The following is a 72,089-nucleotide window of genomic DNA, read 5'->3' on the forward strand; positions in this document are numbered from 1 at the left end:
TGTATTTGGCAGGTGAGTGACTTTTATGTGAACTTTTATGAAATAAATGGGCATTTGCTTTGCACATGTTGTGATTTTATTTAAATGATATCCCGCATAGTATCCCTACCGCATGCAACACGCAAAGCAAGAATAAAAGTGGAATGGGGACTGGAGGGGAGGGAGTACGGTAGGGTAGGGTGCTAGTTTACGGAAAACGCCCGCAGAATGCGCTGTAGTGGCCCCAGCCGCGTCGTCCGCTACGCTACGCTGTCTACACTTTTTAACATTGTGTGTCACGACTGTAGTCACAACTGGGTAGTTGGTAGTCGCGATCAACGTCGGTACGATCGTGGTGTAAACGGGGCAGGTTGCACTGGTGCGGTTGAGAGATGTATATAGAGATCATCATCACCTAGTGTTTGTGCATGCCCTATCCGTTGACATTTATTTATCTCACAGGCTGTGCTATTTTGTAAACTTTTTAATTGAATTCAATTTACTAACTGTTGCCGGAGAATAAAATATTTCAATGGCAGATATAGTGGAGGAGTACACACGGAAAGCAGACGCCGCCGTATGTATTTTCTTGCTAAAAAAACTGGTGGATTACTGATTCAAATATTGAAAATGTTAAAACATTTAAATTAATTTTCAGGAACTTGAGATTATAAATCTAATGATTGAGGTGGAGAACCTGAAGAACAAAGTTCATAATAGTTCCTCGGGGGATGGAGATGTCCTGAAAGCCCTGAAGTCGAAGAACGACCGGCTTAAATACAGATTAGAAATTTTGAAAAGGGTAAGTGTTTTTACTTAATCTCCTGTTTGGACTTTTATTAGAGATTATACCTTTTTACCGTTTTAATTATCTCCTTATGTAATCAACGTACAGGCGGTAGATTCTGAGGAAAACTGCAGCAGTAAACGTAAGCAAGTGGATGTATCGGATTGTCCTCTTGAAAAGGATTCTAGAAATATGCAGAGTATCCAAGAAATCCTCACTGAAGTGTTTGGAGTTGCTGTTAGTCAGTCTTACCCTGATGTTAACGATGTACCTGTCTTAGTGCTACCGTCCACGAAATTTGGTGACTACCAGTTCAATTCGGCTATGCTAATTTCTCAGGTGAGCTATGGTTTTGAGGTGCCAGGTATCTCTAACGGCATTTTCACTCAGTACATTAACCCCTGCGAGTTTGTTTTTATGTCCGAACGCGTGAATGAACGCCGAAGTGTAGCCATCCAACTTGTGCTAACATGAACATGAAATAGAACCTATTCTAATGTGGTTCATTCATGCAGTCATAAGTTTCCCATTCCGGCACGCTAAAATCGCTCGTTCTTCTAATGCGTGTAGTGTGTAACGAGGCCTCAAGTCACGTAGGTTAGTATGAGACATCAATGAATCAAAAGCTTCTTTTCGTGTGACAGTGGCTCTCCTACCATAAGTTGTTTTTTTTAAATAATAGATTATGTAGATTGTGAATAACTTAAAATGACTGGCTGTGATACATAATGGAAGTTTTTGCTTTATCCTACTGTATCCGAGTTTTAATAAACATGTACTTGTATGGCATGATTATAGTCTATTCGCCGGGAAAACACTAAATCATTGGATACACATGCTTGGATTGGATTTTAGGCGTTGGCTGCGAAGGGTGTCAAAGTTCCCCCGAGGCTAGTTGCCAGCAGTGTGGTCGAGAAGTTGCCGCAGGTGCCATTGATCGAGAAGGCAGAAGTGGCCGGTGCTGGCTTTGTGAACGTGAGGATAAGCAGGCAGTATGGGCGCAGCATCCTTGAGGACGTTCTCCTCCGAGGTGTTCAGCCGCCGCGTGTGCACCAGCGACTTAGGGTGGTCGTTGATTTCTCGTCTCCAAACATCGCCAAAGAGATGCATGTTGGTCACTTAAGGTGAGCGACAACAAAAGGTGGGAAAATATCTACATTTTTTCATTGTTTCATTTCAAGTTTGGATCATATTTCTTTATATCATTGCACAGTTAAAAAAACCCTCTTTTACTTTTGAGGGGGTTAAGGGAAAAAAGTTGCAGGAAAGTGTAGGCTCAACTTATAGAAAATAATCCCATAAATTATAGCTAAATGTTCTATTTTACAAGCAAATGTTTTAGGTGAGAAGTAAGTATAAAACATTCAATTATGACAACAAAAAATTCTTTATTAGTGCCAAACTTGTTTGGTTGGCATTGGAAATTGTTAATGCTACCTCCCTAGGGGCCTAACCGAAAACGTCTCATTAATAATAATAATAATAATAATTTATTCGCTGAAGGCAATACAATTGCATAGCTTCGTCAATGTCAATGAGGTCCTGGATCAAGCCATCTTCAACTGGCTTTCTCAGACACGGGAGGTAGGATGATCCCTATTTCAGGGCTCATCTTGCAGGAGCAAGCAAGAATTGAGGCCCTGACATTGGGAATACATTGCTTCACTGCAGCCAATGGTTAGCTTCACAAATTTAAAAGACCTAAAATAAGTGGACTAAATGTTTATTGTTTAAAATATCTTTAAAGATAGTAGGCACACATTTGAAGACTTTTATTCACATTTAAAAATATTTGTGGAATACATGCACTATACAAGGAATGGGTGTATATTGATTTTTGGTGCTTATTTTCAGCTGATATCTGCCCATTACCCTAATATTTACCACAAAGTTAAAACGTGACGTCATTAAAATGTTGTGGGGGAGGAGGCCTACTCATCGGCAGTAGTCTATCTGGAGGGCGGTGGAAATGGCGATGCTATTACTATGTGCTAGAGATGGGTCAGTTCTGGTTTTCAGTTCTCCGTACTGCCGGTTCTTTGCTACGGAACCAGTATCGAGAACCGATTGCATACAGTCGGTTCTTCGGAATTCTAGCCCAACGGCACGACAGGAGGGAATTTGAAAAGCACATACCAATTTTTTTTAATGAGAATAAAAGTCTTTAAATGTGTGCCTACTATCTTTAAAGATATTTTGAACAATAAACATTTATATAAATAAGGTTTTCTACGGCTATTTATGGGAATATAAATGGTTTAGAGGAAATTTCGATACCCATGAACACCTATGCTACCTTGAACGCATCCCTATCATCCCAATGTTAAAATGCTCTCTTATAACGCAAATTGGTATAGTGCAAAGACCCCATGGAATGCATCCCTTGCGCTATACAAGGAATGGGTGTATATTGATTTTTTGGTGCTTATTTTCAGCTGATATCTACCCATTACCCTAATATTTACCAGAGCCTTCTTTAATTCCTTCTCTGTCTCAGTTACGATAGCTCTGCCATTACCAATCATATCAAGCTAATTTTTTTCTCCATGGATATTCAGTCTGATACCTTTTCTTTGATTTTATTGAATGCTTCGTAATATGAATGTTGAAGATTATGGGTGACAAGCCACAACCGTATCTCAATTCTTTCCTTATTATTTCTTGTTCACAGTTAGGTCTTGATCTTATCACCACTGCATGGTTTTTGTATGAACAATGGATTGATGTTTCTCCTGTCATTTTAAGGAACTCGAATTTGTTTCAATTGAATTCCTACGCATTGAATTGTAATGCACATCGTCAAACCCCTTCTCTCAGTGAATGTAAATAAGATTTTTTCTATTAATATAATCCAACTACGTACACTTTTTATTGATGTAACATTTACTTGCCCTTAAATTATTTTTTGTGTGTGTCATAAGCACTTGGACTGTGGCTGTTTACATACCGATTCACCAAATATATGTGCAATATTTTTCTCCCACCAATAGCTTAAATGTAGAATGTAATGTACCGGAAGTATCTCATAGTTTTGATTTTCGATAGTTTATCTGTGTACTTGACTTATTTTTTTCATGTTGATAGCTTTGGTCCTCAGTTGAATTGTGATTGTGCACCCCTCTATGACTCATAGTTTCCAGTTTCATAATTCCCTTATCACTGTTATTTATTCGCCGTAATAATAATACCGTACATATTTCCTGGTGTAAGCCACACACCCTTGTGTGCCCCCCCCCCCCATTTTGGGCTGGCTCGTGAGGAAAAAAAATCATTTTGGCAGACGTTGTATTTCTGGCATGTAATACATGTAAAGCTTGAAGACGAACTTAAAGCTTTACATGTATTGTATGTGTGTAGTATGGTTATAATCAATAATTACGATTAATCAAAGTGTGATAGGCATTGTTTATATTAATCTTTATTCTTCATCAATAATATTACAAACTGATCAACAATCGTTGCTCTCAACAATCAAATCCAATATCCTCCTGGAATACATAGATGCAAATGGCGCAAAGCAGTTATTTGTGTTTTTGACAGTTTCACCAATTTTAAAAATCTGAAAAAATTAGAATTATACTTGAATGTTGAGGTAATAACATACATTTTTTTGGCGTGTCTATTGTTTCCTAACATTTTTAATTTAATTTTTAAATTTTCAAACTTATGCAAAAGTTTAGCTTTCGGTCAAAAATTTTTGAAAAAAATCAGGATGGTGGAACTTAATTGTATTTACATTTTAAAATTAAGATCAAGATTTTACAAAAATAAAAACTGGAGATATGGTTAAAAAACTAAAAATCGTGTTTCAATTTTTTTTGGGTTAATTTCCATTGTTAGGGCCTGAAACTTTGGGGAAAAACATAATTTTTGATGCACTATTTTAAGTATATATTTTTTATCTTTCAAAACCTCTGGGGGCACTTTTCACCATATTAACCGGCTAGACCCTTTGGAGGATCCTGCAAGCCCCCCCTTTTCTCACCGTCATTTCTGGAAAAAGGTGCATGGCTTCTGCGAGTAAATACAGTATTTTCATGAACGGTTAGTCTGAAGTGTTCTCCCATTACAGTTAGAACAAAGCAAAATATAGTGGAAAATGTTTTGCTATTACAGTCTAAGCAAAGTATCACCCAAAAACTTATTATGCAACACATTTTTGCCTATTAAATTACAAACAACTTATTTCTTAAGTACATTTGTTATACAGTAGAACCTCATTTATGAAACTTTTAGCGGAGAACTGAAAAAAGTTTCATATGTGAGGTTTTACGGTAAGGAAGCGTGAAACTCTTTTCAATTGGATCTGCTATGTTTCCAGGATTCAATTACTCATTTGGAGGCAAAAAATTGAAGCCTAATAATCTTATTTACTCAGAAGATACATCATAAATGATATATTACCTAAATAGGAACATAAACTTGCATTTCTGTACAATATTTCCCTTGAATTGAATGTCTTCGACTAATTCTAAGCATTTCTGGATTCAAGCCTCAGGGCTATTTCACTGGGAAAATTTTGCAATGGAGATTCTAAATGACAACAGCCGACCCAATTTTTGAAAGCAGTTGGCTCATTAACAGCAGTTCTCAGGCAATACATTTTATCGCCCGGGGACAAACCAAGGGTGGAGATTGATGAAATGAGATATGTACCCGAGGAGAGTCATCCAAATTGAACCCATTATTAGGTTTCACGAACGCATCGCACAGGTTCAAGGTGCACCCTGTAGGTTCAAGTCCTGGCAGTGGCAGACACTTTTCAGAGATGACCCGCTATACTGTGGTGTGAGGGGCTCTTCCAGTGCAACATTGTCTGGCAGTTGGGATATTTAGCCATGGTCCCATTGGTGCCTATCTAGAGATTTTTCTAGGCCCTTAAGCTAATTTTGTTCATTCATTACTTGCAGTTATAAGGGCAGTTGCACAGTTTATTAAATTGCTCACTTAAAAAAAGTGATCTCAACATCGGAAAAGTCTTAATCTCGGAATATGTCTTGTCTGCTACAGTGTGTTCTGGATTATCTATGATAGGGTACATATTTGGAGGAGGTAACTGACATCTGAGGTCATTTGTGCATGAGGTAAGGGTCAGGAGAGAATGGTTGATCAATAGAAGCCCAGCGTTGGGATTATCCAGCTCATAATGAAAAGCGTCATGGCTAAACATCCCATCTGCTGGACATAGTGTTGCACTGGAATTGCCCTCTACACACGACACTCAAACAGGGTTAGGGACATCTCTGAAAAGTTTCTGTCACTGCCAAGACTTGAACCTGGGCCCACAGGGTGTGAAGCTAACATCCTAGCCCCCACACCAGTCGTTCAATATTGCCAATTAATGTGTATAAATATGTCTATATGTAACGTGAGCATCTGTGGTGTTTCTTGTGAGTACATAAGATTAGTAGGCTTCATTCTCTTGCCTCCAAATGAATAATTGCAACTTGGAAACAAAGCAGACCTGATTGAAAAGGGTTTCATACTCCCTAATGTAAAACCTCACCTATGAAACTTCCTCACTCATGAAGCTTTTCATGGCAGTCCACTGAAAGTTTCATAAGTGAGGTTCTACTGTAGTTGAATAGGGGTGGCCTGGTATCTCCTGGAAACAGTGTCACATACTTACCGAATTGAAACAGAAGTAGATGCTCTGGAATCTCATGAATCATATACAAATCCAAAGTGTTCACTCGGCAGTGATGATGGGGAACCTCTGCCCCTCTCGCGCCTTTGCCCCATCCAAGAGCTCAGACCCACAACAAAAGCAGCACTTGTGCTGGCTGTTGCTTCCCAAGAGACACCGTCTCATCCAGTCATCTGCAGTGGCTTCCTCTCTCTCTCTCTCTCCCTCACTCTTCATGCTTCATGCATGTCTCTCTTATGGATCCATGGTTTCCTTATTTCATTATTACATTGGGTGTGTGAAGATTCTTGCTACTCCTTTTATCTTTAAGGTTCTTTCTATAAATGATAATTCCAACATCAGGTGAGAAAAATGTTTGTGTATTTGGTAGTAAAGAACAAAATTCGGCCTTTTTATCCTTGATTAACAGTGTGCGTCCTCTTTGTCAGGTCTACTATTATAGGGGAGAGCATATCGCGGCTCCTCGAGTTCCTGGGCCATGATGTGGTTCGCATCAACCACGTGGGCGATTGGGGAACGCAGTTTGGCATGCTCATTGCGCACCTACAGGACAAGTTCCCCGACTACCTCCATGTCTCTCCTCCAATTGCAGACTTGCAAGCCCTCTACAAGGTATGCTCCACTTACATCCTCATCCCATTCATCATTATACTAAGCATTTGTTCTCTCTTCTCCGAGAATATTTGTACACACACTTGTAGTGCCCCGTGAGTGGAATGAATCTCAAATCAAGGGATTGAAAATATCCGGTGCAACATAGAATTAATAGCAGCTATCTTGTGGGAGTAGGGATGGTTTGACACTGCGGGGAAAAGTACATCCTTAAAGGTACTTATCTGGTGAATTAAGAAGTCATGTTTACCAAGGAAAATCGGTAGGTCTAGGAAATGGATTGAGTCACCTGCCTTTAACTGAATTAAGTTTCAATCAGGAATTTGTGTAATTTAATCAATATGTTTGAATTTCAGCTATAATGAATACCTTGTCCTAAAATTATAGTTAAGAGAAAATAGCTATTAGCCAAAAAAAGTCTGCAAAAGAGCATCCATCCCTAACTAGTTTCCCAAAGCAGAGCCCAAACATTGGTGCAAATTTCCCTTCCTTGGTTCCTTCTCTTATAGCGTAGGTAATTCCTTCCAAAGGACAAGTACCGTGCATGTTTTTATTCCCCAACTTCCCTACGTAAAATGATTTGTTAACTCCAAAGACAAAGTGCTTACTCAAGGTAAAAGTGGTGTCTATGCTCGGAAATGTTATGAGTGCATTGGGGTGCAAATTTAAAACTCCTGTCGACAAACATAAAGGGAGTGCAAGATTGAGAGACTCTAAGTCACTTTCTTCCTAACACATCATTGAATCTGGCCATACCTGTAATTTTAACATAAAATTTTTACAATATGCACTTCACAAAAGTGTTAAACTCAGTGTGGCATGGGAATTGGGCATGAGTTTTGAGTCCCTGGAATTATGCAAGAATTCGTCATGAATTTTTGCTCCAACGGAGAATTTCACAATCTTTTATTGCGGATCCATTTCTCATTTAATTTTTCTAGTTCAACACCCATTTTCTGGCCTGAAATGTATTTGTCGTAATTTCAAGTGCAGTTGGGTAGAATTTGTACAGCCACATCGAGACGTGGAATGTCAGACAAGAGAACAGAACCAAAATGCCTGGCACTCTTGACTCTAGTAAGATTCAAAAACACGAAGAATAGAATGCCAGGTGACGTCAGTGAGGTGTACTTATGAGGTGATTGGCTGGACTCTATGTAAACTGGATGTTTTAGAAATTCTTGAAATCACTAAATGCTCTCTTGCTCCCAGTGCCACAATTTTAAAACACAGGACTCAATTTAAATGTTCCCAATTGTTGTCAACTGCTTTAAAATGTAAAATCTGACTTCCTCCTTGCCAATCCTCATCCCTATTAACCAACGTCATTCCCTCCTCCACTCTTCCCTAACTTATACACACATAATTCAAAATTTGTAAGAAAGCATTCGTATTTGCACAACGTGGATAATTAAGTGCAGCAGACTCCCGATCATCCCGTACGTGCGGTTTGTACGTGCTGTTGTGGGTTATCCGTGCATGAGGTCATACTCCTTCGATGTTTTCCGTGGTCTTTGTAAAAAAATGAAATTGGACGCAAAAGCAGTCTTAGGATATTTGCATTTTAATGCATGGCTACACCAGGCCTATTATTATCATTGGAATTCCCATCGTAAATGGAATTATTTTATTTATTTGCTGACAAGGAATGTTTCAAGTTGACTTTGCATTGCAGACGACGATCAATGGCGGGAAAAAAAACTTGAGAGTAATTTTTGAAAATTCTTGCATGGTACAGGAATCATAAATGAGGGAAAATGTTATCTGTGATCATTGTATGTATAAGTCATATCTCAAACGTAAAATTGATGCCCTGAACTCTCATACGTTTGAATACGGCCCACAGGAACCAGATTTTTTGTCACCCTCAGGCATGTGTACGCCGTGACTATTCAAGGTCAATATGGAGAGGAAGGGAATATGCAGTAGAAAAGAAGGCAGCGAGGGAAGTGGAAGTAGAGACAAAGCATGAGTCATAGCCAGGCACTTGCTTGCGTAGACAGTTTGCCTTATGCCCTGGTTTCTATATAACTGCTACTGGTAAAAGCCATAACTGCTACTGGCCGATGGGGTGATTGCACTCCAGTTGGCATCACGCGAGTACCATATCCTTGTTCTCCAAGCATCGTGGTGTGCAATCGCACTTGGTGATGACGGATCTACATCCGGGGCAACCTGTGCGAGAAGCGAGTACATATGCGGCGTGGTGCCTGACAGTGTAGTTTCTGATGTCGTGCTGTGCTCTTGTAGCATTCGTGCTAACCACATTTTTGAATCTGTGATCTTGCAGCCATGGACGCGGCGTGGTTTTCGGAAGCCAAGTACAGTGAAACCTCTATGTAGTGAACCTCTTTACATCGTAAACCTCCATACTTCGTACCAACCCTCTGGTCCCGTCAGATTTACATGTAAATTTATAGGCAAACCTCTATATAGTGAACCTCTTTATCTCGTAAAACCTCCATATATCGTACCAACAAGACAGCCCCAAGATGGCCTAACTACCTCCGCAAATCGTACCGAGACAACTATAGAGACCATTAATGCAGCCGCGATTACCTACAAGGAAAGACATTTTCAGCGATAAATGTTTCACGCTTATTTTTTCTTATACACCTTTAATAATTTTGACGTTAACCATTAGTTAGGGCATCCAACTATCCAAATCATATTAAGTGACGGTAAATGAAGACAGAACACATCGTTTTCTCTCGAATCATGGTCAAAATCGCGCGATAGCACTCATTTTCTTTTACTGGTGGCTTTATTTTCTTGAAAGTGCCTACATACTATGTTCAGTTAATAAAAGAGGCGACCAGCGCAGCCTATAATCACTTGCTGACGGAAATATTTCAACTAACTTCACTCCCATCCATGGAGACAGAATTACTCGACCGCATTGCTACTTCCGCTTCTAAAATGAAAATATTTCATGAATTTCCCGTGACTTGAAATAAATCAAGTACAGTTTCGCAATTATTTCATTCCCATATTTCCCGGTGTAGCACTTTCTTACTACCGCCTTGGTAATTTTTTCGATGCTTTCGTAAACGATCGTAGTTTACAATTTATTGCGCTTAGCGACAGTCATATGTCTTGTCTGCGTATTTATGCCGCGAAATCTGACTCTTCCATCGGGAGACCGGGACGTCAATTTCTAGCAATACTGAACGAACATCAATCCATGCACGACAGTGTTAGGTGAAGGAGACAGCTAAGTAGCTGATACGCGGTAGGGCAATGAAATTTTTTGCCGTCGCCGCCGCATTCTGAAGTAGTTCGCCCAGCATTCTCACCAGGAAATCACGTCCTTTCGCAGACCTAGCATTTCTGTGTGCCCTCGACAGAGTTTTTCTTCGGAACGCTACGTGCATTGTATTTTGGAGAAAGGGAATTCAACAAAATTTTCCAAAGTTACGCTCAATGTTTTGTCTATTTTTTGCAGTAGTCACGTGTTTATTAATTTTTTTAAATCCTTAACAAGTCACATGTTATAAGAATGATAAATCAATTCTAAAAGATATAAAAAGGATTATTTTCAATTATTTGCCATAAAATATGAAAAAATATGAAAATTACTTAATTAATCATAGGCTGATGATTGATTCGAGAAATAGAAGAAGGCGACTGCTTGACATTACCGTATAATTAGCAATTTTCCTAGCCATCAATGAGGACAGTCAGAAGGCAGTGACCTTTGGAATACCATCTTTCACCCTCCTATCTATTTTAAACAACCGAGGAAAAACAGAAGAAACTGTATATCTAGGCTGCACAAATAAAAAAAAACTCAGGCAGTTAAATACGAGGATGAAGAAATTATGCTTAGAAATACAAAACTATTGTTCTTTCCTCCGAACACTATTAGTAAATTACAATCCTTAGACCAGGGAATTATTTCGTAGGTCAAAAGGCATAAACGAAAACAGCTAGTGATTTATTTATAGTGAAAATGACAATAAAAATTGCTTGTGGAATTGAAAACATTATTTCGAAAGAGTTTGAAAAAAAATTTAAGCAAACCCATTAACTAATTTATTTTCTAAAAAGGACTCTTGAACAATTTACTTTTACCTTTGTGTAATATTTAATTGTAAATATATGTTCACTTTTGCATACCTATATGTTTAAATATATTAATATAATGGCTTAAAAGACAGTAGCACCTTTCATTTCCCAAGGATATGAAAAAATGGTGCCTACCACTAAAACCTCTCTATAGTGAACCTCAATACATCAAATTGCCCAAATTTTGGTCCCCTCCATTACGATGTAAAGAGGTTTTACTGTACTACTTATTACATGGAGCGGTGGGAATACGAGTGCGTTCATGTTATTGCAACAAAGAAGATCACAGTCACGAAAAGAAAGCTCTAAATGTAAAGTACAATTAAATTTCATTGGTAACATACTCCCTGCCATTATCACACCTGAAACGACTTAACTTTGTACAAAAATGAGATGTTGCCATTTTCTCATAAATCTTCAGATAATGAAAGGCTTCTGACTTTGTTTTCAAGAAATACACAGCAGTAAAATGGGTATAATTATCCACGAGTGTCATTATATACTTCATCCCATCATATGACATTGGAGATACTGGTCCAACCAGATCACTATGCACAAGTTCCAATGGACGTTTTGCTCTGAGTCTTCCGTGCATGTGTGGTAGTTTTGTTTGTTTTCCAGTCACGCAATGCTCGCATATACTCTTGAACTTATCTTCTTTAATTCCATCCACCAGTGTGGTTAATTTCTTTAAACCATCTTTGGAAATGTGTCCTAGTCTTTGGTGCCATAAATGTTCTGCTTCCATTGAAAGGCAAGCTGTGTGTGCTCTCCGAAAAATAATTTTGTACAATTTTCCACAGCGCCTGGCAACTGCTACTGTTCGACCACCTTTCAAAATTTTTCCTATTCCATCTGCAAACAGCACACCATAACCATGAGAATCCAATTTTTGAACTGATAGGAGATTCATCTCAAGATCAGGTACCCTTAACACGTTTGCAATGTGTAACTTAACCCATTTTCCGTTATTAAAAATAACACCATCTATATCCCCTTTTTCTTTGGCAGTCATCAGCTGTCCAGTTTTAGCAACTTTAATGTTGATGGGTATCTTCAATGGAGTAACATTGCTGAGAGGAGTTAGTTCCCCAACTAAATGCTCAGTAGCTGCAGAGTCTAAAGTAAAACTTATTTCACCTTCAGACTGTGAGCTTGTTCCCATAGCAGTTGATTCCTCCTCCATTGTCATCTTCTTGTCTTCTATCTCCGCATGTGCTGCAAAGCTGATTCCATAGTCGTCTGCTGAAGATTCTTCATCGTCGTTGGCTGCATGAGCGTGCCCACTTTTATTTTTACCCTTCCAGCATTCAGCCCTTAAATGACCTTGTTTACCACAGTTGTGACAGCGAATATGAAATTAATTTTCATTCTTTACCTCGGCTAAGTCATTCTTCCGTGTATTCCGATAGTTGTTCTTTACTCGTTTGGACTGTGTAGCGAATGCCATCGTAGATGGAACCTCAGAATTCATATCCTGCTCTCCGTCAGCCAAAAACGATCGCTTGGATTCCTCATCAAGTAATCTGTTCTTCACAAAAGCTAAGGTTAGTCTATCAGTAGACATTGTCTCTACGGCTGTGACGACCACGTTATATTCTTGCGGCAAGGTAGGCAATAAATGACAAATTATATCCGGCTCACTCACATTGGAGCCCGTTGACTTCAGTTGACGAATCAGTCGATCGAAATGAAGAAAATGATTTTCTAGATTTTCTTTCTTCGGTTTATGTTGACAAGCCGGAGATAAAAGCTGTCTTCTAATTTGTAACTGAGTTGCTAAACCTTTCCTTTCAAAAGTGTCTTTCAGCTCCTTCCATACGCTGTATGCTGATATTTTTCCTTTTGCGTACTCCAAATGACTGTTCGCAAGCTTCCGAATTATTAGTCCTTGGCATCTTTTGTCTTGATTCCGCAATTTAGCGTTCGCTTCTTCTCGAGCTGTACGTTCCGACGCTGCTTCATTTAGGATCAGTCCTGGATAAACTGGTTCTTCCTCGGTGAGTGTCAAGAGATCTAATTCATCCAATAACGTTTCCATACGAAATTTCCAGTCCTCGTATTCTTTCCCGTCGAACAAAGGAACTTTGAATCTGTCGTCTTGATATTCCGCCGCCATCCTTCAGCGTAAATTTTTCCAACAGAATTTCAATGTTAACTATTGTGGAACTTCGTTGTTAAATGTATCTCGCAAAAATGATGATTATGATTCTAATTGAAGCTTAATGACTGGGTGCCCATAACCTGATATTTTAGAGGTACAAAGGTTCAGAGAAATAAGAAAGCCGTGCATTCCAGTCAGACAACAATACCCAGACTGCCTGATACACACGTATCGAACCTTTTTATTAGAGATGGGTCGAATAGCAGATTTCTCGAATTCGAATATTAAATCATTGCTTGAATATTGGAATACCTCGAATACTAAATGATGAATGCTGGAATGTTTGACTCGGTTGCCTATGCAGCAGGCAACACAAGATTTTGGGGAGTAATTTTGATTTCCTTTAAATGATTTGAACAGGAATTTAGCTGATTAAAGAATATTTTTATTTTATGGAAACAATTGGGCATATAATTAATTCAACTAACATCGCTTTACCCCCACTCCTGCTGCCAAGTGCTAGCTGACAATCTGAGGCATTTTGCAACATACAAGCTCTTTTCCACCGGATTTTCTTCAATTATTTTCAGTCCATCTTAGGGAGTTCTCACGAGATAAGAAGATGAATTGGAATTGCTATCAGGGAGAAACCAAATATTCTGAGAAAATATCCCTTTGTCTGGGACTGTTACAATAAAGATTTATAGCACCACTCATAAATTGTAACTTGATATATGTTTTCGGAAAAAAATACCGCATCAACTTCCGAGAAGCTCTGCTGCTCATATCGAGTTTCGCCAGAATGCTAAGTCTCCGTCGTATTTTGGCATATATTTCTTTGCGTAAAATGCTTAAATAAACTCAGAAATACGTCGTGTTTGGTCTTATTCTTTTTGAAATTACGAGCGCATTACTAATATTTCAATTCAATAAAGGTGTAACATCAATTGACGAAAGTCATTCTTAGACACCTTTTGTTCTAATAGATGACTCATGCAGCGGTTGACCTCCACAGAAATGGGGAACTTCGAAGCTGGTAGGAAAAAAAAGGTCAGTGGGGGAGAAAAGGGAGGGCCCGAAACACGTTTCTATTGTTCTCGTTTAACTTGGTATTTTTTCGAAGCTAAAGTCTTCGTAATATGATCCCTGCGCGAGCTGTGACCTTTTTTTATTTCGAAGAAGAGGAAAGCCTCAGAGCTAGTGCTGAATGGAGAGGGATACCGGATCTTGGGAAATGCGCTTATGTAAGTATCCCACGGTATTCTCTCACAGCAGTTGACCTCCAGAAATGGGGAACTTCGAAGCAGGTAGCCAGAAAAAGGTCAGTGGGTGAGAAAAGGGGGGAGGGCGTGAAACACGTTTTTATTGTTCTCGTAACTCGATATTTTTTTCGAAGCAGGGGTCTTCGTAATGCGATCCCTGCGCGAGCTGGGACCTTTTGTTTGATTTCGGAGAAGAGGAAAGCGTCAGAGTGGGTGAGGCGAGTGCTGAATGGAGGGGGATAGCGGATAGTGGGAAATGCCCTAAGGTTGCTATCCCACGGCACTGAGGTTCTCCTGGTGGGGGGAATCGGGGATTTTCGGATTTTTTCACCCGACCATTTTCGGTTCCCCTCGTCAAACTCTTTTCACCGCTAAAATCCACGAATTTGATGCAATTCGTCAACTTGCGTAAAACGGCGCTGCGAGCACTAAATGACTACAGTTCTCTACATTTTTCCGAGTCAACTACCAACGACGTGCGTGCGACAGTGTATGACGCGAAATTCAAAGTATTCGAGGTATTCGAGGCGGTTTTTTTCGCATAACTATTCGAAACCTCGAATATCGAGTACTTTCTAGTATTCGAGGTATTCGAGTATTTGCGGATACTATTCCCACATCTCTACTTTTTATTTATATTGCAAACGTCCAAACAAACAGATAGAATTGCATACATTCCAACAGAATCTAGGTCCCTGTGACGTCACGTGGAGTGGAATCGCATGGGCGCCAATCTGGCCTTTTTCAAATGAGGATAAAATTTGACCCTTGCCATTCGTCTAAACCCTTATTTCAAAAACCAAATAATTTGTGTATTATGAATACACTAATGGTGGGTAACGAATCGCAATCAATGCCTTTCGTTTTCTTTGATGAAGGATACTACCCTTTTGGGAGTATGCCGTTCTTAATTTTTCTAAAATATATTACGTAGTAATAAATGACTATTCAAGTTGTTCTCAAGGCAAACACACAACAAATTAAATCCGGTATTTATTGGAAGTATCACCCATTTTGTTCTTTAAATGTTAAGAATTTTATAGATGTTATAAATAATTACAGTGAAACAGCGGTAAATTTTTTGTGCCCCTAGCAGGCATTATGCATATAATGTATTTTGTTATTTGGAACGAATGGAACCAAATTTGACGCGTTTATGTCTGAAGTGCAACATTCCAGTGTGAATATCTTTTGGCAGCCCCTTAAAGTATTTGGGGACAGAATATCTAAGCATGGTGTTTTACCACAAGCAGAAATACAAAGGGGCTAGATTAAAACAACGAAATGCAAGTGCAGTTACATCTACGTTTGTCTGTAGCATATTTTTGACTAATTTTGTTGACTATTTTTTTAAAGCAACCAGAAAACTTCAGTTTGAAGGTTTCGAAGTTTGTAGTACGAAAATCTGTCAATTCATGCTGACAAATACAACTGATAATATAGGAAGGAGCACAGATGATGACAGAAGTGATGTAGTAAAATTCCCCCTGGCAAGAAAAATTTATTACAGGAGAAATTGCTATACAGTAAAACTTTGATTTGAACATGCTCTTTGATTTTACATCAAGTCTCGTTTTTACGCAGAGATACTCAAGTCCGGCCGGAAAGCATAGGGAATTGCAATGGTGAAACTTTTGAATTTACATCTTTTCTTGATTTTACGCAGTTTTTCGATTTTGCGCAGCATTACCCAAGCCCCAAAGAGGCCGCTAATCTTGATTTTACGCAGTTGTCTTTCGACTTGTTTTGAAAATCCCGACTGGAGCAATATGAAGTTAGGTTATTTATTCGTTTCAATGAGTTGCAAAAAGCAAATGCATGGCGGTACATTTCTTGCGGAATTCGTCCAACTCTAACCACGTTTATGCAGTGGATGGCATTAATGTAAAGGCAACAGACGAAGTGAAGTACCTGGGAGTTACGATAACCTCGAACCTCACGTGGGGAACACATATAAAGAATACTTGCGGCACAGCCCTGAAGAAATTAGGATTCGTCAAGCGTATTGTGGGAAGATTTTCGAATGAGAAAGTAAAGGAAAGGTGCTATTTCGCTCTCGTCCGACCGCACCTTGAATATGCAGCGAGCATATGGGATCCGGTGCAGAAAGACTTATTCCGCGAACTGAATAAAATTCAAAGGAAGGCTGCGCGTTTCGTCAAAAACTGCTACGGGCGTACAGACAGTGTTACCCAGATGTTAAGCGAATTAGGCTGGGAGCCGTTGGAGACTCGGAGGCTGCGCGCTAGGCTTAGATTGCTTGAACAATTGAGAATGGATATCTTTAAGAGCGACACAGAGAACATAATATTAGAGCCACACTATATTTCCAGGTCCGATAGAAGCGATAAATTAAGAGAGATGTTTTGCCGAACGGATAGATATGCGAATTCGTTTTTCCCCCGAACCATAGAGTACTTTAACGTTGCAAAACGCTAGTCCCAACTTCGTTTGAGCACTTAATTTTTTTTTTAAAGCTGTAAACGGCTGGTGTCCTAACACCCCCTGCCACACGCCTTTTAGGCGGCTTGCGGGGTATTATGTAGATGTAGAAAAATGAATACAGGAATGGTTGAAATGACGTCGCGCTGTTGAGCGTGAAATTAAAAACATCGCGAATCTAATTATTGCTTCCCCCTGCGCCCTCTCAGTAATATTTCAGGCTCCTTTACGAACGGGAATATCGCTCTTAGTTCAAATTTGCCGTAGAAGGATATCTTAACCTAAAACATACCGCAATCGCCGTGTATGCGTAACTACTTTTGATTGAGACAGATGATCGCCGGAGATATTAACATTATCACCTTTCGTTTATTATTCGACTTATTGATCGACGCTGTTTATAATATATTTACTGTAATTGCAGTAAATGGTCGTTAATCTGTAATTATGAACTACGGAATATCTATCCCTAACGGAAGGTTTTCTAGAATTTTGCCAACGCTTTTCCATCGACCCAGCGAAATATAACGGCGAAATGAACCGTTAAAAATTCTCTCGTGCCAACATTTTGGCTTCCAAGGTGATCCAAAAAAGATAGTCGTACTTCTAGTATGGACGCAAGTCGATAGTGATTCAACACGATGGTAAAAGCAGCATGCGTTGTTTCCTTCCGCGGGCTAACCCCACATCTGCGGGACGACTGGAGGGAGGGAAAGTTGCTTGCGCGGCGCACTTATCAGAACTGACTGAACTTGTATCTCAATGTCAGTGGGTTTAAATGAAACATGATTGGAACTTGAATAGCTATTAGCTTAACTCCACTAGGTGGCAAGCGTTTCTTTTTAAAGGAATGGGAGTTAATGCCCTCAGAGAATAACTCGCGTCGTCAATCGTCATGTAAACATTGAAGTCAAATTCAAGACGTGAGTGATAAGGCAGTCCCTTTAAACTCAGGAATGGCTTAGCACCATTAAATCGAAATACAAAAAGTGTCCGGTGTTGTTATCAGATATGGAAAAGCAAAACATTACGTGAAGATGAGTCACACGGCTTGTGAGTCGAAGGTCCCGGCGCTGAATTCGCGGAAGAATGCCGACAGAGAAGCTATTCCAGGTAGATTCAATCAACTAATGCTAAAATTTCATGGAAAAAATGCTTTTCTAATGCGTAAAAATTATAATAAGGGAAAATTGTTCCGGATTATTAATAATTTTTTTATTCATCACTGGCGGCAGTTGCGCGGTTGTTTAAGTAGCTCACTAAAAACAATGATCTAAACACCGGAGAAGTCTAAATTTCTGAATATCCTGGGTCCTGTGTGCTCCGTATTATCTATGGTATGCTATGTTATTGTAATTGTAGGTATGCTATGCTATTGTAATGTTAGGCTCCAAAGGGACCAGGACGTAATGTCCCATCTGCTGGACAGAGTGGTGCACTGGAAGTGGCCTCCACATTACATTCAAGTAGGGATAGGGCCATCTCTGATAAGTTTCTGCTACTGCCAGGACTTGAACCCAGGCCCACGGGGTGTAAAGCCTAGCCTTTGTGATGTATTAGCGAAATTTTGCTCCCTGTTAATGGGGTTACTTTGGATGACTATCCTCAGATATCTCATTTCTTCAATCTCCAATCTTTATTTGTCTGCAGGTAGTTAAATGGATTTCCTGAAAACTGCTTTTAATGAGAATATTTTCGAAAGTTAGCTTCTCTGCGAGCATTTAGTTTCACCATTCCGAAATTTCTCCTGGGTAACAGAAGTAATCTTAGTGCCAGAAATGCTAGCAATTCCACCATGTTGTTTAACCATGGGAAACATTTTCAGGAATGCAAGGTTGTTTCTCTTTGGGTAACACGACATCTGTGGTGTTGCTTGTGAGTTAATAAGATTATTAGGCTTCATTTTCTTGCCTCCAAAGAGTAATTGAATCCGGGAAACATATATCTGATGCGATTGAAAAGATTTCATGCTCTTCTACCATAAAACCTCACATATGAGACTTTTTCTGGTTCCAGTTCTGGCTTAAATCACAACTATACAAAAGCATTCTAAAAATAATGAGCAAGTTCTATCCTGAAAACTATACTCCTCCTCAATACCAACTCTTGATTTTACACAGTGCCCATATTTCGGTCCCTCCAACTGCGTAAAATCAAAGTTTTACTGTAAGTGGTCATAATTTGAGCCAAAGAGGAAAATTTGTACACCTTTCCATTACATCGTCACTCAGAAACCTGGTGTGAAGGATTACATTGCATCACTAGGTAAGGATATTGAGCCTCTTGATTATAAGTCTCAGATTTTTGATTAGTGAAATTATTTTGCCCAGGACAAACACTAAGAAGTAAAACACTTCAAGCAATAAGACAGAAGTATAAAAGGGATGGCTGGACGGAGCTACAAAATGTTGATTTGATGGAATTATAAGCCTTCCATGATCTTCTGGCTTATTCTGCGATTTTCAGATCTAATGATGAAGACATTTGCAGAATATTTGCCACAGATGGCACTGTGAGGGAAATTTTCTGATAGTAATGTCAGGACTGTAGTTTAATTCTTACAAGTCTCCATTTTGATATCCCTGCTGATTGAATGACGGATGCAAAACACAGTATCTCCAATTTCTGACTTATTTTACTTCCTGGTAAAAAACTCCCAATGCTGCTATTGGTGTGAAATGGTGACTTGCATTGATGAAATGTTAATTGCCTTTCAGGTGCCGATTCCTTTTCAAAATGTATATTCGTAGCATGATCTCCAGGCATGGTTTGAAAATGATGTGTTTGACTGATGCCGAAAACAATTATCTGTTTAACGCATATTTGTACGCAGGAAAGACACAAATGGGATCGGTTTGTGAGACAAGAACAAAACGCTATCAAAAACCATCCAAGCCAGTTCTTCGTCTCTTTGAGCCAATCGTGAGATCCAATGGGAACATCACAGCTTTTAAATTTGTAGAAAATTGGTTCACATCCATTAAACTTGTAGAAAATTTAAAAGAAAAAGGATTGATGTACGGTGGTACAGTAAAACCTCTTTACATCGTAATGGAGGGGACCAAAATTTGGGCAATTTGATGTATAGAGGTTCATAATAGAGAGGTTTTAGTGGTAGGCACCATATTTTCATATCCGTGGGAAATGAAAGGTGCTACTATCTTTTAAGCCATTATATTAATAATTTATTTAAATATATGTGCATGCATAAGTGAACATATATATTTACAGTTTAATGATTACACAAAGGTAAAAGTAACTTTTTCAAGAGGCCTTTTTAGAAAATAAATTAGTTAATGGGTTTGCTTAAAATTTTTTTCAAACTTTCTAAATAATGTTTTCAATTCCATGAGCACTTTTTAATGTCATTTTCATATAAATAAATCACTAGCTGTTTTCGTTAAGCCGTTTGACCTAAGAAATAATTCCCTGGTCTAATGGTTGTAATTTACTAATAGTTTTCGGAGGAAAGTACAATAGTTTTATATTTCTAAACATACCTAATTTCTTCATCCTCGTATTTCACTGCCTGAGATTTTAATTTGTGCAGCCTAGATATAGATTTTCTTCTGTTTTTCCTCGGTTATTTAAAATAGAAGTTGGGGTGAATGATGTAACAGGCATCCCCCGAGTTACGTAAGAGATGCGTTCCGGCAGACTCTGCGTAAGTAGAAATTTACGGAAGTCGAACCTTTGCGTTAGTGCTTCAGAGATTGCGATCAGCGCAGTGAAATTCTCAGCGGAGAAATATGCGGTAAATTGTCGGTGAAGTTTCATTCAATTCACTGCGATATTCATGAACTCTACCGCATATTCTTACGTTATTAGATACGAAATCGATAATTATTAATATAGTCTGAGAGTTGTATCTCGAGCATTGCCAATCAAAATGCGTAATATTATTCCCAGAGTTGACCGATCGTGTGGATTCGGGAAAGTACGGTATCTCAACGCTACATTAATAAACTGAATACTTAAATTGATTCATTATGTTATACTGCGATCTAAGGGCCCAAAGAATGCATCGTCTACCTACCTATAATCATTATATCGTCTGCCTTTTATGTATTACGTTGATCTATGAATCTGGTGGTTTCACTGTCACAGTTAATACACGTAGGAGGTGTGTCTAGGATTACGAGCAAATAACATACAAAAAAATACCAGTAAATTACTATATTCTTAGATACATTCACACCCACATACACTCAATCTTTCATGCACGGAAACATACTTTCATTCTCTCATATCTCAATAAAATAAAGTGAAAATATCATCTTTTGAATATTTACTTCGCTGGAAACATCGAGGAGTATTTCCAAAGCACAGAGCTAATTAAAAGTGAGCTATTATTCAGCCAACTCCGCCATTAACGTGCAACAAAGTTAGTGGGGAAAAGCTTTCTATGACGCAATATTCATTTACAGTTGCGCACAATATGAGAGAACGAGGAAATGCAGCTTTATAAAATTTTCCGCCAGAAACATGTAAACAATAACGCAATTAATATCGTGTGTCAACTTTTTCTTAACTTTTTCGCAGCGTTCATTGCCAACACTCAAAATTTCAATGCCGTTACGTGGGTACTAAACAATTTTTTTTTCGCAATAAAGATTTCTGCTTGAACTTCATTTTCTTTTAATTCCACAGATGGAAATGTCCAAACTTGGGATACAATTTTTAAATAGTCGAAATTCGGAGTTAGGGTGTGCATGCTGTATAACAAGTTGTATCGTACAGGAATGAGCGCAACCACATCCATCGCTAGAACTGCTAATTTTCACGTTGATTGCTGACTTGGGATTTATAAGCGATTTTTCTACAGAAATTAATGAAAATTCCTTCGAGAAATGACAAAAATGGGTCACTTTGTTATTTTTAGCACGTAAAAAACTCAATAACTATTCAATATTTTTTCTACCATAGGTTGTACGAGCGAATATCTACTTCTTCGCGCTCGCATTCAAAAATTAACGTAATCATTTGAAATACGGTTATCGCTAACGTAAGTACGGATTTACGTAAGTCGAGGCATACGTAACACGGGGGATGCCTGTATTCCAAAGGTCACTGCTACATCTTTCTTCTGTCTGCCCTCATTGATGGCTAGGAAAATTGCTAATTATGTGTCAAGCAGTCGCCTTCTTTTATTTCTCGAATCCATCATCAGCCTATGATTAATTAAGTAATTTTAATATTTTTCATATTTTATGGCAAATAATTGAAAATACTTCTTGTAATATATTTTAGAAAATTGATTTATCATTCTTATAACACACGACTTGTTAAAGATTATAAAAATATAAATAAACACGTGACTACTGCAAAAAATTGAGCGTAATTTTGAAAATTTTGTTGAATTACCTCTCTCCAAAATGCAATGCACGTAGCGTTGCGAAGAAAATCTCTGTCGGGGGCACACAAAAATGCTAGGTCTGCGAAAGGACGTGATTTCCCGGTGAGAATGCTGGGCGAATTACTTCAGAATGCGGCGGCGTCGGTAAAAAATTTCATTGCCCTACCGCGTATCAGCTACTTAGCTGTCTCCTTCACCTAACATTGTCGCGCATGGATTGATGTATGCTAAGTATTGCTAGAAATTGACGTCCTGGACTCCCGATGGAAGAGTCAGATTTCGCGGCATAAATACGGAGACAAGACATATGACTGTCGCTAAGCGCAATAAATTGTAAACTTCGATCGTTCACGAAAGCATCGAAAAAATTACCAAGGCAGCAGTAAGAAAGTGCTACATCGGGAAACATGGGAATAAAATAATTGCAAAACTGTATTTGATTTATTTCAAGCTGCGGAAAATTCATGAAATATTTTCATTTTAGAAGCGGAAGTAGCAATGCGGTCGAGTAATTCTGTCTCCATGGATGGGAGTGAAGTTAGTTGAAATATTTCCGCCAGCAAGTGATTATAGGCTGCGCTGGTTGCCTCTTTTATTAACTGAACATAGTATGTAGGCACTTTCTAGAAAATAAAGCCATAAGTAAAAGAAAGCGAGTGCTATCGTGCGATTTTGACCATGAGTCAAAAGAAAATGATGTATTGTGTATTCATTTACTGTCACTTAATATGATTAGGATAGTTGGATGCCTTTTTCTTATTTACTGTTAGGTATGCTCTCATATGGAACAAAATGGCCCTAACTAATGGTTAACGTGAAAATTATTGAAGGTGTATAAGAAAAAAATAAGCGTGAAACATTTATCGCTGAAAATGTCATTCCATGTAGGCAATCGCGGCTGCATTAATGGTCTCTATAGTTGTCTCGGTACGATTTGCGGAGGTAGTTAGGCCATCTCGGGGCTGTCTTGTTGGTACGATATATGGAGGTTTTACGAGATAAAGAGGTTCACTGTATAGAGGTTTGCCTATAAATTTACATGTAAATCTAACAGGACCAGAGGGTTGGTTCGAAGTATGGAGGTTTACGACGTAAAGAGGTTCACTACATATAGGTTTTACTGTATAATCATAAAAAAATGAATGGAAATACCTAATGATATTGTGCTATGTAAAGGGTTCACTATAGGGCTATTCACTTTACAGATTCCTCAGCCAACATGACCCAAATAATATAATTTCCCATGTCCCCAAAATAAATAAGACTGAACTTGCTTAGTTTCATTAATGCAATACTGGTACTGGGAGTCAGGGAAACCAGAGGTAGTTGCATTTACAAATGTGACTAAGGGTGACATGGATACTTTAGACTAATGTGCTGTAGCTACCCATCTGGCCAAAGGATAAGGAGATTGCCAATGGCAGTAATTTTCAGCATATTAGATATTTCCTTTGTCAAGTCTAATGTGCTTCAGCAGTCTGCGAAAGATAAGAAAGATATTACACGATTTATTTTCTTTTAATCGATAGCTGCAGATCATGTTTGATCTCATGCATTAGTAGAATGTCAATTCTTAGGCTGACGAGACAGGTAATTATTGCCTAAATTCTTCATCTACCATTGGAAGAGGCTGAAGAAGTTGAAAGGTTTGAAAAGCAGACAACATGTAGACTATACCTGCTGTACAAAAAAACAGAAAACCTCTTTCTTATGTTGCCGATGCAAAAAGCCTGTATGTGGGCTATTCTGAAAAAAATGTAATTTTGATCGCCTGCTGAGTGCGCCAAGAAAAGGAATAAGCGGGATGAATTTCACGCCTTCCAACATTAGCATTTAAGGTCTTACTTTTAAATCTAGGGAAATATTGATACTTAAATACGATAATAATAACTCAAGTGTTTTTGGCATCACTTTTTTGATCCTATTTCAAGTAATTTTTACTGAAAAATTGGTTTGTATTGGGGATGCATTGCATTAAATATAAGTTTAAGAATAGTTAAGCAGTTAAAGAAAAATTAAACTAAGCAATAATAATGACGTTGCAAATTTTATGAATTTTTGTTTTACTGCAGTCTCCAAGACAGGTAGTGTATCACTCTGTTGTCACGTCACTAGTGTATCATGCCACTGTTTAAAGGTTATCTCTGTTATTTTATATTCTAGAAGCTTGTTTAAAGCTTCTTTGGTCCAACACTAGACTTTACTGAGAATAGCCCCTAGGGAGCAGCATTAACCCTTTCGTGCGGAGGGCCAATATATTGGCTCTTACATAGTCCGTCCTGTGATTTGCAAATTATTTATTAAATTTATAAATTATTTCGTTTTAATTATTTTATTAATAATATTTTGTCAAAAGTAACTAGTTTAACCTCATCTATTAAAAAAAAAGCTTACAGATGTGTAATAAAATAGCTTTGTATGTATTGTTTTTTTCCTAGTTGCTACAGTTTTTGGAAATACCCTTCTCATTTCTCATCAGTACCCCAGGAAGAAGGATATTTAGCACTAAGAGGGTTAATATTTCATGACTTGTGGCACGCTAGTTATGAGTCGGTTCGGAAAAGTGCAATGCGTAAATTTGCCTCGGTCCACCCTACACATTTGGGTTTATTCTCTTGAGTCAAGCATCATCTGTTATAAAAACAGTTTTTGTTTTGTTATCAGGCACAAGAACAAATAAAGCTATGGTTTACCAACTTGTCAACATACCACATATAATTGACCATGAGAAAAACATGGGTTTTCTAGATTTGGACCACAAATATTTCATGCAGATTGCATTTAACCCTTTCGCGCCGGACCTTGGTTCAGGGAAATTATTCCTCAATACGAGTCTCTTGAAAGTTTTCTTTACTCCCTTGTACGAAGCGTTTTTGCGTTTGCGTTTTTCCCTCCCTAACTATTTTTGGACCCAACTTAGAGGGCGCCGATCCCTTTCCTCGGCCTCTGTCCCAGACCCTAGAAGGATTAAAAGCCCCTTCCTAGCACGAGTTCGCGGTCAACTGGCTAAAATGTTAATGCAAAATATATGAAAATATTTGTTGCTCTCACCGATTTTTTTACATTCACAATGAATTTTGTGTTTTTCTCTGAGCGTGCAGAAATTTTAAACGAAGTTCTAACGTTGATTTAGACAGATTTAATGTATTTACTAGTTGTTCTATAACTCCGTTGAGATTAACGTTAGAATTTTGTTTGAAATTTCCATGTGGTCAGCAAAAAAAGATGAATGCATTTCTAGCATTGAATTTCAAAAGTAAGCAATAAATATTTTTTTGGAAAACACACTGCAAATAGTAGTCGTTGACCGCGTGGAGAGATAATAAATATATGACATTTGGTTATCATTGACAGCATGGATGTCTTGAGTAAGGCGAATACAGGACATTAAGGTCCTCAGAAATTCGTCAGTGTGGGGAGTCGGAGTTTCGAGGCCGCGCTGAGCCGAGCCGGGCCGCGAAACGCGATCGAAAATTGGAATTTTTTCTCAGGGTCGCAAACTTTTTCCACAGATTTTTGCAGAATACTTTAAAATTATGTTTACTTAATAACCTGACAAAAATTAAGATATGCATTTTTCTAAAACCAGAGATAATGACTACTTTATGTTAACTTTTGCCTAACAAAATGTCCGCCATTTTATGACCTAATGACCAATACTGCTTTCAAAATATCTTCGATATAGAACCTTAGGGAATCCAGAAAAGTGTTTTTTGCTTGAGAAAGGCAAATTTGAGGAATTTAGGTGCAAACAACTTCAACCATCACACGCAATCGATATTACCGGGGTCCGCCGCGTGGAGCCGGACCGCGACGCGCGGTCGAAAATTCGAATTTTCTCTCAGGGCCGCAAACTTTTTCCCAAACCTTTTGCAGACAAACGTTTAAATATGTTTTCTTAGTATCATTGCGAAGTATCTCGACATACATATTTCTTATAAAAAAGATAATGACTGCTTTAAGTGAAATGTTGCTTGAAAAAAGCTTCCGCCATTTTGATACATTACAGCACACAAATATCAACAAAAATGTCTGAAACTTATGCAAAGTACAGGCAAGAAACTATAATGACAGATGAACATGTTAAAAATTTCATGAAAATCCATCCACTGCTCTACCATCTGCGTAACATTTTACATTTTCGAAGAAAAATGATAAATGGCAAGTTTTTCGAAATTTCGTCATGTTTAAGCCTCCGTAACTCCATAACGGCTGAGACTTAATAAAAATGACTTGCTATTTCAAAATCAGCAACTATTTCCCCGTATTTGTGCCAAATTTCAATTGTCTACCTCAAAAAAAGTCATTTCGGACTTTCGTCCGGCGTTTTTCGATTTCCGACCACTGTGCGACGGTCACTTTTTCGGCCTGTGCCGCACAGGCGCGGCATTCGTTGGTTAGGGTAAGAACATTCAGGACGCACTGGTGTGGCATTCGTTGTTTAGGGAAGAAAATCCTCGCCGCACATGTGAGGCATTCGGCGCGAAAGGGTTAACATATGGAAAACTTTGCAAAACTGATAATTTTTAACTTACCGTATAAGCGCGTGTAAGAGGCGCACCTTTTTTCCCAGAAATTGCAGCCGAAAATGAGGGTGCGCCTCTTACACAAACTTCTTTTCTTCCCCCCTCCCCTTCACTGGTCGCAAGTCTAAGGGGAACCGAGTGGCCTTGGTTTTCAGTGTGAGTCATCTGTAATCCTAGGTCAAAAACATGCGGCCGGCAGGGGAGTTTCTCCCTTAGTGACGTATTTTTAAAATGCTCCTGTTTGCTTTTCTTGTAAGCATCGCGCCGTCACGTCGGTACCCCAGAGGAGAACATGGAAAAGATCGCGCGGGGTTTTTCGCTCCGGAGGGCGCGCTAAATTTACTGCCACGAGTGGGCATCCCGCGGCATTTATACTGCATAGTGTAATCGCTTATCAAACGTATAGAAACGCGTCGTTTTGAAGGACATACCTGGTTAATAGTCAATATCTGTCTTGCCGAGTAATTTCCATCACGCTGAGGACCTGATTCTCCAAAAATCATCTTCAGACGCTAATATGAGGATGAATGCAACTGAAAATTATATTGGTGTCAAAACCTGCGGTTTAAAAAAAATCGAACGAGTGTGTTCATTGTAGGACTAAATGGTGGACAGAAGAAATCGGAAATGCTTATAAGTGAAGAGCGCTGAAGGAGAGGTCGAGGGGAAGGAGCGCGCTCCCTCCCCTCCGTATTTCAAGCTACAAGGCTGTGAGCGAAGGAGCACGGGAAGAACACGTCCGATCTAGCATGTGACATCGTTGCCTTCAAAGCGAAGGGGCGAAGGCGCAGCAATGTGATATACGCAGTTTGCGTTGCCTAAAGTTTCCAGTACCTCTCGTCTTGTTTGAATGCGCTTATGCTACGCTTGTTTCTTCCGAAATTGTCCTGTTTGGACTATTTTGAATATTAGTAGCCTTGTTTTAACCATAAATCTTTGTGTCAAACAATTAGAGCTTAAAAAACTTAAATTCTGTCAGATATGCGTCGCGTTAGATCTCTTTCTTTTTTTGAACCTCGTGCGTGTCATACAATTATTGAAAGCATTCGAGATATCTTCGGGCTCAGTAGATGACTCACCTAGCATTTGGCCTCCATAAACTGGGAGATAGATCAAGGTCAGTTGGTGAGACGGGGTAGGGATGAAACACGTTTCCATTGTTCCCCTGTAACTTGATGTTTTCCTATTTTCCTGTGGGGTCTCGGAGAGGAAAAAAAGCGGCAGAGGCATTGGCTGATGGAGGGCCGAGTGTGGCTCCGTTAAATCTACGACGTGGTTATTATCCTACGGCGCTGAGATTGCCCCGATTGTTCTCCAAGCTCTTGGGAAGGTTCATGCCATGTGCCTGTCGTGTTTTGCCTTAAAATTTTCCACGGCTGCAATTCTATTGCAATACTCCTGCGAGAGCATTTAAACAAAATTGTTCGAGAATAGGACAAGCGTCATAGAGCAACGGCATATGCGAAGAGAGGATCGGAACTCTTTCTACTCCCTCTTGTGCCGCTATTACCGCCGCAATTATCAAAATTTCCTCTTTCAATTAATATTGAAAGAGGAAAGTTTGATAACTGTCGAAATTCCAGGCGTACGTCTGCAACACCGCGCGATAGTATTAAAAAAATGCCGCAAAATTTTTTTCTTCATAGCTCCGATGCTCAAAATGGGGGTGCGCCTCTTACACACGCTTATACGGTATTACTATAAATTAAGAAAAAATCAATAAAACTGCAAAAAATAAGCATGAAGTTGAAGTCGGTGCCAGTGTTAACAGTTGTGCCTTTCTTTGATGAGTCAACTCTCTCTTCGCTTCAGTCTATGAACACATCCATATGTTATGAAGTTAGTTAATGTTTAGAAGTTAGAAAATTCTTTTGTCAGTTTTGGGTCATCCTTTTCTGGAGATAACTCATTATTGAGAGCTCTTTTAACTTTGCTTTTAAATTTACTGCATGTTGACTCTACTTTTCTTGTGGCATATGGAATAATATGCCATTAAATTTTAAAGGTGACTCCCCTATTTCTTGCAGAGTCTTATGAAGTAACTCTGTTGATATTTTTGTATATTTTTGATATTGTTGGATGATATTAGTTCATCTTTGGATATTGTTGTTTCAAAATTCAATATACTCTCATTACTTTCACTATCTACTGAGTATGAAAAATTATGAACTACAGTCCAGCCGCCGAGAGTTGTCCGATGGCACCTTAGAAGGAGGGGCGAAGAACCCTCCGCCAACACGGTTTGCAACCAATCGCTGTCCCCCAAATGCACCTCACACCCTCGCCTTGTCATACAATGTTGTCACGTGCATATGAAGCAGTGAAACAAGCCTGAGCCACCAAAACAAGCCCTTTCTGCGAATCGCCACTGAAACAAAGGATTCTTCCTTTGAATCCTTCACGCTCGTCGTCCCTTCTGGCTCCTTTCTTCACGAAACCCTTTTGTTTACATGTGATGTGGGCGTTTCCCTATCTTACCTGGCAACCCTGCCCCCTACCCATTCTAGCTGTCAACGGACAACTCTCGGCGGCCGGACTGTAGGCAATGCAGCAATACATACTGCAATATATTCTACTCCAATATTCTATGATGAATGTCTAGCCTAATGTAAGAAGGAAAATATAATGAGGATCATTGATGGTTAATGTCAGAAGGAGGAGGTGAATGAAAACTAATGTGTCTTCAATAGTTCCACAGGCACTCTTGAAATTAATTAACCCCCAGCAATGCGTCGACCATTTAAGTCGTATATGTATCCAAACTACAAGGGAGAGCCCTGAGTATAGTCATTTTCACAGCTATTATAAAGATTACATACTACGTATTTGAATCATGTAATATTTGGCCCTTTCAAATTCTCAAGCAGAAAATCCAATTATACTACATGCTCAGCCAGCAGGGTTTGACGTCTCCATGTTACAGTATTACAGCCTGCAGAAAATTGCATTTTGCTACACGCATGCGTGATTGGGCAAGTACTTCCCTACCAAATTTGCAAGATTTTGGAACCTTTGGAATTTTTATTAAAAATTATATCTACGATTTTTATGGATCTTGAATCTTCATGGAATTAAGTGGGCAAAGCAAACGAACTACTTAGCTTTACTTTTGTAAAGCCAAAAAAATTCTATACTTCTCATGTCGTTTAATCAACCTCAAAGGTGCCTACACATGACACGAAGCGTTTTTGTGATTGTTTGTAATAGTTGCCAGCAGTTGTGAGAGCTTCGTTTGTGAGACGTTTGGATTATTTTCTATTTAAAGATAAATATCCGACGATAGAGGCTCGGAAGCCCTTATATTCTGTATTATTTATAATATTAACATCTGAGTAAGGGTATAAAATATAAAAACTGGAGCAGTTAAACCTAAAATTTTCATCATCATCATCACTGGTCAACAATCCCAGGATTGGTTTGATGCAGCTCTCCACTCAATTCTCCTATCAGCTAATCTTTTCACACCTACGTATTTCTTCTTTTTCACATCTCTCTTTACTTGTGCCATATATTTTGTTCGAGGTCTTCCTTTTCCGTTCTTGCCTTCCACTTGTCCTTCGACAATTGTCTTCATCAGGCCATCATGTCTCAAGATGTGGCCTATACGGTTGTTCCGTCTTCTTATTAAGGTTTTCATGAGGCTTCTCTTCTCTCCTACCCTTCTTAGGACTTCCTCGTTACTAACTCGGTCGATCCATTTGATTTTCATCATTCTTCTGAAGCACCACATTTCGAAGGCCTCTATCCTTGCTTTCTCCGCTGCGGTCATTGTCCATGCCTCACTTCCGTATAGGAGCATACTCCACATGTAGGTTCTTATAAATTGTTTCTTTACTTTTATATTTAAGTTTCCCGCTGTAAGCAGGTCTCTCTTTTGGTGGAATGCTCTCTTCGCCTGGGCTATTCTGCTGATAATTTCTTTCTTACTTCTCCCGTCACTAGTTATCTTGCTTCCCAAATAACAGAATTCATCCACCTCTATCAGTTTTTGCTTCCCTATTTTAATGTTAGTCTTGACTTCTTCTCTTCTGCTGCATACTTAGATCTTGGTTTTCTTCGTGCTTATTTTCAGTTGATATCTACCCATTACCCTACCCGTATTAACCAGAATATTTTTCAAATCCGTGTCTGTTTCTGCTATAACGGCTATGTCATCGGCAAATCTAAGCATGCTAATTTTTTCTCCATGGATATTCACTCCCAATGCCTTTTCTTTGATTTCATTATTGGCTTTCTCAATGTAAACGTTGAAAATTACGTGTGACAATGTACAGCCTTGTCGCACTCCTTTCCTAATTCTTGTTTCTTCACAGCTGGGCCCTGATTTTATCACCGCTACTTGGTTTTTGTATAAACTGTGGATGATTCTTCTGTCATTATAAAGAACCCCAATTTCCTTTAGGATTCCAAGCATTGTGCTCCAATCCACGTTGTCAAATGCTTTCTCTAAGTCCACAAACGCAACGAACGTTGGCTTGTTCTTTTCCATTCTCTTCTCTATGAGCAGTCTTAGGGCCAATATTGCTTCCCTTATGCCTTTGTTTTTTCTGAATCCAAATTGGTCCTCATCCAAGTACTCTTCTGCTTTTCGTTTTACTCTTCTATAGATGATCCTTGTCAGTATCTTCGATGCATGTGTAGTCAGGCTTATGGTCCTAAAATCTTCGCAGTTCTCCGCTCTTTTCTTCTTAGGAATTGGGATTATAATGTTCCTCTCGAAGTCCTTTGGTATCTCACCTGTCGAATACATTTCACTAATGATTTTTTATAGCTGGTTCAGCGTCTTCTCTCCTGAATTTTTAATTAGTTCTGCAGGAATGTCATCAATGCCAGACGCTTTATTTATCCTGAGGTCTCTTACAGCCGCATCAAATTCCGATCTTAAAATTGGGGCTCCCATGTCATCTGCGTCCACTTCCCTCTCGTTTTCGATAGCATTCGTTCTGAGGCGACTTCCTTTGTACAAATCTTCCAGATATTCCTTCCATCTCTTCCCTTTTTCTTCGTTTTCAATCAATAGTTCTCCGTTTTTGTCCCTAAGGGTATGACATCTTACGCCCCTTTCCTTAAAGTGGTTCATCACTATCCTATAGGCGGCCTCTACTTTTCCATGTTTAAGATTGTTTTGCACGTCTTCACAAATACTTTTCATCCACGTTTCTCTAGCCTTCCGCGCTTTACGACATATTTCTCTCCTTATTCTCTTGTAACGATTCTGTCCTTCCTCTGTTTTCGCAGCCTTGTATTTTCTTCTTTCTTCAATGAGATCTAATACTTCCTGCGTGATCCATGGTTTTTTCATAACAACTCTTCTTTTACCAAGACCTTCCTCAGCTGCCGCCTGTAGACCACTTCTAATGGTTTTCCAACTCTCTTCCATTGGTTTGTTGGTCGTATCCTCCCCTATTCTCTTTTTCTACAGCCTCTTTAAAAGCCAGTTGATGCTGAACCTCCCTCAATTTTTCAACCTGCCATATGTTTTTCACGGCCTAAAATATTATAATACCTAAATAACATCGTTGTAGGAGTCTGAGCCACGCTCGTTAGAAGGGGGATATCTTAATTGTAAGGTGGTGTTATTGATGTCATCTCATTCATTTAACTATGTAATTAGAACAATTTTGATGTTTTCTAATGTCCGCTATGCTTTTATATACAATGACTTCATCCATTTATTCATAAGTACTGGATAACTCATCATGTAGGACTGCCTGTGCTTGTATTAAGAGGTGAATTCCAGTCAACTTTTGCTCGCTGATCGGAGATTTCTAGGAACATCTTTTGTGCCAAAACAGTGTTATTTTCAACGTGACAACTCCCGTTAAGCAACTGCTAATAATCACGGTGCCAGTGGTTGTAATGCGCAAAGTTTGACAAGGTTGTTGGCAAAGAGTTGTAATTATCAGTGTGCCATCATGATGGAATTGTAAAAAGTGCTACATATTATGCTATTGATAAAATTCTGAAGCAATGTAAAAATTGTCAGAGGCGTATTCTTAGAGGCGTGTATTCAGAGAGCTCAAGAAAGTAATTGTCCTGTGCTCTCTGAATTGGCATTAGCTTTCCAAACCCCTCTTCCTACTTGAAAAGAATGCAGAGCAACAGATAATTTCTTTTTCACAGGAGTTAAGTGTTTTTATCTGTGATTAAGGCTCTCCAGCTAAGTATTCCAAATGAATTTTCAACAGGAAGAGAAATGGACCACCGTAGGACGGATAGGACTACCTTCTCCGCTATTACGGCGTTGCCAAATTCAACGGCACGGCTTGTAAGCTTACGATCGTTATTGTCCAGCATTGTAAGTGTCTTTTACATCTCAATTTTCCACTGACGTATAGGAATAATTTGTCATAACAAATTCCACGAGGGTCGTGGCATCAATTTTTGGTGTCCTAAAATAAGGCTGGTGTCCTAACACCTCCTGCCACACGCCTTTTAGGCGGCTTGCGGGATTTTATGTAGATGTAGATGAATTTCAGGTGTACTATTCGAACGAGCGGCAACGATATCATCCATTTTTCTGATAACTGAAACGTACGAAGTGAAACGCTTGTACTTCATCAGCCGGATGTCACAATTTTTGGTATCCCAAGTAATAATCATGGCGGGCAGTACCCCAGAGGTGAACATGGAAAAGATTGGGTGGAGTTTTTTGCTCTGGAAGGCATGCTAAATTTACTGCTACGAGCGTGTATCCTGCGGCATTTAACTGCAAATAGTAATCACATATTTAATGTAGAGAAACGTGTAGTTTTGAAGGAAAATACCTGGTTAATAGTCAACATCTGTCTTGCCGAGTAATTTCCATTATGCTAAGGACCTCATTTTTCAAAAATCATCTTCAGACACAAGTATGACAATTATTACAATTGAAAATCATATTGGAGTTAAAATCTGCGGTTGAAAAAATTCAAATGAGTGTACATTGTTGGACTAAATGGCAGATAGAAGAAATCGGCAATGCTTATAAGTGAAGAGCGCTGAAGGAGAGGTCGAGGGTAAGGAGCGCGAGCACTCTCTCCTTTCTGAACAGAAAGTTAAAGTGGAAAGACAAGAAGAAGGGTATCTGTGCCCAGCCATTAGTCATCTCCTGTTTGTAAAATATGCCAAACAGTTCATACGTAAATGCTTGTCTATTTATCTAATTCTTGGTGAAACAGAAAAAGGTAGAAAAATTTCCCTATTTAAAAGATTTAAAAATATTTTATTTGCGGAAAAATCCAATTGAATTTTGTGAAAAATGACTTTGTGATCTGTCTTTTGATTGTTGATGTTGTGCTCACTGTGATGATTGTTGCCGTGATCATTACTCTTATCCCCTAGGAATCCAAGCAACGATTTGATGAAGATGAGAAATTCAAGAAGAGAGCGTACTCGTGTGTCGTCAAGTTGCAGAACCATGAAAGTGATTACATCAAGGCGTGGCAGCTGATTTGTGACGTCTCACGCAAAGGTAGGAAAACATTTCTTGCATGGAATTTCTGCTTGATGCTTCATCGCATGGTGCATTCACATGAGCAATAGGCACCTTCGTAATTTGGTACAATCTGCGTGTGGTCGCAAAAGCAGTTAGCAGGCTTGAATCAGTGGCAACAGGGATCTGTTAAACAACTGGATCTGTGTGATGTAATACCTGTTCCCCCTAAGCCTGTCTAACTGCTTATCAAGAGTTGGCATCAGAAATGTGACTGTCTTGGTTGTCTGATTCAATGAAAATTTAGCAAAATTCAACGTAATTATGATTCCAGGCCGAGTGATATGCATCCAGGAGATCACTTGGTGATACAGTAGATTTCCCTCTGTTTAAGAATGGCAAGGAATGCAACTTGTGATAGTTTCTTTACTTCTCTCTACCTTGCAGATCCCTACTGAAATCAAAACTTGTCGCTTGTAGCTACAAAAGTTCTGAAAAAGCATAATATGTATCACTTTCACCGTATTTCAAGGTAAGAGAACTTAAGTAGCCTGGTGAATGAACTAAAAATGTTCTTATAGTAAGTACCTATATACCATGAACCCAAATGTGACCGTTAGTTTAGGTATCAGCACTCCAAGGGCCAACTTCTTCACCTCACTGTAGCATTACCTGGAAGACTACAGTGAAACCTCTATTTTACGCTTTTGAATGGACCACTTACAAAAAGTGCAAAATTGAGGATATTGTAAAATATAGCATCATTGTTTAATGGCGGTATTGTTTGGGACCTGATAAAAACTGCAAAATCAGGGAAAATGTATAATGGGGGAATGTAAAATCGAGGTTTCACTGTATTACCTTTGCCATCCGACAAATATGAGAGCCTCTTTTGCTTTTTTTTTATTTTTGAAATGGCTGATGTTCGAGAACAGGGTGTAGTGTTGAAAATTTATTCCCTGCTCTGTAAAATTTAGTCGGACAAGGTTAATCATTTGTCTACAGCTTATGAAGAACACTCCTTGAAAAGAACTGAAGTGCACGAGTGGTATTCAGAATTCAAACACGGCAACATGTCGATTGAAGCAATTCAATGCCCAGGCCAGCCTTCCTGGTCCAGAACTGACGAAAATGTGGAAAAAAAATCGTGCCAGTTGTGCACGAGGATAAGAGGCGTAATATTTATGAAGTAGCTGAACAATATGGTATTGCTTTGAGTCCATTGCAGCGAATTTAAGCTGAAGATTAGCAAATGAGGCGAATCACGGCAAAATTCATCCCTCGCCTGTTGACTCCTGATCAAAATGCGGCACGTGCTGCTGCTTGCAGAGACTTGAGTTTTTGGTGACGAATTGCATGACGCTGCCTTCTCACCCACCCTACTCACTAGATCTCGCACCTCGTGATATCCTTTTGTTCCCACGGATGAAAATGACGATGCAAGGGAAATGTTTCCATCACATTACGGAGGTGAAAATGGAATCGAAGGCGGTCGTGCCAGGCATCGGAAACAACGTGTACTAAAGGTGTTTCGCAAAGGGGAAAAAATATTTTATCCAATGTATCAGTTTAAATAGAGAGTACTTCGAAGGTAAATAGCGTTTGTCACACTTAAAATTAAATTTTGAATGTAAATGTTTTATCTGGAAGGCACTGAAAAAATATTCCTGTCTTGTCCACATTGATGAAACTTCTATAAAACAAATTTGTTGGGACCGGAAAAATGATGACTTTGTTGTAGGGGGTTTGTATATGGAGATGATCAGCAGGTTGCATCTTTGCAGGGCATCCGAATGTTCTGTGTGCTATACGATACAAGTCGAGTAAACTTCTCATTCTTGCTCAATTCACCTTAAAAAGCTTCCCTATAATAATAATAATTTATTTGTCCAAGGATCTACACGTCAAAAAAAGGGAGGAGGAGATTCATACAATTTAGTAGATTAGAAGCGTATAGTTGAAATATCATGTGCAAGAATGTATTTTCACATATAATATATTTTCAAAAAATAAAAAATAAGCTCTAGATTGTAGAGTCCGTCAGGTATTCTGTAACAGAAAAATAATTATTTTTGAGCGGTAGCGATGATTAACAATTTTATTATGCACTATCAAACGCGGTGGCTATCGCTGCATGATTTTCAATCTGCGTACGTATTTCTCTGTGAAATTATTGTTTTTCTCATTCGTTCCTCCTGTGCGCCTAGTAATATTTGAATTCATGCCTTGTCACTGTTCTTCCAGTAATTACCTCTTCATACTTGAAGAAACTTGAGCTTTTGTCAGTCCTTTGCACGTTTTTTATTTTATAATGTGCACCGCTTGCAGGCTAATGTTATCAAAATGGAATAATCAGTGGCTAAAGTACAGTCACCATAGTTTAATGTCTTACGTCACCAATCAAGATGATAAATACACATATGAGAACTGATCACACTCCTTTTCGCATGTCACTAGAAGGGCCTCTGTCTGAAAGACCAAGTAAACTAGCAAAGATTGCTGTTCCAAAAACTCTGGTTGCACCGGTAGTAATTCATGCTAACAATTTGGAATGGAGATGTTTTGAGTTGGATGCAGCAAGAAATCTAATTTATTGCATGCACCGAGCCCTTCTAAGTCAATGCCCTTGCTATAAGGCAGCCCACCTGCCTCTCCCAAAATAAAATCCGATACTAAAAGGTAGCTAGTAACTATTTCAGAGGAAACATGGAGCTTGACTGTTTTGGGGGTCCCGGGAATGTAACCCAAATCGGAAAGTAATCTGATATGATTTACTAAGGGAAAATTGAGCTCCATCTTAACCTCACGCACCTCTACAAATGTAACCCTTTACAGAAAGGTAACCTGATAGAGGCTATGAAGTGCTAATGTTAGTGGAATGGGGCTGAGGAACAACCACAGTTCTAAGCACAGGCACCACCTTTCATTCAACTTGCAATGGTAAATAAATGCTGACATTTAATTTCTACAGTAGTGTAAGGACTGTAGGAAGAAAAGCTGATTTTCCACAAGGGATGCTCGATGGTAATTGAAATATACTTTTAAAAGGCCTGCTCCGTGGATTTTCTGTCGAACCATTTTGAGTTGGCACTTTAGAGAGTAGCGATGACTTACCAAGTGTTTCCGCCCAAAGTGGAGCTATAGACGGAGGCATGTGGAGCAGAGCTTTGCCTTCCTTATGGTGGGAACCGTCAGAGTGCAGTCTAAGGCATAAGTATGTACATAAATGAGTGCTACACTCTTGGAAGCCATGCCTTGGCTCTGAGCCACTTTGGATATCTTTGTTTGGGGTGTCCCAGTTGTTCAGCAGGACTAGAGCCTTAGACCCATCTCTAGTAAGGAGGCCAATGCACTTGCTTCGTTAGGCACAATGCTCCTCCCCATTTTCAAGTTGGATGGAAATTAATGTTGACATGTAAGGGATGCTGCATGTTTTTCCTACGATTTCAATCTCAAAACTGAAGACCTCTGAACAAGAAGTGAGAACTCATTATTGAATAGCTCTATTTAAAGATTTACTTAATTTATATTGTGCATTCTTTCTGATGACTGACCTCATTGCAGTTAATACATGGTGTGAATTGAGACGGTTTGCTGACAGTTTGTCTCTTCAGAGTTCCAGAAGGTGTACGACCGTCTAGGCATTCGCCTGGTTGAACGAGGTGAGAGCTTCTACCAGGAGCGGATGGAGGCGCTGGTGCCTCGGCTGAAGGCTGGTGGCTTTCTCGAGGAGGACGACGGTCGTTGGGTGATGTGGGGAGAGGATGGGGGCCGAGGCGTTCCGCTCACTGTGGTCAAGTCGGATGGGGGCTTCACGTATGACACGTCGGATATGGCATGCCTTGAGCAGAGGGTGAGCGAAGAGCATGCTGACTGGATCATCTACGTCACAGATGCAGGACAGGTCAGGATGGCAACATGCTATGCTTGTTCTCCTGAAATAACTTATTATAACCTCACCTTAACAAATTCTTGTTAACCCATTCAGTGTGGATGACAGCCCAGGGCTGTCATCCGCTCCCAGCCACTGGCGCGGATGACAGTCGAGGGCTGTCATGGCCTTGGGTCTCAGATGAATGGACGTAACGGGACTACGCGCCTCTCTTCTGACTTGCTTCCTTTTCTCCGCTCTAGTTGGTTTCTAGCCGTTGTGTAGTGCGCTCCGTTTCCGTTTCCGTCGAAAACTGATTTTTTTGCGGGTTTTGGAAAATCTGTGTTTTTTTTCAAGATTTTCCAAGTGATAATCACCTTGGGTCGTTGTTAGACAGTTGTTTTTGTGCTATTTGGACCCCCGAAATATCGGATTATATTTAAAAATATTATTATATAGTGTTTGTGCTCGCCAAAATTTTTCTGTGACATTTCCGAATAATTTCATAGTGCTTATATTGCTGTCACCTGAACTTCCGAAGACAACTTTTTTCTCAACGGATTCACCTTTGTATCTCAAGAGGTAAGCGAAAGTATCTTTTATTAGCACGTTTTTCCATCGTTAGAAAAAAATATTCACACATTTTATTTTTGTGTTGCAACGATTTTACGAGGTATCAAATTTAGTTTTCTTATTGGTTATAAAATGATTGACCTCGAAAGGTCATTTTCTTCAGAAATTAAAAATTCAAATATCCATAATACTTAGTTATACACTGTCTAATATTATTAGTTTTTTGCTCTCATTTCTTCCCGTTCCATCTTACTTGTATTGGGAACTAACTGAGGCTTTTATTAAATTTTTCTTCAGTGTATTTACCTCCTCATTGAAGATGAAGAGAAGTGTCTCGCAGGGTACGAGCCGAAGAGAAAATAACCTTACGATGAACCCAGTTGACGATGAAACACCCGGTCCCTCTGGTCTTTCTGGTAAGTGGCTGAATTTATATACACTTGCAAATTAATATAGAGTGAATTATTCGCAGGATAAAAAAATGATTAAAATGTTTTTATTTTTATTTTATAGCCTCGAAGAAAAAACAACCGAGGAAAACACTAAGGGAGGATGAAATACGTGCTCTTGCCATGGATTCTTCGGATGACAATTTTTTGAGCCCTTCATTTGTTATCGACTCTGACGGTTCTGACTCAGGAGAAAGTGACTCGGAAAGTGGCGGTGAATCTTGCGCGACCGAGGCAGCAAGGGGTACCAAAACGGCTAGGGGTTCCGTTACATCTGAGGCTGTTAGGGCCGCTGATCCCCCAGTGAATAGGAATACCCTTTCCTTTGTTGGATCCCCTGGTCTAAATAAACTTCCAAGTGGCTCGACCGCCAAAGACTACTTTTCCCTCGTGTTTACCAACGAGTTTTATGACCTAGTCATAAGGGAAACAGAAAGGAATGCAGAGTGCATATTTCTGGGAAATCCATCGCCCCGTGCAAGGATAACAGACTGGCGGCCACTGACCAGAGAGGAGTTAGAGGTTTGGTTGGGCCTGCTCTTTCACATGGGGACGGTCCGCACAAATAGAATATCGGACTATTGGAAAAAGTCGATATTTTTCAGCTTTCGGTTATTTCGCCAATCCATGGCAAGGGATCGCTTTCTTGGGATATTGCAAGCCCTTCATTTAGCAAAAAATGCAGATGAAAATGAACCTGTTCCATCTGATCGCCTATATAAAGTAAGGCCACTAATGAATTGCTTTCATAGAACAATGGCTTCCTGTGTTTCCCCTGGAAGAGAACTACGCATAGACGAATCAATGCTGCTTTGGCGAGGGCGATTGAATTTCCGGCATTATATGCAGGGGAAAATGCACAAACATGGCATAAAAATGTACATGCTCTGTGAGCCAGCGGGGTTAGTGCATCGTATGATCGTTTATGCGGGTTCTGGGGATAGCGATGTGGGTGGACGCTGACATGGGGACTAAGTGGTGCACAAACTTTTGGAAGACTTTAAAAATAAGGGGCATAGTGTATTTTTGAATAATTATTATAATAACCTTCCACTAGCTAGGGATCTAATTAAATGCAAAACTTACTGCACAGGGACCCTCCGTGCGGCAAGAAAAGAGAACCCGAGAGAGGTTTTTGGGCACAAACCAGAAAACCAGATTGTTGCTCGTTGGAGTGAGGAGGGGATTTGAGTCTTCCGCTGGAGGGATAAGAGATAGAGATAGATGTAGAGTGTGCTATGCAAAGGGAGTGCGAAAAGCAGTCATTTACATCTGTCCTGACTGTGAAGGTGAGCCTGGACTTAGCTTGCACCCTTGCTTCCAGGCATTTCATGAAAGGGTATAAACGTTTTTAATGATTACTAATTATAAATATATATTTCGAGATTTTTATTGTTTTTCATTTTCACTGTGCATATAATTATGATTTTTTTCAATTGATTTCAAAATTTCAAATGCCAAATTTTTGCTAATGATATTTTTGTAAAAATAAAAAATATTTTTTACCAGAATTTCTTAGATTTCAAAAATTTTGAGCCAAACCATTATTTATACCCAAAGCGCCAAAAGATTACAGTAAGGGAGCAAATTTTTCTATTACGATGACTAATACTACGTTATAATTCCTTTTGTATTATTGCGTATTAAATATGAAAAAATATTCATAGACATATGTAGTATGTAGAGCAATCCTCATAAAAGCACTCAAATAATTGATTTGTGGATAAAAACCAACAAAATTACTCTGCTTTAAAGCTCTTAAAATAAATGGACTTAATATCTTTTGATTCCGAATAAATAATGCAGATGATTGTGTCGAACAACTAGAGTTTACACAAAAAATTTCATCAAGAGATAGAAAAGCGGGTTTGGCAATGCGGGTTGCATACCACAGAAGTCATCCTACGACGCGGGTGACATCCATAAATGTCAAAATAAAAAATATTTATTTTTCACCAAAAAAGTGTACAATAAGAATAAAATTATCATATCAAGCCTAAAACATGCAGAAATAACCGTATTGTACAAAAAAAAACTTTCCGCTACCGGCAAAATTATCATCTCACGTTGCCGCATTGAAAGGGTTAACGGACTGTCTGTCTCTTTCTCCAGAGTTTCATGCTCAAACTGCCGCTTGCGTTGGTCAAAGTTTATTGAAAACTAAAAAAAAAGAAACATGGGGAAGAAGTCAGAAAATGTGGAGTGTTGAATCAATTTCGAGATTTTTTTATTGGTGACAGTGAACATGAAAGTTTTGCAGAATTAAGCTTCCGTAATCGTGGAGGTAAGGAAAAGTTGTGATTACGAGCTGAGAGTTGATGGTAATTCATTTGACACTCATTAACCCTTTGCCCCTACTACGCACGGGCAAGTAAAAACTGGCCTTCACGCATTTGCCCATGTGTGATATGTCCGCTTGGAAAAAGCTCATACTGACACGTGCATGTTTCTATTCTCTGATAGTTCGTTCGTCTCCCCATGTGATGTCTCGATGTTTTTAGACCGTAATGGGCTCTGATGCCAAATTTCGGTATTATCTCGCATGCTTAGGACAACATTACATTTTTTCAACAGTGGACAACATTACATTAGGATTATCAAAGCACTGAAGGAACAAGTGACTTTGTACGCAGTCACGCGCACGGGTGCAAAGTTAAATACACCAAAGGATGAAGTTCGCCATGAAAAAATATTTGACTGATCCGGGTTCGAATCCCGGCTAAGTCAAATATTTTTTCATGGCGAACTTCATCCTTTGGTGTATTTAACTTTGCACCCGTGCGCGTGACTGCGTACAAAGTCACTTGTTCCTTCAGTGCTTTGAAAATCGTCGCCCCAGACCAGCGGAAAATAGGGTTTTTCTCCCCGACAGTGGCTTAGTAAGCACGACCCTCGCCACATGTGCCACAGTGTGGACTTGTGACGTCAACATCTTGTTCGGTAAAACCCATCCCGAAGTTCGCTCTGAGAAGATGGCTTGGTGGTGTAACTGGTAGCACGCCTGACCGGCAATCGGGAGATCCGGGTTCGAATCCCGGCTAAGTCAAATATTTTTTCATGGCGAACTTCATCCTTTGGTGTATTTACATTAGGATTACATTTTTTCTTGTCAGCAGTGTTTTTTACGAGGGAGCAGTGACTTTTCAGCCGATCGTCTTCACATTTTATTGTAATGTTTCAACTGTTGCGTTATATGTTATCCAATTCTTCAAGTATCAAGTGAGTGTACTTTTATTTTACCTATACCACATGGTTTTAGTAGTCCTTCATTTTTTTCAGTACATATATTTTTCCTAGTAAATATGAATTATGAAAGTTCTCTCGTAGAAAACGTAGGTGTTTGTCTATTTATCTCGTAAACAAGATATTTTTATGCAAAAAATCGAACAATTTTTTCATTTACTATCAGATATCATACATATCAACCTTTTACAGTTATCATTACACCGATCCCTCGTATAGCGCAATTCCGATTAGTGCAATTTCGATATAGCACAAATTCGTTCCTCTGGTAAAAATCGCAACGCAGTGTAGCCTAATCAAAAAACTTTAACATTCTCATGACAAAACGTGAACTTGCGCTAAGTACACTCGAAATTGCTATCATTTTACGCATATTAATAGTATTACTTGTGGGGGATTTCATCTCAAATCAGGCAGAGGGGTGTCCGGTGACCGTCACTGATTTCTCTGAAATTTATAAATGTGAAAGCAGTATCCTTATATGATGAATAATGATGGCTTTATCTCAGCTCATAACTGAACCGTTATAAAGTTACCATCCTTTGAGCATTGCAGAGTCAGGCCTCAAGAGTAAAAAATGAAAAATCACATAAATGCTGATTACTAAGGAACCATGGCCCGTAAAGCAGTGGTTATTGTTTCATTTTGAAGAAAATTCATTTATGCTCATTCTGGCATACCTTGCAAGTCATTTGAAGCAATAATAAACAAAAAAGACTTGTTTAAACAATAAAAATTAGTCATTATTTAACAATTTATGGCTAAAAAAGGCCACCTTTTATTTTCTTCAAAATTGTCAGTAGGTAGTTTAAATGTTCTGCTTTCAATTAAAAACATACAAAAAAGGTAGTATTTTTATACTTTTTGTTTTAAGGCATGTCAAAGTTATGCAGGTTTTAGACTCTTTTACACCAAGATTGCATACCTTCAAGGGGAAAAAATGAAGTGTCATTCTACTTAACATTCATAACAGTGAACAGTTCATATCTGAATGATTCTGGTAATTCATAGAAGGGAAAGGGGGGGGGGACACAGTTTGTCAAGTGGGTCGTGGGGGTGGGGGATTTTTGGGAGGGTGAGGAGTAATAAGGGGGATGGGTTGGGAAAGGTCTTGTCATTAACAAGGTTTCTGTTTGTTGCAATCTCCCGAATTTCCAAGGCATCCATCCTCCTTCCTTTCCTGGTACTCCATTTTACCTAGTTACCAACTAGGGGCCTCAAGATCTGCGCACAATATGTTTGGAAGGAAGCACTCAGCTCCCATGACAATAAGGGAGCTAGTTCTTCCCAGCCCACCAATCCCTCCGTAACACATTCAGCCATTCAGTCCGTTGACGTGGTCCCATCCAAGTGGACCCAGGATGGCACAAAATTTGCCAACTCGTCACCAAATTCATACTCAAATGTGTTGAATACATAATCAACGGATGCATGCATCATTCCAAGTTGTCAGTGGTTTCTTATCTATCACATGTATGAGATTGAATCGATTATTTTATCTCTTGACATTCATGTAGTGATGGATTTTTGCAAGAGTTTAATGATAAATACTTGTGTACTAAGTGTTCATAATTAGCTGAATTGGTGCTCTCGAAAGAAGTGCTTCATGTCATTGTCATTGCCATTCCAATTGATTGCTCCGCAGGCCAACCACTTCACGACCCTGTTTCAGTGCGCAAGGCGATGTGGCATTCTGCGTGACGGTGTGCGCGTGGACCACGTGGGCTTTGGCGTTGTCTTGGGGGAGGACAAGAAGAAGTTCAAGACGAGGTCGGGCGAGACGGTGCGTCTGGTTGCGCTCCTTGATGAAGGTGCGTTGTCCAAATGTGAGGCCTTGAGGGAACCCTTTGTGTCCATGTGCGCAAATACATACACGTTTACTCTTCCAGGGACCATAGAAATTTGACATTGACATTGAGGAATCAAACTATGTATTATATTGAGTGTAATTCATGACTGAATGCTTCTAAAATGCACACTAATTGACCACACCTCGAATTAAATGAAGAATGCTGATTAGGCACTTGGTGGCATTTTCTACAAGTTTGCAGAAATTACTTTGGTAAACATTTTGATACCCCCTGGCCAATGTTTTATTGATCTTGTCAGCATGGGCTATCGACAGCATTCATCACCAATGAGTTCCTACAGAATTCCTCTTTGTTGTGGAAGGAGTTCCTATATTTTCAATGGTCTTAAAATTAATGTAAAGTCACTTTCAAAAGTTTTAGGACAAATTTTGTGGCGTCACATCTGCTTCTTGAGAAATTTTAGTTTCCCTTACTCATTTTGTTTTCCTTGGTCACTCACCAAAAATATTTCGTTTTTCCATGAAGATAAATGCACTCAGAAGGAGCAGTTACTTGCAAATTGATCATTCTGCTTCGATGTTTGTCGGATTTAGTGATTATTTCGTGTGAACTTACTGTGTACTTGCCTCGGTATTCGCTGTTGGATCACATTGTCCATGTCATAATACTGATGCTGCAAGCAGCTGTGGTGGACTGGTGGAGTAAACGTGCGACTAAGGTGGTGGAGATTGTAAGATCGAATCCCAGGTATGCATAAAATTGGTCATTTTTTTTCAAGTCGTTCACTCGTTTTGTATTCCTTTATAGATTACAAATCACTTTAAATTAGAGATGGGTCGAATAGCTGATTTCTCGAATTTGAATATCGAATTCGAATATTAAACCATTCCTCGAATATTCGAATACCTTGATTACTAGAATTGCGCAAAACATATTAAACGTACGTTTCTTCCCCTATTTCACTTGATGAATGTATAAATAAAAAGGTACAAAGTGGAACCTCGAATTATCGTTTTTCAAGGGGGTGGAAGAAAAAAACGATGAATGCGAGAATGTTTGACAAGGTTGCCTATGCAACAGGAAACCCAAGATTTTGGCGAGTAATTGTGATTTCCTTTAAAGGATTCGCACAGGAATTTCACTGATTAATGGAATATTTTAATTTTATGGAAACAATTTGGGCATATAGTTGATTCAACTAACATCTCTTTCAAATATCCTAGGGGGACATACCACCTCGCGAAAAAATGATTGCATGCCGTCTTGGCATTTACACTGCTACGATGGATTTCTGTCTGATGTATATATTCTTATCTACCAAATGCCATTTCAGCGGCACACCGATCTGATACCCGGCTTCATCCAACTTCTTATTTTCAACAGGTAGCTTGCTTTACCCCCACTCCTGCTGTCAAGTGCTAGCGGACAATCCAAGGCATTTTGCAAAATACACGCGCTTCTCCACCAGATTTTCTTCTTCTTCAATTATTTTCAATTATCTTTGGAAGTTCTCACAAGATAAGCAGATGAATTCGAATTGCTAGCAGGGGGAAACCAAATATTCTATGAAAATATCCCTTCGTCTGTGACTGTGACAATAGAGATTTATGGCATAACTCATAAATTGTAACTTTATATAGGTGTTTTCGGGAAAAAATACAGCATCAACTTCCGATAAGCTCAGCTGCGAGGATATCGATTTTTGTCAGAATGCTAAGTCTCCGTCGTATTTTGAAATTTATTTCCTCGCGTAAAATGCTTAAATAAAGTCAGAAATATGTCGTGTTTAGTCTTATTCTTTTTTAAATTACGCACACATTACTAATATTTCAATCCTATAAAGGTGTAATGTCAATTGCCGATACTGATTGTTAGAAGCTTTTTGGGCTAATAGATGACTCATGCAGCAGTTGACCTCCAGAAAAGGGGAGCCTCCAAGCAGTTAGGTAGAAAAGGTCAGTGGGAGAGAGAGGAGGATGGGTGAAACACGATTCTATTGTTCTCCTGTTACTTGATATTGCTTACAGTACTTTTTTGTGGGAAGGGGAAGACAACTGCACGAAACAAATTTTGAGTGTTGAACAGAAGTTGAAAAGCATACTACTGGTAGAAGTGAAATTTTTCAAGCCAGAACTTCCTCTAATAATCTGAAGTAAATATGCCTCTAATGCATTTTTGAAAAACATTTTAGAAGCCTTCATTCAGGCAAATATGTTGCGTGACAGGGTGGATGATCTAAGCATTAGAAGGTGTTAAAATAAACATTTTGAAAGTTCATTTTAAATGTACTAATTTATGTAATTTAGTAGCTGAACTAGAACATTTGTTTGTGGAATTTTTCCGTATTTTAACTGTATTTTTAAAATAAAACTCTGCTGATGGCCTGGTAGTTCAAGTGGTATCTCACTCACTGCCCAGATTCAGGAGACCCAATTTCCATTCCTTTTTCCAGTCAAGGCAATTTACTTTTCCTCAGTGGAATGTTCACTCAAAATGTGTACTTGCAAGTGACTCTGTAAGTCAGGCTACTAGTTAGTCTGTGCTTATTTCCTTTAATAATGCAATTTTGATGTTTTTCATTTTTTTCTTATAGCTATTAAATACTGCATGGAAACATAGTAGCTTTCCAAAATGTATGAATGCTACAAATTTTTTGTTTTACGTAATGGCATTCATTCCCTTTTTTTTTTTTTTAATTGAACTGCGGAACTCATGAATTATGTCTTCATCATGTTTTTTACATTGAAAAATGAATTATTTGTTTAAAGTGCATAGTGCAGATATTTCTGGGAAATAAGGCATGCAAAAAATGAAAGGGAATATGGGCATATAGCTTAAAATTTAGCTTTCAACTACCAACTAGTTTCATATGGTGCCACTACGCATCAACATGTTGAGTCTGGGATGGTTTGAATCTCATTTGCGTCGCTCAGCAATTATTAGCACATGGATTGGTGTTTTTGTCGATGCGCAGGTGTTCGTCGTTCTAAGGAGAAGCTGCTGGAGAAGGAGCGGGACAAGGTGTTGAGTGAGGATGAGTTGAGGTCTGCCATGGAGTCGGTGGCGTACGGGTGCATCAAGTATGCAGATCTGTCACACAACCGCAACCATGACTACGTGTTCTCCTTCAACAAGGTGAGCAGGCTGTACTCCTAATGGCCATGATGTGCAGTCCATATTCCATGAGGGACCTTCGGTGATTTCTTTCAATTTTGGTATATTTAGCAAGCATTGAAAAAAATACCAATTGGCTGGGTGAATTAGTGAGAAAGTTACGACAAAGGGTAGAGTTTAGTGTTGTATTTTTCTGATATATGTTGTAACTAGTGATTGGTCGGTTCGATTCCTCGATTCTTGACCAAGAACCGGAATCGAAAACGAGTACTTGCCAAGGTGAAAAATCGATTCCGATTCCAGTAGTACTTCAAACAACAAAATATACGACCGCATTTCCAACAGTCATTTGAATTTTCGCGCTACGTAATCGTAATGACAAAACACATACCTTCTAGGGATGTGCGAGTATCGAAAATTCAAGTCGATCGAGTAGTTGGTACTCGACTCGAGCGTTTCGAGTAGCATTACGAATGTCGAGTCGAGTAGTTAAGGTTACAGAGCTTTCGAGGCTAGTAGGTCCAGCAATCTGCCGACAGGAAGCGCTATCATGAAACTCATTTAATAATACAGTTTTTAAAGCCGATAAATCATTCTAATGCCTTGGCCAGGTAGCTTGCCAAATACACTATAGTTGTCGACGTGGGTGCCGAATACCTTTACGCCAGTCGCGGCGGCGGCCGATTGTTTTCCTACCCGGCGCACACTGGTGCGAAATCGGAAAAAGCTGGAATAAAGTCCAAAATGACCTTTTTGGGTATAGAGACTTGAAACTTAGTGTGAATAATCATAAATCATTACCAGATATAGATTTATATGCCATTTTACATATATACGAAACTTTAGTGAGATACAGAGGCCAAACATGACCAATTTTTCAATGCCACGCGAGATATCGTTTTTCCTCAAAAAATCTTTAAATTTATCCAAGTGGTTTTGCGTTGGTATGAGTTTTATGGAATAAAAAACGCAATATTCCTTTGATCTGGTGCTTTGCCTATACATACTTTCAATGACTTTTAAAGATTTTGGCTTTCATCTATCTGGTTTTACGACGCAAAATGGCCGACCCGTTTTTCACGTGAAATTTGACATAAAGTTGATATTATCTTTCGTTTACGAAGAATATAACTCGGAAAATTTGAACCAAAATATAAAGTAGAGATTTCTAAAGAGTACTAATTAGAAATTTTGGAAGAAAAAGTCTGCGACGAAGGAAATAAGAGCGATTTTTCAATTGCGCGTCAAGGCTCAGCTACACGCCACGTAACTCGAGTTCTGAGGCTCGGTAACTGTGGCCGATTTTTCAAGTTTTTTAAAACATTAGTCTTGAAAATCGTCATTTAAAGCATGGATAATCGTCTTAATTGACTTAAAACAATAAACTGAGGATGCTAAAAAGGATTATGTATAGATCGACTAGAACATTTAGCGCATTACTCGAGTGAAAATACTAAGGATTGGATATTTTTCGGAACCATCCCACGCATAAGAAATATGGCTCAGGTATTGAAGTAAAGTGAAGAGATTAAGTCAGCATGCTTAAGAGAGAGGAAAATGAACTGTTTTCGTGAAAGGCAACGACCGATACCCTTTTTCCCTTTCCACCTTCGCCGAGGTGAGTCGCGCGGAAAGGGAAGTTCTGACACCACAAGGCTCTTTTAGCCTTTTTTATTACTGCGTCCGTCCTATGTGATAATCATTTGTAGTGTTTAGTTCCTTTCTTGAACTTAAAAAAAGCAAGAAATTTTAAGGTTGATTAAATGACGTGAGAAGTATAGAATTTTTTTGGCTCTACAAAACTAAAGTTTAGTTCTATTGTTCGTTCACTTCGTCCACTTGAATTTCATGAAGATTCAAGATCCAAAAAAATCGTTGATATAATTTTAATAAAAATTCCAGTCTCCGAAATGTTGCGATTTTGGTAGGAAAGTACTTGCCCAGTCGCACAAGTGTGTAGCAAAAGGCAATTTTCTTCAGGCAGCAATACTGTAACATGGAGACGTCAAAACCTGCTGGCTGAGCATATAGAATAATTGGTTTTTCTGCTTGAGAATTTGAAAGGGCCAAATATTACACGATTCATATGCGTAGTATGTAATCTTTATTACAGCTATGAAAATTTCTGTACTCAGTGCTCTTCCTTGTAGTTTGGATACATATATATGGTCGACATATTATGAGTGCCAATATTCTATAGTATTACCTATCATGTAACATCACTTTTCAGGTATTTTCTGTTTTGAAATTTAGCTATTATATTTTAATTGCATAGTGATGATATGAAAGACGCTTTTGTCAACTGACTCTTTTACAGAGTAATATTTTTTAAAGTGATTTTCTTGTTGCCTGGAATTAAGTGATATTTTTCTTGGAGCCTATGGTGTCAGAATCGATGGAATCTGTATCGGTAGAATCGGAATCGAAATGTCAGAATCGGAATCGATAAAATTTTGGAATCGACCCATCACTAGTTGTAACAATGTCATCAAATGATTTTATGTTATTTTTTGGTTTTGCAGTACTTGCATTTCTTTTTATGAATTCGAAATGCGTCTAAAACTGCTTCAGTGCTTGCTGTTACTTTTTTGTCTGGCATTGACCATTGTCCCATACAGTCACGTGCAAGCCTCCACGAATGCAGGCTGCTAATGTTGATGTTGTGCAGTCGCTCACTTTGAGCGTGACATGGATCCTGGTAATGGCACTGGAAGCGTGGAAGGAAGATTATATAAAGGATAAGGATCAGGAGTAGATGGGAGTGACTATGATTCCTCATGTACACCAGATCTAGCAAAGTCTCAAGTAAGATGTTGCTGATAATGCTGCTATGAATAAAAGATTTTTATTTCTTTGTTGCATATATTACCCATGCGCATTGTATTAGTCGCAGTTTCTTGCAGCTTGCTTTTGTTTTACTTAAGTGACATCAGCATATCTGCATTATATTTTTTGTGAAATAATATCAAGTTTATATCTTTTCATATATTACCAATTTTAATTCAAATCATTTTCATTGCAATGCCGTGGATATATGTACTCAGTGTATAATTTCAATGACGTCGCAGGCGTAACACACAAAATGGAACTTTTTTTAAACAATAACAATTTAATCTCATCATTATACAAACTTGGCAGACTTTTTAGCATAGGTAATGAAGATATTACATTGGATGATAGTAAAAGTCTTCCGAGGCAGGATCGTTCCTAGGAGTAAGGATTTTCCTTACTCCTTCCTTACCGCATCCTTACTCTGAGGATAATTCTACCACCTTCCACCCTTTTCATCTGCAGAAACAAATGCGATGCGTTATTTACGTTATTTAATACAACTTCAAATACGTTATTTCATATAACTTCAACAAAACGTACAGGAACAATAAAGATACACCAATGGAAGCATTTAAGTCATTAAATAACCACGTTACAGTTTTATCCGTAATTGTTTGAATTTTCTGCAGAAAATGCTTGGAATGGACGGATCTAGGATTTTTCTCGGACCAGGATCCGGAAGGGATCCTTGATTTTCGGAGCCGGATCTTCGGATATTTTCGGATCCTAATACATTTTCAAATTCCTGCTTTAAAACGAAGTAGTTATTCAAGTTTCTTCTGGGTTCATACAGTCAAAGCAATGCTTTTTAGGTTTACTTACTTATTTTAATATTTGTACTGATTAAAAATCATTTTTATAAGCTTTTAAATTATTTTTTTAAAACAAGAAAATCGTAACATGCTCAGGATGTAAACTGATATGCTTGTGTTTGGAAATGAAAATAGGTTTCAATCTTCGGATGAGCCATTGACTGAATTTTAATATTCCTTACATAACTTTCCCTCAAACTTTGTCACTTTCTCATCCCATACTGACTTGTGTTTCACCCACAAATTCTTCAATGGCGGTGTGGTGGATTTTGCTTTTCCTCACGGTAGTTTCATGTCACAGTGCACACACATGGTTCTCATTTTGTCAATGAAAATGTTTCCACATAGTAAAAGACATTTTTATCGGTATGTTGTTAAATTAAATTGCAGCTGCGCAATCTGCAAGACAATTAACAATGTTTAGAACAACATTAGCATCACATGCTAGGAGTTGCTGGAATAACGAGAAGACCGCTGAATGGGAGGAAGGGGTGGGCAGCAGTTGAGGGTAGGTGGAAGGGAAGGAGCATGATCCCTCCAATGTCTTTCAAGCAATGAGGCAATGAATGAGGGAGCCAAGGACAAACATGTCAGATGTTGCTATTTTGTGATGTCGTTGCCTTCAAAGCGAAGCATGTTTTCCCTTCTCTGTTAAAGTGTTTGTGTGAAAGGGTTTAGCCCAATCCTGCTGCTAATCTTATGGCTGGTTTCTGCACTTGCGGAATTCACCCATTATCCATGGAGAACGTCCTGGGAAAATGTGTTCCAGAAGCTAAAAGAGCAATGCCCCAATGCAATGAGGAAAAGAAAACATGATGTCTGAGGAGCCTGGTAAGAGCGTTACCTACATCTGCCGACGTTTTGAGGATACGGCCGGAGGAAACCGATCAGGGCACGTCAGGTGCTAAAAAGTGCGGAAAAAACATTGAAGATCAATGCAGATTTCTCATTGTTAGAAGGGGAATCTTTGAATGCTGGGGTAATGGAACTTTGTGAGGGAATGGGAATAAGTGTTCGTGAGGGACCGGAAGTTGGAGATTGGGTGCCAATTAAATTTCCGAGCAAGGAAAGTGTGATTCATTACGTAGCATGCCTGGAAGGAGGTGTTGAGGACAAAGAACTAGAAATTCGATGTGCATGGAAAACTGGAAAACATTTTAAATGGCGTGACACAGATTACACATGCTTGGTGGATTTAATTCAAATTGAGAAAAAGCTAGATCCCCCTCACGAGGTAAAAATAAACAGAAAAGTGAAATATTTCCATTTTAATGTAGACTTTGATGATTATAATGTTAATTGAAAGATGGATCTACAGTGAAAATAGTGTTTTCAGTTCTTCACTCAAATTTTTTTATCATTACGCAGCTCCACAGCCCCCATACCAAAGCTAATCCCGTAACCATCCCTTTGATATTTTTTCATGATTAAATAACCTTTTGTCATCAGTTGTGCATCATCTGCGGACAGAAGTGCCAATAAAGACAGATTACTGTGAACATCAAAAGGCTGACTCCGACTCAACACGAGATTGGCGGTTGGAGTCGGACTCATGTTATTCTTTTTTTTTATCAGAAAACCATGGATGGGTTCATTAAAATTGCATGAATGCATAATTTGACTGATTTTTTTATTCTTACGTGAGAAAAATATTGGCGTAATTTAAAAACCAAATTCGTAATAATATATAAATTATTAATAAAATTGTCTATGGCGTTCAGAAATTCCTGAGGGGACATTTTACGCCCGCTGATTTGCTTTGTGCGTTTGTTGCAGATGCTGCAGGACAAGGGCAACACGGCTGTTTACTTGCTGTATGCGTACACGCGTATCTGCTCCATTGCAAGGATGGCCGGCCTGTCTGGCACGCAGTTGCGCAGTGCATTGTCTGAGGGCCGCTCCCAGCTCTCGCTGGAGCACGAGAAGGAGTGGAAGCTTGGGAGGTGTTTGCTTCGTTTCCCCGAAGTGCTCTCCCGGGTGGTCAAGGATCTCGGCCTGCACCAGCTGTGCGACTACCTCTACGAGATCGCCACCACCTTCACGGAATTCTACGACTCATGCTACTGCATTGAAAAGGACTCGTCAGGTGAGTGACACTGCCATTCTGGAATTTGACTCTTGCCTTGACACATTTCTTTCTTCAAATGCCTCTCCTCTGAACAAATTCAATGCTGCAAGTGTTTAGAATTAAAAAAAAAAATTTGGACGTGTAGTTGTGTCACCTAGTTAGCTCATGAAGTCGATGTGTAGAGGTTATGTCAGGGTTTCTAATCTTGACAGAGGACTGGAATGAATGCTTAGTTGCTTTGGGAAACATTGCATCCGCCTTATATGAATCGCACCTTCAGTGTATGTTCAGTGCTGTCAGTCCACTCCTTAGTCCTTTCAATCCTTCAGCTAGTGATTGTCGAGAATCATAGTTTGGCTTGACCCCTGGAAGTGTGTGTGGTGATGGGCGTGTGTACACGCTGCCTTGTGGCACTGTGTAGCACTTGCCACCTTCACCTTGTCATGCTTACCCTTTAACTCTTGCTTTAAAGGTGTCCATTTGATAGCCTCCCCCATTGCCTTATAGGTTCATACATATGTACTGCAATGAGCTACCTCAAGAGGTGCGTGCGTGGGTGGTGGGAGATGTGTGATTGATTGCCAAATTGTCAGAGCAGTCAGCTAACATCAAAAATGGCCGAGTCAAGGTATAATTTGTTTGGTCACAAATATTTGCGCTGTGGTAGGGACGAGCCTCATTGAGGCGACACGTGATTGCCCCACACTAACACCCGTAGTGAGGTTGATAAAACTATTGTTATGAAATCACAGATAACACATTTTGTCACGGATATTTTTTTCTAAGATAATTAAATAAAAAATAGTATGTAAATTGCAAATTTAACTCGATCAAATTCTCAGAATTTTATGTTGTGGAAAAAAATCATGAAACAAAGTTGGCTTCATGAATGGTCTTATGCGATCTTTGAAACCATGAGGAAAGGATGAATTATGTAACGTATTGAACAATGAGAAGGACAAGGCAATTGCTGCGGCTTGAAGGCGAAGGACCGAGTTCTCTCCCAACAGCGAGGCTGCGCGGAGAGGTTACGCACAAGGGAGTCAAGGGATGAAATATTTTTATCTCAAGGTCAATACACTGTGTTTACAATGCAGAATTGAGTTTTCATTTTTTTATACATGGATGGTGACAATACAGCATTGACAATTTACAATGGATATTGTCAATAATGTAGGAAGGGAATATATTTTCATGCTGACATCTCAAGGAATAACATACGTTTGTTCCTCTCTAGCAGGCAAATCTTCTAACTCCATGACCTTTCTGAAGCATTAAAAGTGGCCAATAACAACGAGATAGTGACGATTGTGTAGTGATTCCCATCTGTTCTAATAAAATTTAAGTTTTAAATGTTATTTCTTCTGATATTTGCATTGTGGTAATAATACTTTGTGAAAAATTAAATTGATTTATTCAGTTTCATCCTCAAACATCCAGTATTGATCTCTCAACTCAACCATAATAATTCATGGCAACATTGGTAATGCATAAAAGTAAAGAACAATAAAATGTACACAGTAAAACTTTGATTTTACGAAACTGGAGGGACCAAAATATTGGCACTGTGTGAAATCAAGATTAGGTACGTATTGTGTGGTGGCGGTTAGAAGAGTATTAAACAAGGTATTGCCCTCAGCGGCTCCTTTATGAAGAGTCACGAAGGGGAGAGACAATGTCAAAGGCCATCAATCATCCAATTGGAGCCATTAGGATGTTGTGAACACTCCATAACATATGGTGCACATGATCCTGGACTTGTTGAAGTACAATGCACATCAAGAGTTCAATTGCATACGTTCAGTCGATCGTCAACCAAGGGGAAGGTTTGGGTAACTGAATGATTGTGTCTCTTTGAGCAGCAATTCTCATTAAAATGCAATGGGGAGTATTTTGTTGTGGAGTGCATCACAATCCCTTTTGGTTGACGTCCTTTGGACGTTGCCATCCCCCTCTCCTCCCCTCTCCTGTGCTCTGAGAGCAGCCTTCTTCTTCTTCAATCAGTCGTCTCACATTGCTCTCTCTCTCTTCCTTTCAGGTGAGATTCAGAAAGTGAACACTGGCCGGATTCTTCTCTGTGAAGTGACTGCTCTCGTTATGGCCAAGGTGTTTGACATCCTCGGATTGAAGCCAGTTCCTAAGATGTAGCCCCATCCTCAAGTGGCGAGAATAAACGTCTGAAATGCCAAACTTGTGTTGGTTTGCCTCCTGTCATTCAATCTAGTGGGTCTCAGCTGAAAGCGGCATTCTCGGCAGTCTGGGGGTTTTGAAGAGCGAGGGATGCTGCGATTGATTTTGCTCCAGGAGGAGTCCTTCTGAGCACACACACATTCATTCATATTTAAGATGGAGGTCTACGTTGATAATGCATTCAATGGTAATGCTTGAATTAATGCCTCAGTGTACAGAAGATACATAATTAGACAATTGCATATTTGTCTGCTTCAAATGGTGTCCATATATTGACACACTCACTGCCGCTTCGGTCATAATCACTGATAAAAAATTGTATAAACCTGTATAAAATTTGTGTACATTCTTATACAATTGTCATGACATGACATGTCATGACTTGCGGTATATAAAGATTGGGATTGTTTTTAGACTACGCAAAAAAGGTTCATGTCATTTAGATTGTTCCAGAGGGATCGTGATACGGAAATGTCGGCGATTAGCCAATATTAATGTCGATCTACCTGTTGATGCATTGAAAAAAGCAAATAAAATGATAGTAAGGAATGAATGATGATGAAGGAACAAATGATGAATGATGTATGCTCTAGATAAGTATTAGCGATACGTAGAACTGAAAGATGATATGTCAACTCCCTTTTGAACCTTGGCTTTAGTGAAATTTATGTTTTAATTTTATCTAAAACAAATAACGTCAATGATGAAACTGAATTTCATATTCCTGGATAAAGGGAAGGCGAGACATGAGACTATTTTGCAGAGTTACATCTCCAATGCATAGCATTCTACTTTATGACGATAATGGAATGTTGAATTTACTTTTTGACGATGCATTTACATAAAGAAGACTATTAGCCATCTATCTAACTGCTTAAACGTAGAACCTTAGTGTTTTGGCTGCTCAAAGAAAATGTTAGCGTCAAATTAGAAGTTCTAGTATGCATTAAAAAACCATGACCTAACGAGGAAATTACTGAACAATCAGAGGTCAATATTGCCAGTTATTTCATTGGTTGCAAAGGCAACTTTGTTATTTCAGTCATTAATTGTATCTTTAACCACATAAAAACTATCAAATTTAACATAATGACAAAAGCAACCAACGAATTTACGCTAAATAACAAGCTATGAATGCCCACATAACAAAACAGTGACCTTATCTCTAAAATTAAGTAGTTTGCAATGAGTTAGTAACAGGTAAATAAACACCATTAACGAATACTATTACATATTTGGCTTTCAGCAATCTCTGCACGAGAACTTTGATGCGATAGGAGCTTTCAATAGTAGATACTAATGACAAATACTTCCATGGGCCCACATCATTTTGCATCTAACACAAGCCATGCTCACTTCAACAAAGCCATGCCTACCTTTTTTATCTGGTATCACTGCTAATTCCAGATTGACCCACAAACTGACCAAGGTATATACATTCCTGAAAATAAGAGTCAATGAAACAATTGATACATTAAATATATTTTAATGAAGAATTTTTTCCATCTTTTTACAAATTGTATTTTTCTTATGCAAGACATTTCGTTGATTAAAATACTTCATCCTTAGGAAAACCCTGTGCTTTACAAATTTTTTAATGACACTTTTATCCAATTCTGAACGCTTGCTCAAAGTCTCTGTTATAGTTTTTATCAGTCCTCTACCTGATGGCAAGCCCCCATTGGTTATTACATTAAACATGCACTCTAACTTCTCTAGTGTGAAGAAGAAGTCTTCTGATGGCAGCACAAGACCACCGTAGGATAAATGCATTACCCATGGCAACAAAGACTTCTGTTGAAACTGAAGAGAAAATTTTTTTCCACTTCATGGTTCCTCTTTCCTAAATAAGGATGTGTCCCAATTAACTTCTTGACTATCCAGCCACCCAAGTGCATAATCGAGGGCATCTGCAGAAACTTCTGGCACATCAAACCCTGAGCTTTCACACATTTCAGGCAAAGGCTGAATAGGGTAGTTTCCTTCATCAAAGAAAACGAAATGCAATGATTTCGATTCCTTACCCACCATTAGTGTACTCATAATATACTAATTATTTGGTTTTAGAAATCCCAGTTTAGACGAATGGCAACGGTCAATTTTAACCGCATTTGAAAAAGTCCAGATTGGTGCCCATGCGATGCCATTCCACGTGACGTCACAGGGACCTAGTTTCTATACGAGTAGAGTTTTACATCGTCTGAGATTACTAATGCATTCAAGAGGCACAGAGCTCAGGGAAACATCTCTTAATAATCACACATTAAAAATACCTAAGTTCGGAAAGTTTCATTCGTTTGATAGGGGAATAATAATCCTTATTTAAGCCAAGAGCTGCCTGCTAGCAGGGTACTCAGCTACCTGCTAGCAGCCTGTGTCATATCAGCGCTCAAGCCTCGCCCCAAGGTCACCTCACAAGGCAGCAGGGGGAACCAGAAATACGTCACGCGGACCCATGCAAATATAGACGATCACGCCTGGAGTAACCATGTCTTTATAATCGTTGCCATGATGGAATAGAATATAAATTACGAATAATAAAAGAAGAAAACTTAGGGCCACAGATGGAAGAAGTACAGCTCCCTGCACTCTTATAGAGCTCCACTTCCAAAGCTTCCACTTCAATCAGGCTCAAGTAGACCTTTTCCATCAGACAGCAGTTGCTCTGCCGCTGGGGAGACGGAGTCGCTGGGCACAGGTGCATTTCGTTAACAGGTAAACATGAACTAGGAGTACAAGAACAGCTAGAAAAAATGACGAATCTGTACACTGAGGGTGCTTTGCACATGGCACTTCTTGGCATTCATTGAATTTCTCCAATATAAGCCACATTTTACCAGCTAAATCTTGTATTTCAATGTTCAATCCTTTGCTCAATTAGGCACACACCTACTTAATAAATTATGAGAGAGTGGGGAATGTTGCCCGATTTTTTTTGGTGAACTTAAGCTTGCAGTGGAAGACAGTGTTTATAGGTGTAAACGAATAACTATACTTCAACTGAGATCGATTAATACTTAATTCTTACAAGGATGTATTATCTTAAAACATCACTTAAGGAAGTCTTGTTATCGAGTTCATAAATAGATCAGTTTGGTCGCCAATTAAGGAGGACAAAACATCAATAATGAAGAAGTAAACATGAGAGAACACAACTGAAATGACTGAAGAAAAGAAATGAATTGATTGTGATTCGTTACCCACCATTATACCATTTTTCCGAACTGAAGGCGGCTGGGTGGAAAATAGCTTGTGGCCAATGGGAAGTGCTGCCCCTTCCACTTCTCCTTTCCCCTCCATCCCCTTCCATTTTCCCCTCCACTCCCATCCATCCGGCCGACCGGCGTTGCCAGCCTTGGGAGTAACGGTACTTTTGGGGGCAGCAGAACGAGCGCTCGGCGATCTCCAAAGATTCGGCTTGGCAACACTGCCAGCTGTAGAGCGATGTGCACTGAACGGAGTTGGGAGAGAGAGTGCGGGCTCTTGCACACTTCCTCATCTGTCGCTCTTCTGTGATTGGCTAGAAGAGTGGGTGGGTTGCGAGCACGCTCAAGGTCAGCCGCCTTCAGTTCAGAAAAATGGTATAATATAGGTACTCATAATATACAAATTATTTGGTATTAGAAATCCCAGTTTAGACAAAAGGCAATGGTCAATTTTAACCTCATTTGAAAACGGCCAGATTGGCACCCATGCGATGCCACTCCGTGACATCACAGGGACCTAGTTTCTATAGGAGTAGAAAGGAGTTTAACATCGTCTGAGATTACCAATGCATGCATGAGGCACAGAGCTCAGGGAAACACCTCTTAATAATCACCCATTACAATTACCCAAGTTCGGAAAGTTTCCTTCTTTTGATAGGGTATTAATAATCTTCATTTAAGCCAAGCGCTACCTGCTAACAGGGTACTCTGATACCTGCTAGCAGACTGCCTCGTATCAGCACACAGAGCCTCGCCTCAAGGTGGCCTCATACAGCAACAGCCAGAACCAGAATGATGTTACGTGGGCTTTTCCTGGCATTCATACTTACCCGTCGCGTTTTCACGCGCATGAAAATTTTCACTTTTTGTTTAATCGCGAAAAATAGATATCGAAACTCGAAAATCTAAGAGCGTGAAATGCGTACTCCAGGAGTAATAATCTTTTGAATAAGCCAATAAAAAATTAATAGGAAACCACCCTGTAAGAAATCTCAACAGATTGTTCCCAATACTGCTGGTCTATTGATAAATTTATCTAAAGAATACCACATTCCTAACCACCAGGAAAATAGGATTACATCGCCTAAATATTACAGTAATACTTTCCCCAAGGTTCTTGAAGTTTGTTATCAGAACTGAAATGTGGCAAACACAAGAATATAGTTTTTCTGCATATCAACAGCTTTTAACTGGTTGGATTTTGTTCCAGGATTCAAACTACTGTAAGTGTACGCAGATTGGGATTTTTTTTACAATAGCAATACCTTCCAAGTATATACAGTGTAAATCATATACCTACACTTGGAGTGATAAATTACTTCCCGATATTACCTTCCAGCTGACCAATTCTTATCAGTAAGCAAAAAGTTAGCCACGACTGATCATTAATAAAATCATCTTGAGATGTAAAAATGAGGCCTTTCCATTACAGGAGACTTATATGCCAAGACAAACTATTTTCATTCCTTGAGTATCTGCTATTTATGTATCTGGTAAGGAAGGACCTTCGTGGGAAGTTGTGAATGGAAAAGAACGTGTGTGTACGTGGATGTGCCTGATAGGCCACATTGTTTCAAGAGGTCAGAACTGTAACTATGAACATAATAACTATGAATAATAACAACAAAATGTTAAATGTCAAATAATGATAACAAAATAAAAATACATAACAGCTAGTGTAACCACTCATGATAGTTTGCAAAATGACGAAAGTGAATTAGAGCAGCCATTCTATGAATATCTAAGATATAGATAACATAGAAAAAATTGATAGCAGTAGTTAACATTGAAATTAAGACTTTGATAGCATCGCCATTTGAATCTGCTTCATGCCAACTGTGTTGTCCTTGGTATTTCCTGATTGAAATACCATCTATGAAAATATATTTATTTATAGTGCAATAATAAAAGCTGGCACTCAACTGTAGTCTCAAAATGTTTAATGTATTTTTCAGAAAATGCCTACCTATCTTAAAATTACTACATATTTACAGGACCAGGACATCTTGGCACGGGCCACCTTGGCCCAAAACTACCACAGCAACGTAGAAACTATCATTGTTTTCGCAGAAAAGACAACGTAACAATTGCACAAGCACTTTATGCAAAGGTGGCTAGCGCAAAGATGTCCTGCACCAAGAGGGCTGTTCCAAGATGTCCCATTCGCAAAATTCCAAACCCCTTTAAGTTACCCCTCAAGTAGATTGTATGAAAATCTACTGCTTTGGAAAGTACACACCAACTTCCATGGCTAATCAGCATTAGAATGTATGTTTTAAATGGGGGTCTGCACAATATGTAGCTACATATTTTATATGATGGAATAAACGAAATACTGGCTTAGGGCTTTAGAATTATGTAAATGGATGCAGACAGAACTCATTGACACATTCAGTACTCTCCTACCATGCACCCCTTCTTGCCTGTATGCTAAAAATGGGAGAGTTTAAAATGTAATGATGCAATGTATAATTTCAAAAAAATAAATATCACACTGCCTATCAGCCACCAAAACTAGCAACTTCAGAAAAATTCCCACCTAAGTCACGATTAAAATTAATTTGGTATCAACATGATAAATATGGTATTAACAATACAGAATTTATGTTAAAAATTTATTAACTGAAGGTAGAAATTGAAAACAAAATACATGCTGAATACATTTTAGATAAGTACGGAATGTGCGAAAATCGCCTCAACACCAATGGCACCATAGACGATAGCACAGCTGCTACGACAACCACAGCCAGCAACTTAAGACTGAAGCTCTCGATCAAACATGTAGATGCCAAGGCCTTCTCCTCCAACACGCTTGATGTTTGTGATGTAGTCGCCGAGCTCTTTGATCGACTCCACCTGCTCCTGCAGAAACTCAGACTCCAAGAAATCACAGAACTGGGCGTCGCCATGGCGGGAGCCCAACTCGTGCAACGTCAGCAGAGACTGTCGAGAGAGAGAGAGAGAAAAAGAGGGGAGATTAGGGAGGGAGGGAGACAAAAGACAACACTCGCAATGCACTATTAATAAAGAGTGCTGCAGAGATTTGTATTCCCCACAGATTGTGTTGCTGCGCACACAATTATGAAGGTGATTTCATTGGTCATGCAAGCATTACGCACACTTAGCTCAAATCATCATTAGCATCAATCCAGGAGTTCATCAATACAATTTTTGGAAGCAGAATGACATTTTGTCACAATGACCCCATTTTGAAGTTTCTCCAGCATTTATTTGTGTAAATGAAAAATACAGCAAGAGCACAAGCCATGTGCAGCTACATATGCCATCAAATACACGCACACAATCGATCGCAAGATACAGACAATCTAGAACTGTGTGAACCTACTATTTTCTGCTCACATGGTATCTGGCTGTGTTGCCTGCCAACACACCACAACTGCAACTTTTCCTACAACAAAGGCTCCCCAATGTCTCCTTTGTATCACACCATTGTCCTGCTTAGCAAATTTTAAGTCCCTACCAAATTAGATTCCAACTGAATATGGGTTTTAAATTCCTCATTATTGCAAGCTTCGATTTTTCTTTTGAGTTAACCACATTTTTGGCATGTCTTTTTGAGGAGCATGGAAATTTAAGTCAAATTCAGTGTTAAATATTTTCCTGTAAATCCATTCCTTAACAAAGGATTGTTTATTTTCTTCACATTTCTACACATACAGGTTAAACATTTTTCCAATACCTAATTAATGACTAAAACATATTCAACCAGGAGTGTGACGATCTCGGATATAGTGGCTCTCGTATGCTGGGAAACTTAAAATGTGCTCTCGTACAGCTTATATCGTAATTTTGTCTGTTTTTCACGAAGATCCAGGCATCTTCCCACAAAGATCAGTTCCACTAGTTTAAGCATTCAGAGCATGAGTTAACCGCCTCATAGAAATTTTATGGGCGTCTAAAAAAAACTTTCTGCAAACCGACACTACTTCCGACTTATTGCTTCTTAACAGAAAATACTTATAGCTGCATTTTCTCATGGGTCTTTTAAAAGTTCTGGGCTGCCTTACTTTCATTAATTGCTAATGAACTGTGGTACACAGGTATAAAAAAATAAGGTACACAAGTTTAAAATTCTTTCAGTTTCCAGAAATTATCAAAATTAGATTTTCTTTCATTATATTCTACACGATATAATCATTTTTTTCAGCAAAAGCAATCCTTACTTTCAAAAATTTTGGCACTCGCAAGTTTTGATTTTTTTAAATACGTATTCTTTGCCACTATTTCTCTTAATTTATCTAATATTTTGGGCATAACTATACATCTTCATTTCTTGACCGTTTTCTTTTCTATCTGCACCATTTCTATTGTTTTACCTTGCACCATTTCTGAAGTTTCTAAATTTAGTGATGTCTTGGTATGATTCATCTGAAGATAATAATTGCCTTATTCGTTTCCATTTCTTGGAAACATTACGTGCCCGTATAATATCTGCAGATATTATCACTTCATATTATCTGAATATTCACGTATTCATACAATAAGTACATTGTCATTAATTTACCTGAATTGCTATCTGTTGACACAGTGGCAAAATATATGAACTAGATGCCGCAAATAATATAAGTTCCGAAGAGCCCAGCTGTTTTATATTGTTATATAAACCGGAATGAATTGGCATTTTTGTTTGATTGTCATTTATTTTATCGATATATTATGTAATATAGAAACCAGGGTTGATAAAAATCATGATTTTTTTTCAAAAAAAATCATTTTTGTTGATTTTTTTAATTTAAATCTGATTTTATTGATTTAAATCGGATTTTATTGATTTAAATGAGATTTTTATGATTCTCCATTCATAAAAAATTCAGTTATTTGCAAAACTAACTATTTGGGCAGCATATTGGAGAATGATCGTTTGCAGAAACAATAAGAGGCAACATACTCTAAACTTAATACAGTGAAACCTGTCTCAAGCGGAATCTCTCGGGCCCTTCACTTTTTTCCGGATAAGACAGTATTCCGCTTAACTCAGGGTCTGACAATTCAAAAAAGACCGCGAAAGTCATATCACGTCCATTGAATGCGTTGCCTAAAAGGTTGGTTTGACTCAAATTCTACACGTAGACGATTATGAAGTGATTAATTATAATTAAATTATAAAAGAACAGCATCGCATTATTTTTAAATAGTTTATTTGAAGTAATCAGTCATTTTTGTCTGTCTTTACTTTTTTCCTGTAGAATACAATTTTCTACGTTGCCAATGGCCCCATGCAAGATGTTAAACAAATCAGTGTAATCTTTGGTGAGACTGCATTCTTCTAATTCTTTTGACGAGACCAACATTTCTCTATACGATTTTTTATTTTCTTCACATATTAAGGTCACTTCTTCGTCGGTATCACAGATTTCCTCTTCTTTATTATTGGCTGTTAAGGAACCATCTTCATTGCTCGTGAGAAGATCGTTGTCGAAATCCACAAATCTCTCAGCACTCATGTTATCTCAGTTTATTACTTACTTCAAATTCGCTTAGATCCACCATTGGCTCCTAAATAGCAAAGGTCATATATATAATCCTGTAAATGCGTAAATATGCAATTACATTGGTGATATGTCAGGATGCAAATTATTTTCTTTACCTTCCTCGGGGATCAGCTCTGGCAGAATTCCAGCTTTGGCGAAAGATTGTTTAACAGTTGATGTTTTAATATCTTTCACTGCCAAATTAATCCAATTAATGGCATCCAGCACTGATACTTTTTATACCTCTGATACTGAATTCGCAGTATCTGCTGCAGCTAATAATGATCGCATCATGTTCTTCCTATATTGTGCATTCAGCGATCTAATTACTCCCTGATCCATTGGCAAAGTGATGCTTGCTGTGTTTGCCGGAAACCAGGCTAGCTTCACATTCGCCAGGTGAATTTTAGGGTAACAGGTTGCATTGTCAAGGAAAAGTATGACTTTCCTATCTTTCCTCCTCATTTCGACATTGAAACTTTTAAGCCACTCTTCCATGATTGAAGCCGTGTTCCATGCTTTTTTATTCTGACTCCATTTGACCTGTAGCTTCTCAATTTCAACGTTTTTAAATCGTGGTCGAGCTGATTTCCGGATGACAAGAGGCTTTAGGAGCTCCCCTGCCATATTCCCACAAATGAAAATGGTCAAATGCTCCTTTGAGTGCTTCCCTCCCACAGAATAAAGAATTAGTGTAAATAAAACATCATTGTTTGAATTTTTACACTAATTTATATAAATAAAACTCGGAAATGCATGTAAACTCTTGCAGTTGTCTCCTTTTACACACATTGATTTAGACGGCAGAGCCCTAAAATACATTCCGGTTTCATCTCCGTTGTAGATATCACATGGTTGATAATCTTTAATTTTTACTTGAACCCTACATTTCCACTCCACGGTTTCCATGTCAACGTCATTTGACTCGCCAACAACACTGCTCCAAACAACATTGTGTCTTGCTCTGAAGCTCTCTAACCATCCATTGGAGGCCTTAAAATCCAATTTTCCTAAAGAAACTGCGACTTCCTTGACCTTTTCTTGGACTATTGGACCTGACATTGGAATATTCCTCGATCTTGCCCGCACAAACCATTCCCAAACTAAATCGTTTATTTCTTCATATTCGCAGAGAGGCGTTTTCCTCTTTGAATGTAAACTAAGGCCTAAAATAATCGACGGAAACAACAATTATTTTATGGTGTGTCGTTTTGCAAACTATTGTGGCATGGGAAAAGAAGAAATATGTTTCTTAGAACCTACCACTTTCAAATTCTTTCTTAATTTCGTCCTTCTTCTTAATTGATTCGTAAACTTGAGTCTTTCCACACTTCAACTTCACTTGTATCTGCTGCAAAAATGGTTTGGCGGATTGGTTAAGAAAGGAGATAGCAGGAGGGAAGAGGGGTGGAGTATTGTTGAGCATTTGATACAATGTACGTGAAACGAAACGCACTGCACTTTACATTAGGGACGAGGGACATAAGGCACTGGAGGAGGATTAACATTAGGTTTAGGGAGACGCGGAAGTGCTGTGGTCAAGGTTGATGCAATATTGTCATAAGTCCCTCCTGCGACGTGATGTCAGTCAATAATGACGTAGACCATGGTGAACGTGCGACGCATTTAGCTGGTTCCGTTGGATTATTTTCTATGGAGATGGCTTTACAAAGCATTTTTAGTATTTTATTTCCCTACGGTAAAAATTGTCCATGGATTTTTTTTTTTGCAATTCCGCTTAACCAAGAAACACGTGCCCGGAAATCGATTCCGTTTCCGCGTTTGACAGTTTCCGTTTAACAGAGGGCACCAATGCACGTAAAACCCTATTGTGACCGCCAGGACCAACAAAATTTTCCGGATAAGACAGGTTTCCGCCTAACTCAGGTTCCGCTAAAGGCAGGTTTCACTGTACAACATTTAGTCAATCAGGGGAGAGAACTATGGAAATGCCAATCATATCAAATTAAAAATTACACCAGCATAATATAAAATTGCCATTGGAAGTATCAAATGTGCTATATTATGCGGTTCTAAAGCATATGAAGTTAAGAAAAATTTTGTCATTGCAACTTTGTATGGTGCCTACGCTTAGAAGTTAAATCAGAAAACAAATTTTTTTCAACGGATACACTAGTATTCTAACCAAAGCCATTTTTTTTTCATGTTACATGCATTCCTACAGTATCATTTCTATTTAAGAGCCACCATTGTGCTGATAACTGTCGATTCATTGTATTAATTAAGAAATAAAAATCAAAATTATACACTTACAGCTTCCTTTTCTTGACTCTTTAAAAATCAAACACAGATCACATTATGATTTAAATCACCAGATTTAAAAAAATAAAAATCAAGTGATTTAAATTGTGATTTAAATCAAAGTGATTTAAATCAATCAACCCTGATAGAAACACAACAAAGAGGGCAACATGGTACTTTAAGGTAATGTTTCTATAATTTCTTTAAAATTTGACTTAGACCACTTTCATAATTAACACTAAATGAATTCCGTATAACGTTGTAATTACGACTACTATGTAAAGGTTCATTTTTGACGATATCGTAAAAATTACATTGAATAAATTAAGTTTAAAATCATGTTGTGGGAAATACGTGATATATTAATTTTTTTATTTTGACTTAGACCACTTTCATAATTATGGGCACATACATACTCCCATATTGCTAGTCAATGTGTATGTAAGTCCCTAGAGCAGTTTCATTCCTCACTAGACCAGATGATTGAGTGAAAGCTTTGGAACAGGTGCAGTCAGTCACATTATTAAAATGTGAACACTACAAAGTCAAAAACTTTACAGTAAGTATTCGACTTACTGTAAACTGCATTACAATTTTGCATTTACACAAACTGTGAACACACAAACTCACAAACTGATCTAGCTGCGAGAGAAACATGGCTGGAAGGAATAACAGGTGAAATGCTGAACAGTTCCTGCCTTCACAATTGTTACTTTAAGGAATTAGTTGCAAAATCATATTTCTGTGCTTCCCCTGTGCTCAACAACAAGTAGTGTGTTTCAGTGGTCACCACCTTGTGGTGTTCCCTTGAGCATCTGAGATCTCCTGGCGACCCTGAGGGCCCACGCCTGGGGTCTCACGCAGCGCCCCTGGTGATTTAGGCAAACAACTGCGGATGGAAATTATTCATTGGTAGCTTTTATCGCCCACCCAATACCTATCTGTCCTCGAGGAGTTTTTTTTTGCCTCAGCTCTCCACGTCCGCTTGCTGGCTGACTTGCTCTTTCTTGAGGACATCTATCTATCCAATCGGTGGATATTCTGCACTGCCATTCCCACTAATGATTATTTCATTCATGTATCGACTTGAACAGTGCAACTCCTTCCCCACCAAAAATCTCGCATCACTATTTAGTGCTATTGTCCATCAAACTTCCCTATAGAATTGCTGAGAGAAACATACTTGGTTTTACACGCAAAAAATGGGTACTTTTTTTGAGAAAAATTAAGACAGCAAATACTATGAAGCCAAAATTTTTTTTGAGTAAGTGAACCACCGCAGCCATTAATTTTATTCTGCATGCTTTTTATTGCATTAATATTGATTGCTTCGTTTGGACAACAGAGCTTGTCAAATGCAGGTGCCTTCCTTTTTTTTTACAGGCAGAAATATCTGCAGCCAAGAGGGAGATTTGAGGAATTAAGACTGTGCACCAGGATGACTGGTCAAATAGGCAACTGCTTGCACCACCAAAACAATGACAATCTGTGCATTAAGCCCTCGTATTGCCTTGAAGGCTTCAAGTTCCGTGAATATGTAGTCCACGTAAGGCTTCTTCCACTGCTGCCCATTTCCCTTAAAATAACAGTGAGCTCCTAAATTTATACATTGCACTTAATTACCGTGAGAAAAAATGTTTGTTATTCAAATGCTTTAACTCATGAACGCAAGAGGTTTTGCTAGTGCAGCATATTCTAATTGCTACAATAAATAAGTCTGTAACATTCTTTAATTGCATACGGAATGTGCCTCTCTGTTGCTACCCACTGCAAATTATCTTAAAAAAAAAGAAAAAAAAAAGACCCCCCTGGACCAGGAATCGAACTGCATACATTTGGCTTTCCACTGGGCCATGGTGCAGATCATTATGCAATCCAAGTTCCTGATTTCCCTTGGCTCATGATACCTAAGAGATGTTAGGCCCTTACTGCTCATTCAAGATGCTACCCCGATGGAGAAAGGACTTCCATGAAGCCACAGCCAGGTTAAAGCCGCTCTAAAGCCAAGCATGGCAGTACCTAACGAAGTATTTCAATCAATAAAGAAAAAATTTTTTTCTCATTGCTAAAATATTTTTACTACTATGCAAATGTATAATGGGACATATAATGCACCTACCACAAAAAATTATCCCACGGACAGAGATGGACATTGATCGAGAAAAAGATGGGAGAAGCCAAATGATTGGACAATTTAAACCATTAGTTTCGAAATTTTCCATGTACCAGTAAACAGTTCGAATTCAAGAAAAAAAACGAAGGAGAATGATTATCACACATGAAAAATGAATCTTGATTCGTTAACGATTGAATCATTGAAGTGATCGGATCAGTAAATGAATGACTCGGCCCACATAATAACAGATTCCTAATGAAAAATTGATCAACGCATTTGACACTTGAGGAAAAAACCGTTAGTCAGCAAGGCGGCAGCGGAAGGAAAAGGCACATGCGATAAGCGGGCACATGTACGCATTATCTCAATCTCGTGACGACCATGACGAAACACGCTCATCATAACTCAACAGCACTTGAGGGGAGCTCAACTCAACAACGATAATTCATTCTCCGTGCAACATGGGCACACTATACAAGTACCCTCGTCTACAGTTTACAGTGTGCACAATAACTACGACTGAATACACTAAAAGCAGCATCCAATAATACGTTAACGAGGAAAAATGAGAGGTAGAGAAATAAAACCGTAAGTAAGGCTCTAACGATGAACCACAATCATGAAAGAGAGCTGATTTATTCATAAGACAATTTACAAGACACCAGACTGAAAAGACATGAAAACTGTCTTCTTTAGGACTCCAATCCCATCACTACTGAGAACGAGGGTGAACTTTCTCGAAAAACTAAATGGTTGCGCGTGGCCAATTAAATAATGAAACACATCTAGCACCGCTTTTCCAACACTTTAGTAAGATATTATAAACCAAAGATATTTACACGACGCCATTGCTTAACTACTGGGAAGGACACAACTTTTGAGTTTTGGTATGAGATCCGCAAGGACAGCCTCAACGACAGTGATATTTCACCATAGTCTTTGAGTGACATGAAGCAATACTTATCTTCCACATTGACCCTTAGACCGGAGTCTTAACAACAGCGCATATGACGTGTCTAAGTGCTCAAAACATTTAATGTTAGCCTCTCCTGATGTAACAGTTGACCTATTACGCACGAGATTTAATGAAATGACTACGTAACGGGGCAGCTTAGAGACGATATAAAGCCATCAAATGGAAACCGATGACTCTCCGCAAACATTCTTAAAACAAACACAGTAAGTTCACCTAGCGAACAAAAACATAGCAATATCATCGGCCACGGCTCACAAGCACCCACTCCGTACGCTTTATTTTCTGATTCTTTCTCTGAGAAGGCCAAATGTATAACGACATAAATTTCTCTCACCTGATTAACTCTCTTCTCCATGAAGAGTGCGAACTGCATTGCCTTGAGTGGGGAATTCCAGTTATCAGGAGCAGGAGGATTATCGATACCAGTCATTACCACTCGGCCACCACGACGATTCTGATAATGCATCATTTTTTGTCCATGCTCACGCTCCTCATCGGATTGTTTCGAGAAATACTTATGAAATCCTTTCAATGCTACATCATCTTGATCAAAGTGGTTGGCCTACAAGAAATGCAATGAAGAGATGTGAATGCTATAGCTAAAATTACTTAAAATAGTGACATAAATTTAAGAACGTGAGGAATCTCACTGAATATGACTCGAAGAATAATTCCAATTCATCAAGTATACTTACAATAGTGAGGTATACGTGGCTCGCGTATAGTTCTAAGCTTATCTGCTTATTCAGTTCCGCTTCCACTTCTTCGTGGTAATTCTGTCGGCATGCAGATTCAGCCATTTCGTTAAGATTTGACGAAGTGATACAATGATTATGACAGAAACTAGTGCTACAATCGAGTTTTCGGAGACCCCGTTCACTGCTCGTTCACACCCTGGCGACCCAGAACAGCGAATGATGACCACGGCGATTGTCCCTGGTTTTTATATACTACCATGAATATAGAGATTGGGGTGTCATTGTCATGTGGGTTTACCCGAAAGTTCCATAACCATGTGACGCATTTGTATCCGTTGCGTCTTGGCGATGGCTACGCCGCCACTGCGCAACTAAGCTTGGTATTTCCTCAGTATTGATCGTATTTTGGCTTCCTTATTGAAGGATAGATCACAGAAAAATATGCAAAATTATTCATATTTATGTATGGCAGCATCTTTTTCCACTCAATAAACTTATGAAAGGCTTTTTTAAGCCCCCGAAGGAAACAAGGGATTTAGAGTAAAAGAGTAAACTCAAGTAGGACTTGAGAGACATCTATAGTTAGGAAAGAGACATTTTGGTGCCAGACCAAAGAGCTTAGAGCACATGTACCAACCAGTGCGATGTCTTACGGGGCTTCCGGGTAACTTGCACTCTCACGCCATCTGAGAGAAGTATTGAAGTTGTAGGGGAGGTAAGAGAGGGAGGGGGAAGTAGGGGAGGGTTTTCGTGGAACTCACGTGGTCCCAGCGCCGTTATAACCACGTGACCACGTTTTGAATCTGTTCTCTTGGCAAGTTAGGAGCTCTCGTGATCCGTGTGATAAGTCTTTATTTTTATGAAGTGAAAATGAAGCACTACCGTAGTGTTTTGGAGTGTGGTGCCCATATTTCGGATGGGAGGTGGTGTACTGCCTTCTGCTTCGTATGTCAGTGTTAAAGCCAGTTCTCTGATTTATATTCAGTGCTCACGCGCCTGTTAATGCATTGGATTCACAACTGTCCTTTGCTGAAGTGTTTGTGTTGTGTTGAAGTGCCTCCGACTGTTGGTTTAATTGTCTTGCATGGTTATGCTGTGGTGTACTGCCTTTTGCTTCGTATGTTAGTGTTAAAGGTAGTTATCTGATTGCTATTCAGTGCTCATGTTCCTATATTAATGCATTGCGTTCACAACTGTCCTTTGCTGATTGTGCTGACGTGCCCCTGACTGTCAGTTGGTTTAATTTTCTTGTATGGTTATGCTGGGGTGTGCTGCCATTTGCTTCATATGCATGTGATAAGCAAGTTGTCTGATTGCTATTCCGTGCTCACGTTCCTAATAATACATTGCGTTCACAACTGTCCTTTGCTGATTGTGTTGATTGCCTCTAACTGCGTGTTGGTTTAATTGTCTTGCTTGGTTATGCTGGGTTGTACTGCCATTGGCTTCATATTCATTTGATAAGCAAGTTGTCACATTGCTATTCATTGCTCATGCCCATATTAATGCATTGCATTCACAACTGTCGTTTGCTCAATGTGTTCGAGTTAGCAATATTTCTTTCCTTATCCCTGAATGTGAGGTTATTTAAATGCCTTAGTATTTTTTCGTGCTTTATAAAATTGTTTCGAACGTAAGGCATTGAAGTGGTGATCTATTGTTTTTCAGTGATCTTTTTCAAATGTTAATGTTGCCTTGTTTTATAAATGTATTACTGTTTTTTATCAATAAAAATGACTTAATGTTTAATTACCATTGTTTTTTTTATTTAAAAGAAACAAAAAGTTTTGTTTTTCAGGAAATGCGAGTATTAATATTACTGTATATACTGGATGACATATTTGAATACCCAGTTTTGCCGCTAATTGTCAGTGCTGCCATCTATCGGCAGTCACGTACACTTTTTTCGGGCTGCCATCTATAAAAATCACTGTACTACGTCGAGTAAGGAAAAAGCGGGGGGTGGGTAGGGGAGGCAAGGTACCTCCTCTTAACATGGCAGTTCGCAAAGCCTGACATGTACCGAACGCTCACGTCCTTTATTCCCTTCCATGAGTCGAAATTCCACTAGTCTCTAGTCAAAATAAAAATAAAATTATATTCTTTAAATACTAAAACCGTTTTTGTACGTATTTGGTCTTTTAATCGTTATTAATATTTTGATTTTATAGTTTTAACT

The 72,089-nt window shown here is 38.9% G+C and overlaps 3 protein-coding genes and 1 long non-coding RNA gene across 4 annotated transcripts; 2 read left to right on the forward strand and 2 right to left on the reverse strand.

Moving 5' to 3' along the window:
* Positions 1-282: 282 nt before the first annotated feature.
* Positions 283-55,160, forward strand: LOC124162021 (arginine--tRNA ligase, cytoplasmic). The gene is made up of 11 exons (XM_046538346.1): positions 283-556; positions 638-781; positions 875-1,105; positions 1,622-1,890; positions 6,842-7,025; positions 34,107-34,236; positions 37,812-38,101; positions 43,979-44,144; positions 47,119-47,279; positions 52,679-52,988; positions 55,009-55,160. The coding sequence occupies exons 1-11, from the start codon at positions 512-514 to the stop codon at positions 55,116-55,118; spliced, it is 2,040 nt and encodes a 679-aa protein (XP_046394302.1). The 5' UTR covers positions 283-511; the 3' UTR covers positions 55,119-55,160.
* Positions 38,118-40,490, forward strand: LOC124162022 (piggyBac transposable element-derived protein 4-like). The gene is made up of 2 exons (XM_046538347.1): positions 38,118-39,057; positions 39,155-40,490. The coding sequence occupies exons 1-2, from the start codon at positions 38,961-38,963 to the stop codon at positions 40,051-40,053; spliced, it is 996 nt and encodes a 331-aa protein (XP_046394303.1). The 5' UTR covers positions 38,118-38,960; the 3' UTR covers positions 40,054-40,490.
* A 5,807-nt stretch (positions 55,161-60,967) lies between the features above and the next one.
* LOC124162059 (soma ferritin-like) lies at positions 60,968-70,214 on the reverse strand. Its single transcript, XM_046538408.1, has 3 exons — positions 69,908-70,214; positions 69,547-69,774; positions 60,968-61,309 (listed from the first exon to the last, which is right to left on the reverse strand). The coding sequence occupies exons 1-3, from the start codon at positions 70,010-70,012 to the stop codon at positions 61,121-61,123; spliced, it is 522 nt and encodes a 173-aa protein (XP_046394364.1). The 5' UTR covers positions 70,013-70,214; the 3' UTR covers positions 60,968-61,120.
* LOC124162060 lies at positions 67,093-69,538 on the reverse strand. The gene is made up of 2 exons (XR_006865475.1): positions 68,240-69,538; positions 67,093-68,139 (listed from the first exon to the last, which is right to left on the reverse strand). It is a non-coding gene; the product is annotated as an uncharacterized LOC124162060 (long non-coding RNA).
* Positions 70,215-72,089: the final 1,875 nt, after the last annotated feature.

This window comes from Ischnura elegans, chromosome 7 (assembly GCF_921293095.1).
Source record: "Ischnura elegans chromosome 7, ioIscEleg1.1, whole genome shotgun sequence".
Taxonomy (NCBI): domain Eukaryota; kingdom Metazoa; phylum Arthropoda; class Insecta; order Odonata; family Coenagrionidae; genus Ischnura; species Ischnura elegans.

What these genes read in the sequence shown, in the direction of transcription:
- LOC124162021 (XM_046538346.1), top strand. Translation starts at nt 512, where the DNA reads ATGGCAGATATAGTGGAGGAGTACACACGGAAAGCAGACGCCGCC. An exon ending in CGGCTATGCTAATTTCTCAG is followed by an intron (nt 1,106 to 1,621) that starts GTGAGCTATGGT and finishes ATTGGATTTTAG; the next exon opens with GCGTTGGCTGCGAAGGGTGT. An exon ending in ACGTCACAGATGCAGGACAG is followed by an intron (nt 38,102 to 43,978) that starts GTCAGGATGGCA and finishes ATTGCTCCGCAG; the next exon opens with GCCAACCACTTCACGACCCT.
- LOC124162022 (XM_046538347.1), top strand. Translation starts at nt 38,961, where the DNA reads ATGAAGAGAAGTGTCTCGCAGGGTACGAGCCGAAGAGAAAATAACCTT. An exon ending in CGGTCCCTCTGGTCTTTCTG is followed by an intron (nt 39,058 to 39,154) that starts GTAAGTGGCTGA and finishes TTTATTTTATAG; the next exon opens with CCTCGAAGAAAAAACAACCG.
- LOC124162059 (XM_046538408.1), bottom strand. Translation starts at nt 70,012, where the DNA reads ATGGCTGAATCTGCATGCCGACAGAATTACCACGAAGAAGTGGAAGCG. An exon ending in GCCACGTATACCTCACTATT is followed by an intron (nt 69,775 to 69,907) that starts GTAAGTATACTT and finishes CATTTCTTGTAG; the next exon opens with GCCAACCACTTTGATCAAGA. An exon ending in TGGAGAAGAGAGTTAATCAG is followed by an intron (nt 61,310 to 69,546) that starts GTGAGAGAAATT and finishes CTCTCTCGACAG; the next exon opens with TCTCTGCTGACGTTGCACGA.